At 41.5% G+C, this 72,089-nt stretch overlaps 4 protein-coding genes and 1 pseudogene across 6 annotated transcripts in view; 3 read left to right on the top strand and 2 right to left on the bottom strand.

The window, feature by feature from the left end:
* The first annotated feature begins 13,746 nt into the window (after window positions 1-13,746).
* Window positions 13,747-20,326, top strand: LOC146261673 (uncharacterized; annotated as a pseudogene).
* Window positions 20,327-32,045: 11,719 nt separating this feature from the next.
* stmn4l (stathmin-like 4, like) lies at window positions 32,046-33,590 on the top strand. The gene is made up of 5 exons (XM_084668617.1): window positions 32,046-32,134; window positions 32,252-32,335; window positions 32,653-32,858; window positions 33,180-33,371; window positions 33,540-33,590. Exons 1-5 carry the CDS (start codon window positions 32,122-32,124, stop codon window positions 33,588-33,590), a joined length of 546 nt encoding a protein of 181 aa, XP_084524743.1. The 5' UTR covers window positions 32,046-32,121.
* A 1,331-nt stretch (window positions 33,591-34,921) lies between these two features.
* Window positions 34,922-36,613, bottom strand: il17a/f1 (interleukin 17a/f1). The gene is made up of 3 exons (XM_084668171.1): window positions 36,130-36,613; window positions 35,586-35,749; window positions 34,922-35,412 (listed from the first exon to the last, which is right to left on the bottom strand). Exons 1-3 carry the CDS (start codon window positions 36,160-36,162, stop codon window positions 35,169-35,171), a joined length of 441 nt encoding a protein of 146 aa, XP_084524297.1. The 5' UTR covers window positions 36,163-36,613; the 3' UTR covers window positions 34,922-35,168.
* A 4,311-nt stretch (window positions 36,614-40,924) lies between these two features.
* il17a/f2 (interleukin 17a/f2) lies at window positions 40,925-42,096 on the top strand. The gene is made up of 3 exons (XM_084668287.1): window positions 40,925-41,006; window positions 41,282-41,469; window positions 41,739-42,096. Exons 1-3 carry the CDS (start codon window positions 40,971-40,973, stop codon window positions 41,962-41,964), a joined length of 450 nt encoding a protein of 149 aa, XP_084524413.1. The 5' UTR covers window positions 40,925-40,970; the 3' UTR covers window positions 41,965-42,096.
* Window positions 42,097-67,222: 25,126 nt separating this feature from the next.
* The window catches only part of LOC146261669 (membrane progestin receptor beta-like), a 10,336-nt gene continuing 5,469 nt past the window's right edge, over window positions 67,223-72,089 (bottom strand). For all 3 annotated transcript variants that reach the window (XM_084668167.1, XM_084668165.1, XM_084668166.1), the window contains one exon: window positions 67,223-67,801. In XM_084668167.1, the coding sequence (XP_084524293.1) occupies window positions 67,421-67,801 (381 nt within the window). In that variant the 3' untranslated portion in view covers window positions 67,223-67,420. The remainder of the gene's footprint in view (window positions 67,802-72,089) is intronic.

Here is a 72,089-nt window from a genome sequence, read left to right as displayed (position 1 = left end):
GTAACCAATGATAAAAAGGCTGACACGACACGCACCGTGTGGGCAAAGCTAGTATATGCTGTGCATGCTGTGTGTGTGAGGGCACTTGTCACCCCCCATGCCCCCCATAGACAGACTGCACTTTTTTGCCCAAAAAACGTTAGGTGCGTTCGACATGGACTGCGGCTGCATAAAACGACCGGCGACAGTGGCCACTTGCAGTCGGGGAGGAGTTGAAAACGGCTCTGTGAAGTCAGACATTTCAGCTTCTCGTGGTTTGCTGCGTTGACGTTAGTCACGGCCGATTAAGCGCTGTTTGCTTACTTTACTCTATTTATAATTAAACGTAGTCTTTCCTTTAGTGAACAGACGGAGTAAAATCCTTTCTTTCATACATTTTTTAATCAATTCAAATGTTTGGTCCGGATTTGAGCATTGGCGAAACTGAAGGTGTTTGAATATTACAAAACACACGTCAAAGTTGTCGTGTGTGAGTCTGGCCAATCATGAAATAGCTGTGTCATCACTTGAACAGTCGTACAGTTGCTCTTGAGAAAATGTGCTCGGCTACACAGCCGGCAGTTCTCAAAGTGATCTCACAGTACTTCGATGGCGACGTCACAGTGAGTATCCTCGGCGCCGTCTTAAGTCGGACAAAAAGTCTTAACCAGAATTCACTGTTTCAAGTCAGCCGCCTGCAGCCGGCTCTATGGAAGCAAATCGTGACCAAAATTCAATTCATTTTCATTTTAAGAATGTGTCTGCATTATTTGACTCATAAATTAAATTAGTAATCAATCACCCTATTTGCATTTTAATTTTCTTCTTCAAGACTGCTCATTCTTTCACTTAATTAAAATGAAAACAAAAAATACATTTGAAATTAAATTTTCAAAATATGCCCCAGCAAATAGATACCAAAATTAAATTTGAAATGTAAAATTTGAAAATTAAAATGCATTTCCAGAAATGCATTTTCATTTTAAGAATGTGGCTGCATTATTGGACTCAAATGAAATTAGTAATCAATCATCATATTTGCATTTTCTTCTTCAAGACTGCAAATTTTATTCCATAATCAAAAAGAAAACAGAGCGGACATTGCATTTTCATTTTCGTGTTTTGCCCGCAAGAAACTAGCCTGGTCCTAACCAGACCCTCGTAGATTTCATTTGTACAGAGGGTCTGGGATCGTTCCATTGACAAACGTTAACTTCCTTGAAGGTGGGTCCTCTGTTGAAGTTTAAAACTATTGGATTGGCCCAGAGCCACTCTGATTTGCCATAACCAATCTTAAGCGTTCGCCTTAGCCAACTCCTTCACCACTACTGTAACGAAGCTAGCTGCCGTAGCTGGAAAATCAAACTTTTCCCGAACCCCGTGGGGAGGAGGGCCACAACATCATGGCCACCAACAAAACTCAGCAAGGAATGTTCTTGCTCCGGCTTTAACCTACGGATATTTACTAAGTTTACAACACAACGGCATTGGTTCACACCACCAACATCAGCCGAAGACACCGCAACATTAGCCGAGAACACAACAGTATCAGCCGAAAACACCGCAGCATTAGCACAAAACACAACGACATTTGCAAAAACGCTGCATTTCAAGTTCACACCAAATCGATCTCCAGACCACTAGGGGCAGTGCATGCAAAATGGGGTGTTTTACCTGTTGTTGTAAAATCAAGTGAAGTAAATTAACTCTACGGGACCCCGCTTACGTAGCCTACCTCTAGAGGTTTGCTATCGAACATAATGCAGTACATGAAACTAAGAGAGGGCGAGCATTTTGTAAAACATAAGATTATAATTAAAATATAATAAAACCAACTTTCATTGGTGAATTTAAGTTTTATTCTTGTTTGATGTTCTTGATTTGAATTATTTCAAATTGACCGGTTGTCAAAAAGTTCGTTTTTATTTAGGTGAGAACCTAACTAATTACACTTTGCACTGCCCCTAGTGGTCTGGAGAACGATTTGGTGTGAACTTGAAAGGCAGCGTTTCTGCATGTCATTGTGTTTTGTGCTAATGCTGCGGTGTTCTCGGCTAATGCTGCGGTGTTTTCGGCTAATGCTGTTGTGTTCTCGGCTGATGTTGGTGGTGTGAACCAATGCTGTTGTGTTGTCAGTAGTAGATTGTTTTTGAAATGTAGCGTTTTTATAAATGTTTCGTTTTTGTTAATGTCGTTGTGTTGTGTTAATGTTGTGTTTTCAACTTTTGTTTGCTTGGCTAATGTTGCTGTGATGTGCATCCCTGGGCCACCGTAGATATTCGGCAGCGTTGCCACAACCGCAGAATAGTTACGCTCGCATCAGAGAATGTCTAATATAGAGAGAACTGCCACTCTCGGGAACTTCCGGGTTCTGAACTGGTTGAAGTTCCATGTGAGGGCGCTAACGAGCGAGTGCAGAATGAATGGAGGTCTATGGAGCGGTACCCCTCAAAATCCACTTTTCTCATATTTCTCATTTTCTAGTAATTTGAATTCTGAATTCAAAAGGGAAGGCAAAAAAAAATACACACTGCTGGCTGATTTTTTTAAAGTCGCCTTTCTGTTCTAAAAAGCTTTTGAAAATGTAATTGACGTCATACAAATTGTACGACCAGATCTACTGCTTGACGGCAAGCTCTGGTCACTTACTTTTTTCTCTCAGGGCATCGACAACACAGCTGACAGGTTAGGCTCTCCCTGTCAATACACATGCTAGAAAGAGTTTTGGCTTGCTAATTTGAGAGCTTTTTACGATTGCATACAAAATCGGAAATGCAATTACACCAAGGTCCAAAAGGGCCTATGCTAAAAGGGAGGGTGAGGGTGTGGGCTTGGTCAGCCCACAATTTCCAGAAAGGATGTGTAAGCTTGCACGTGTGTCAAGGGGCAGGATGAGTCTGAGAATTAGGATTGCGCGCTGTGGAGCAATTCAATAATATTTTAAAATAGGTGAAATTGCGTATGGTACTTCAGAATGATGTAATCTTGAAGCCAATATGGTTTGAAAAACCATCAGTCAAAATTATATTTGATTTATTGACACAAAGATATTCAGGTAATGTGGACATTTACATAAATACCATTTTGCAACAAAATCTATCATGGCAGACCTTATGAATGCTTGAGACTTTTTTGTTCCCCATAAGAAATAAGGCATGTATACCACAGGGATGGAAAACAATTTTTGTCCACCGGCCACTGTGGCTGGTGGATTTCAAAATCTACCAGCCACTCAATGTTTTTACCAGCCACTTTCTTGTTTTTAACCAACAATGTGTAACTGCATGTGAACATTTATACTACAAGATCTACAATACTTAAGCAGTTTATTTAATCTCAAGTATCGATGAAACACTTTCTCTTGCTCTCTTATACAAACACAAACCACAAACTGATATATATTTCATTAACTGAGTAGGGCAGATTAAACAACAAACTAACCCACCCTTACTCCCCACTCCCAGTACAATTTACTTCTGCTCATCAGATTCTGAGGTTTCAGAGGTGCTTTCCTGAGCGTTGTTATTCCATGACAGGGCGAACAGCACCCTGACGCGAAGCAGAGGTAGCTTCGCTCTGAAGGGGCTTATTTTCCCGATTATGACAACAGCGTTCTATACATTATCAGAATCTGAATCTGAATCAGAATGGGATTTATTCGCCATGAAAGTTTGCACAGACAAGGAATTTGCTTTGGCAGGAAGGTGCATACTGTAATCATATAGGAATCTTAAATTTAAATATGTGGTCTAACTATACTAAGGATACATAAACTAGCAGTACTAAGTGGAATACAATTAAAATAAAATAGAATATACAATAAAGTAGAATATAAGTTGCCAATTTACAATATAAAATACAATATAAAATACAAATATTACAGGAGTTGAGTGTCGTGTAAAATGTTTTTAAGGACATTCAGTCAGTGTGAGCTTTGGCCTTGTTGAGGAGGCCAACAGCGGAAGGGAAGAAACTGTTTGTATGGCGTGAGGTTTTGGTCCTGATGGACCGCAGCCTTCTGCAAGAGGGGAGGGACTGAAACAGGGAATGTCCAGGGTGGGAGGAGTCAGCCACAATCTTCTTCGCCCGTCTCACGGTCCTCGAGGTGTGCAGGTCCTCGAGGGAAGGCAGATTGCAGCCAATCACCTTCTCTGCAGTGCGGATGATACGCTGCAGCCTGCTCTTGTCCTTGGTAGCAGCGTACCAGGTGGTGATGGAAGAGGTGAGGATGGACTCAATGATGGCTGTGTAGAAGTGCACCATCATTGTCTTTGGCAGGTTGAATTTCTTCAGCTGCCGCAGGAAGTACATCCTCTGTTGTGCTTTCTTGGTGAGGGAGCTAATGTTCAGTTCCCACTTGAGGTCCTGGGAGAGGATAGTGCCCAAGAAGCGGAAGGACTCCACAGTGTTGACTGGGGAGTCACACAGGGTGATGGGGGTGAGTGGGGCTGTGTTCTTCCTGAAGTCCACAACCATCTCCACTGTCTTGAGAGCATTGAGCTGTAGGTTGTTCTGGCTGCACCAGGTCACCAGGTTGTCTGCTTCCCACCTATAATAAGACTCGTCTCCACCAGAGATGAGCCCAATGAGGGTGTTGTCGTCCGCAAACTTCAGGAGTTTCACGGACGGATGACTGGAGGTGCAGCTGTTGGTGTACAGGGAGAAGAGTAGAGGAGAAAGGACGCAGCCCTGGGGAGATCCAGTGCTGATGGACCGGGAATCAGAGACTTGTGTTCCCATCTTGACGCACTGCTTCCTGTCAGACAGGAAGTCTGTGATCCACCTGCAGGTGGAATCAGGCACGTTCAGCAGGGAGAGCTTGTCCTGAAGCAGAGCGGGGATGATGGTATTAAAGGCAGAGCTGAAGTCCACAAACAGGATCCTGGCATAGGATGCTGGGGAGTCCAGGTGCTGTAGGGTGAAGTGGAGGGCCATATTAACTGCATCGTCCACAGACCTGTTGACTCTGTAGGCAAATTGCAGGGGGTCCAGTAGAGGGTCTGTGATGGCTTTAAGGTGTGCCAGCACCAGGCGCTCAAAAGACTTCATTACCACAGAGGTCAGGGCGACAAGTCTGTAGTCATTATGTCCAGTTGGCCTGGGCTTTTTGGGCACAGGGATGATGGTGGAGGACTTGAGACAGGCTGGCACATGTCTGTGCCATTTCTCCAGGAAGGTGTTGAAGATGAAGGTAAACACCGGAGACAGCTGGTCAGCACAGTTCTTGAGGGTGGCTGGGGAGACAGAGTCCGGCCCAGCTGTTTTGCGGGGGTTCTGTCTCTTGAACAGTTTGTTCACTTCTCTCTCCTGAATGGAGAGGGTCGTCACTGTAGATGGGGGGAGGGGGGAGGCCTCACGGGTGGAAAGGAGTTGTACAGGACTGTCCAATTGTCTTTCAAAACGACAGTTGAACTCGTTCAGGTCGTTGGCCAGACGAGAGTTGTTAGTGGAGTGGGGGGCTCTGGGCTTGAAGTTGGTGATCTGCCTGAGCCCACTCCAGACAGAAGCAGAGTTGTTAGCAGAGAACTGGCGATTCAGCCTCTCTGAGAACAGTTGTTTAGCCTCTCTCACCGCCTTGCTAAACCTGTTCTTCGACTCCTTGAAACTGTCCCTGTCCCCACTCCTAAACGCGGCCTCTTTGTCCAGCCTCAGCCGTCTGAGTTTAGCTGTAAACCAGGGTTTGTCGTTGTTGTAGCTCACCCTGGTGCGTGTTGGTATACAGCATTCCTCACAGAAGCTGATGTATGATGTCACAGCCTCTGTGAGACTATTGGAGGCAGTCATGAACATATCCCAGTCAGTAGTGTCCAAGCACGACCGCAATTCCTCCATAGCCTCACTGGTCCACTGTTTCGATGTCCTCACAGCAGGCTTGCAGCGCTTAAGCTTCTGCCTGTATGCAGGAATCAGGTGAACCATGGCGTGGTCTGAGTGACCCAGTGCTGCTCGGGGAACCGCATGGTATGCTTTACTGATTGTAGAGTAGCAGTGATCCAAAGTGTTCCCTTCTCTGGTAGGGCATTTGATGAGTTGTCTGTATTTGGGGAGTTCTTGAGTGAGATTGCCTTTGTTAAAGTCGCCTAGCACAATAACCAAGGAATCCGGATTTTCATGCTCCACGCACAATATCTGGTTAGCGAGCACACGTTGAGCCTCGTTGGCGCTAGCCTGAGGGGGCATGTAGACGCTGACCAGTATGAATGAAGCAAACTCACGTGGCGAGTAAAAAGGTTTACAGTTAATAAAAAATGATTCCAGATCAGGAGAACAGTGCTGCAGAATCACTGTCACATCTTCACACCAGCCACTGTTAATGTAAAACCAAATACCGCCACCTTTCGTTTTGCCAGAGAGCACAGGGTCGCGATCCGCTCTCAGCAGTTTGAAACCTGCTAGCTGTAGCGCAGAGTCTGGGATCAGTTCACTCAGCCATGTCTCCGTAAAGCACAAAACGGAAGATGAATGAAAGTCTCTGTTTTTCCACACCAGTAGCTGAAGTTCATCCAGTTTGTTGATCAGTGAATGCACGTTGGAGAGAAATATCCCCGGTAACGCTGTACGTGCCCCACGCCGACGTAGTCGCACCAATGCACCGGTTCGTTTGCCTCTTCTACGGCGCTTCGCTGCTAGGACAAAGCCGAGGGCGGCTTTGACTATAATTCCCACAAATTCTGCCGCTGGAAGCAGAAAAGTGGGAAATAAATCCACAGGAGTTGTAGTCCTGATGTTTAGAAGTTCTTCTCTTGTTAGAGAACCACGGAAATCTTGGCAGAACACTGAATTATAAGACAAAACAAGACAAAACAGAGCGCACCTAGCTACTGTGGCTGCCTTCGTCGGCGCCATCTTGATCCATTATCCCGCTTATTACACAAAAAATAACTGAACATGGTGTCTTTTTACAATGTGTTACCATTCATAGTGTTGATCAGCAGAGAAATAGTTAACAGTACATGTAAATCAGCATCTGAATTAAAATGTGACAAGAAATGGGCAGCGTTGTGGAAATTTGCATATTTATTGATTAAACGGCTAATTTGTAAATTTGCTCCGACTTCTCGGTAACCTAGGTAAATAAACACTCGACGACGTCGTACAAAAAAACGTTGCGCCACCTACAACTCCACTGGCGGTTAATTGTTTTCAGCACCCACAGCCTACGGAGAACCATGAACGCAGTCTATCCGTCCGCATCCGTGCGGCCGCCCATCCGTTAACAGAGACGCAGAAGTATATTTCGGCCTTAAGACGTGAATCCCAGGCAAAAGGCCACTGCTCTTGAAAGCGGTCAGTAAAGGCCGATTTATACCTCTCCGACTCCGGTACGGACAGACGCATGCACGGAGTCGGACGGATTGGTTGAATTTATACAACTTCGACGGCTCTGCGTGCTGAAAGCAATTCACCACTAGAACAGTAGCGCTGCACTGCAATGCTAGCTAGGTTATCGAAAAGTCGGAGCAAATTTACAAATAGCCGTTTCATCAATAAAATAAGCACATTCTTAGGAACTACACACACTGCCCATTTCTCGTCACATTTTAATTCAGATGCTGATTTACATGTAGGTTACTGTTTAGCTGAAATATGAATTGTAAAAACTTACAACGGTAAGTTTGGCGGTCAAAGGATTCTGTTCTCTTGTTGGTCACGGCAACCCCGCCGTTCATTGTTTATAGATAAATGTTATCTTAAATCCAGCATGGAACATATGATTCAGGTCACGTGTATGTCAGGAGGATTTGTCTTGTGGTGGAGTGTGTATGATTGAGTGGATCTATGATTTGAACGGGGGGCTTATTACTTGAAAGAGGAATTATTTACTGTTTCGTCTTACATTATCAGGGTTGGAAATGTAGTGACTTGCTAAAGTAGGCAAATGGCTAGTAGTACATAACATTTCATAATACTTTCAGTTAATCAAACAGCTGCAAGACCCAGTGAAATATTAGGCTAGCTATCAAAATAATGCTAGCATCGCTAGCTAACAACATTACTAATTCAACTTTGGTAGAGTAACCAAGCTCTTTGTAAATTTGTTTTAGATATGATTGTGTGGACAATTACTCAGACGCGGTCTCTTTCCATAACTTGTATTTTACCACTACTTTTCTTGACATCACTATTGGAACAGCCCTCACTAATTTCACGTAATGCTTTCAGCAGCCTACGGCAACTCCCGAGGGAAAAAACACCTATGTCCGTTGTCACAGAAAGGTCTGCTACAGTAGGCTTTTCTCAGGATTCGCAAGCTGGCTAAACTTACGCTATATCAAAAATAATTTTGTAGAAATAACAATGGATTCTGCCACTAAATGAGTGACTTGGCTTTATTTCTGGACATGCTATCCACAACCGAAGTGTGTTACACAATGCTGTAAGATCGCCTATACTCGTGCATTGCTCTTCTCGGTACCCAGAATGCCCTGCGGCAAGCTGAAAAGCTACTAAGTTAAGGGCATTAGTTTAGTTAAATAAGTGGAGTTTTATTGTTGTGTTTATTCTGTTTTGATATGTGTAATGCTCTGGTCTATAGTTTAAATAATTTGAGTGTTCACCTTGATTGCAAATGTTGTCTAGGTAGATCAGTATCCAAGCTGTCCGCCATATATGTGCACTTGGGTAAGCGTGACGGTAACGGTTGTGGCTAAATAGTGCGGTTTATACTCCGCTTCACATACACGAAGGGCTCATTCCGAGGGTTTGCGGCTTATGGGGGGCCTCAAACTTGTTCTTTGCCAATGGCATCCAATTAGCAAAAACCGCCCCTGAGTAATATAGACATATATACATGTCTATGGTAGTGATGGGGGAAACAAAGCTTTCCGAAGCAACAAGTTATTTGACACAGTTATCTCGAAAAAGTATCGCTTTTGCGAAGCGTTCAATACATGTTCTCCATAGGGACATCTGCTGGTCAGTTTATGGTATGGCGACTGTATAAAGCGAAGGAAGGAATCCAGTGACGTCAAGTCCTCGACACGTCAGTCTCACAATCGTCATTGACAACTTGATAAATAAAGGTTGTGAAGGTTTGAATCTTGTAAAACATTTCATTGAGCAAATGCAGACAATTCATTGTCTTGTGCATAAGCATTTTTCTGTGGTATTTAAACTGGCTACATATATATTTAGTTAGATATACGATTTATAAATCGGTTGCTTTTCTAACTGCTAGCAAACGTTGACAGTGTGTTTCGCTTGTTTTGTCTAGAGCTGAGAGCAAAAACCGTGTATGACGCAGACTGTTTTTATTTTACCTCTGAACAGGTATGTGAATTTATTGTGTAGTGTTTTGGATAGTTTTCATGATAATTGCTGTGGGTTCTGTGTGTTTTGTTGGGTATGCTCTTTCTACATTACCACATGGATGCCATGTATTGCATTGTATTGTCGTTGTGCTCGTGCTCTTGCGCTGTACATGCAGGACAGAGAGCTGAGAGCTCTGTTACGAGAGAAGCTGCTTGTATCTGTCATATTGGTACTCTTCAGTAAAGTATGTATAGTGCAACTTAATGTTTTATTTTAGAAATCTAGAGTCTCTGAGTGACAGTAAGCATTCATGTGGCAATAGTCAAATAGAGTAAGCTATTTGTATTTATATTAATCTCTAGGAGCCCTTTGTTTTTTTTGGGGGGGGTAATTATATTTAAACTAGAGCCTGCTCCAGTTCACTGTTGCCGTCATGGCTGAGGGTGGTACATTTCCCGTGGGTAGTGATGAGGTGGTGGGTGCTGAGGGAGATTTCTCGTGGGGCCAGTTGGGTTCAGGGAGGGGTGTTTTGTTTGGGAAACAAAGTCAGACTCCAGTCAGGAGAATGGGTCACATAGACACACCTGTACTCACTTCCACACGTTATGATGACCCCTGTAGGCCAGGCCTCAATAGGGTTAGTAAAGATGATCAGGGCCCGGATCTAAGTGTTCTAATTACACAGTTAGCTGACCAGATAGGCCAGTCTATAGCAGCCAAACTCCAGCCCGAAGCAAACAACAGTCACAACACTGACTTACTTGAGAGACCTGGGGTTAGCCAGCCTTTGGAGATGTCACTGTCCAATGTCAAATTGGTCGTGCAGTCTGATGCCAAGGAACCAACCCTGTTCAGAGGGGATGGCAGTGTCAAGTTCACAGCCCGTGAATGGGAGATTCTTATGACTACTTACCTGAGGAAGAGGGGGCTTCCAATTCATGAGTATTCACAGGAAATAATTTTAAGGCTCCTGGGTAAGGCGAGCGATGTCGTCAATATCAGACTTCGCAACGATCCTTCTATCAAGCATGTCCAGACTCCTTCAGTAGTATTTGATATTCTGAAGAAACACGTTGGTGAGATTAGCTGCTCAACAATGCCATTGGCAGACTTTTATGACACGTATGCTGTGCCAGGAGAGTCTGCAATGGATTACTGGATTTGTCTCAATAAAGCCATGGATATGGTAGATGAATGTTTGCGAAAGCGGGGCCGTGCCATTAGTGACCCCAGCCATGAGGTCTGTCTGATGTTCATTCAACACTGTCCTGATCCGTCTCTAGCTAACATCTTTCAGTTAAAGGCAGCTGAGCAGTGGTCGGCGAGTGAAATTCAGGATAAAAATTGATGACTCAGTGCAGAAGAGTACTCGCTCGGCAGTTCTGCGGTATAGGCCAGTAGGGGAGAAGCAGGCCTCCCATTCTTGTGTGTCGTCACACGCGTCACAGACGCATCAGCCTTTGGCTGTGAGTTCAATAACTCCAGTGCCTGTCCAGGCGCCTCCTGCTCCGGCTGATGCCGCCTGCATGAATAGTCTGGTGAGCTTGTTGGATCGGCTTTTGATGTAACAGATGCAGGTTCCTGTGAACCCCCCTGGCATGTCTACAGCACCTCGTGCCCGACTGGACAAGCCATGCAGAGTCTGTGGAAGGCAGGACCATTCTACTCTGTCACACTGCAGACAGGACAATTTGTGTCTGGGGTGCCTTACTCCTGGACACTTTAAGAGAGATTGCCCGAGTCGTGCGCAGCAATGGACCCAGTACAGCAATGGACCCAGTACAGTGGTGATCCTCAGGGGCCTGGACCACAGGGAAACTGTGTCACCCGCACTTGAAGAGGGGCTGTGTGGGTGAAGTTCAAGACTCCCTCAACAAAGAGGACCGTGACTTGCAGATTTTATACCATCAACATTGTGCCGCCACGTCAGTAGGTAACAGGATAGTTGTACAGGGTAGTGATAGGGTTGGAGTTTTCAGTGAGTTGTTTTACGTGGCAGTTAAGGTCAATGGTAAAGAAACGCTCCAGGGAATGCTTGACTCGGGTTCTATGGCTTGTACAATTAGCAACACGTGTGTGGATCGGCTGCAGGCTGCTGGTGTTCTACCAGACAAACGTCAATCAGAGGAGAATATTGTATTGGTTGGTTGTGGGGGTCAGCTTACACAACCTGAAGGCATCTATGATCTAGAACTGGAGTTATACGGCACTCGTTGCATTGTCCCCACCCTGGTGGTGGCAGGTCAACCACTGGACCTCATTGTGGGGTCTAATGTGATCAAATACCTGCTCCGTTCCATGAAGAGTTCTAGTGAGTATTGGGATCTTACTTCAAGGCAGAACAGACAGTGCAACACAGATGCTGACCAGTTCCTTGACATGATGTCCAGTATTCACAGTTGGAGGGGAGATGTGGTGCCTGATAAAGTTGGGACCGTCAAGCTAACTCAAGCAGTTACGCTTCTGCCACGCCATGAACATCTGGTCTGGGGAAAATTGCACGCTCATGTTCCTGTGTCTCCAGGCAGTACAGTTGTTGTGGAGCCCACCACATTCAAAGTCATGCCGCGTAACATCATGGTTGGCCGCGTCATTACGACCATGTGGGGGGACAGGTGGGTCCCCATGACCATTGTCAACCCAACAAACAAGCCTATCACTTTGAAGCGAAACAGCAAATTGGCATATGTTTCACCATGTGTGGCTGTTGAGGATCTGGACATGTTCCAGGGCATTCATAAGACTCCAGTGACGTGCCCTTCCATTGTTACCTCTGGCAGTGACCTTCCACATGCAGAGAAAAGTCTTGCAGAGTTGGGACTTGGTGATGTTGACATTGCCTCGGATCAGATAAATGATTCCACCAGACGTGATCTTACTCAGTTGCTGACAGAGTATCGGGATATCTTCTCAGCGGACACTCTGGATTGTGGTAATGCCAAGGGTTATGCACACTGAATCCGTCTTACTGATGACCGCCCATTTCGGCTCCCGTACAGGAGAGTACCACCGGCTCATTATGATAAGTTAAGACACCCTAACAGAGATGGAGGATGAGGGAATAATCAGGAAGTCCATGAGTGATTTTGCATCGCCCCTTGTGATGGTCTGGAAGAAGGATGGTGGTTTGCGAATTTGCATGGACGTCAGATGGCTCAACGTCAGGACTTTAAAGGATGCCCACCCATTGCCACACCAATCAGACTGCTTATTAGCCCTGGGAGGCAGCACGGTGTTCAGCACAATGGACCTCACCTCAGGCTTTTACAACATCTCTATGCATGAGGAGGATAAAACAACATCTCTATGCATGAGGAGGATAAAAAATATACAGCCTTCACCACTGGGATTGCATGAATACAATCGGATGCCCCAAGGCTTGTGCAATAGTCCTGCGTCCTTTATGAGAATGATGCTTGGGATTTTTGGGGACCTGAATTTCACCAAGCTCCTGTGTTACTTGGACAACCTGCTGGTCTTCGCACCATCCGAAGAGGAGGCTTTGATGAGGCTTCGCATTGTGTTCCAGAGGTTGCGGGAGAATAATTTGAAATTGGCTCCCAAGAAATGCCACCTGATGCTGAAGTGTGTCAAATTTCTCGGTCATTTCGTTGATAGCACTGGTGTGTCCATGGATCCTGACAAGGTCGAAGGGATCACCAATATGAAGACACATGATCTGATGGAGGACGGTGCCTGTGTCCCATCTGTGCGGAAGATAAAGTCGTTTCTGGGGATGGTGTTCTACTACCAGCACTTCATCCCTGATTGTTCGTCTCTTGCCAAACCCCTATTTGCACTGACCGCTGGTCAGAAGAGGGGGGGGGGATCGCTAAGGTAAAGAGGAAACCAGGTACATTCCGGAAATTAACTCCATCTGACTGGACGGCGGAATGTGAAACGACATTCAATATGCTGAAGAACAGGCTGATGGAGTGCGTTGTGCTTGCCCATCCAAACTTCAAGGAACCCTTCATCCTCTCTGTGGATGCTTCATTGGATGTATTGTGCGCAGTACTGTCTCAGGTTAAACCAGGAGAGGACAGAGCTCAGCCGATTGCTTCTGCGAGCAAGACGTTGAGTGCAGCACAACGGAAATATCTAGCACACGGCTGGAATTCTTGGCTTTGAAGTGGAGCGTCTGCAAGAAGTTCTCCCACTGGTTGAAGGGCCATAACTTCATGGTCTGGACTGACAACAATCCACTTACTTACCTTTTCACAAAGCCTAAGTTGCAGGGTGGCCGCAGGTCCTTAAAAAGTCTTAAAAGTCTTAAATTGCTATTCCTAAAAATAAGGCCTTAAAAAGTCTTAAATTGTCTTAAATTCAGATTGGATGGGTCGTAATTTTTTTTCATGTCACTGCGAAAATGCGTCCGTTCTGCCAGGTCGAATATTTTTTTCCGGTAGGCTATCCGCTGCGTTGTCTATGGTTACGTCAGAGCGTAGCCTACTGCGCATCTTTTGATGACGTAAAGCATCGGCCATACAGGTGGCTATCAGCCACTTACAAAACATGGGGAAATGCAAGTTCAACACTGAATGGCTTGAAAAGAGCGAGTATTTCTAGTTAAGGTCGGTGCCGGGAAATGCTTCTGAAGCGAGCTGCATTATGTGTCGGAAAACATTTAAACTTGGGACAATGGGAATCAGAGCGGTGGAATTTCACCTGCAGAGCAAGAAGCACAGAGACTACGCCAAGGCACACCAGCAGCCTGCAATCGCTGGTTTCTGCTCCACCGCTAGCAACAACGTCAACACAACTCTGGATGTCACCATAGTTAATCCAGAGCCAACCGTCTCAACCGTGCCATCTGACCTCCGAGCAATGTGTGGCTCTACGCCAACACTAAAAGCTGAGGTTATTTTGGTGCTAAAGGGCTGTGACAAGCCACCATTCATACCGGTCTAATGACGGTATTGAAGAAGTGTTCAAAGCAATGTTCCCAGATCGGGGCTTGTACAGTCATTTACTTGTGGAAAAGACAAGATACGTGGCTAAATTTGGATTGGCGCCGTACATAAAAAAAGAGCTCATCACCGAAGTCCAAAAATGCGGTGCATTTGTCATCATGTTCGACGAGACGCTGAACCAGACAACCAAAACCAAACAACTGGACCTGCATGTGCGTTATTGGTTAAATGACCACGTCCAGTCAAGATTTTATGGATCACAGTTCATGGGCCATGCAACGTACTTCAGCATTTCAAAGTAAGAGTTCCATAAATATATTTATGAACTAACCTCTTCTATATGTTAGTGTAGGGCCTATCATATGGTTAAGCTTTACTGATTTGTCAAGTGAATAACAGCTATGGATAGGGCACTACACGTTAATTAGACAAATGATGGTAAGAATGGTAGTAGAGTCTGGTGTTTACCTGCCAATGTGTCTAAATAGTCTACACTATGGCTATAGGGATGGCTGACGTTGCTTAATTTGTGTTACCCTATCCAGTCTGACATTAATCTGAAGTGGTGGTGTTAGAAAATAAATGTGTTTACTGTTGTATGGTTAATGTCTGTGTTTTTTTCCAGGGGTGTGCAGCAGCTTGACCTAAGAAATATGATTTCTATCTCAATGGAAGGACCAAATGTCAACTGGAAGTTTTTTACAACGCTCCAACAGGAACATGCAGAGGCCCAGAGGAAGTGCCCAGCTGATTGTGGTGGGGCGCTGTGGGCTTCACACACTTCACAAAGTGGCTTCAGTGTCTTGCAGCTGGAGAAAGTGCTCAGGGCATTGCATTCACTCTTTCATAATACACCGGCTAGAAGAGAAGATTTCTGCACTTTGACCAAGACATCTGTGTTTCCCCTATCGTTCTGTGGGCATCGCTGGATAGAAAACCTACCCGTCGTCGACAGGGCTATTACATTATGGCCAATGATCGTAATGTATGTGGATGCAGTGACACAGAAAAAGCTTCCAAACCCTAGAACATCATCCTATGACACTCTTGCAGAGGCACAGAATGACCCTCTCATAATGGCCAAGATGCAGTTATTCATGGCTGTCTCTAGGAACTTCACCACCTTTTTGACTAAATATCAAGACAGATGAGCCTGTGATGCCATTCAGCAGTAAAGATCTGTCTGTTCTCATGAAAGTAATGTATAACATGCCATGGATGGATAAAGTGTATGGCATTTCAATTTGAATTCAACAACTCCTCTGCAACACTTTAATTTGTTTTGTTATTTATATATGTTGTACTGTATATGTTCTCAGAGCCTGCTGAAGAGGTTCATCAAGGCAGAAATCCTTAATGACATCACAGCACTGCAAATGGTCAAACTGGACTCAACTGCCAAGGAAGGAAGGGTTCACCTAAAGCATGTGGACATTGGATTAGGAGCAGAAGCAGTCCTAAAGGTAAAGGCAACGGTGTTAAATGTCAAACAATGGTTAAGGTACAGGAAATCAAAACTTTATTTTTACATAAAACTTTTAGTCAATCTCACAGGCCCTCCTCCCCTCTTCTTGTTAGGAATGCCAGAGTAGCCCCAACAGCAGCATAGGCGAGCTCAGTGTGTTGGCATTTAGAAAGGGCTGCATGGACTGTTTGATTAACATTCTCAAGAAAATGCAAGACAAGAGCCCACTGAAGTACACCATTGTGAGGCAGATGGCATGTTTGGACCCAACGAACATGTTCTTAGTGTAGCGTGGTTTGCACGGTTAAGATTAGCAATACTTAGTTTATAATACAGTATAGTAGTTCTTGGGGCACCACCTCTGATTCGTGGAAGGGACAGAGGAAACCTTGTTTAATAAAATAGCACTCGTAATAATCAGTCTAATCTTAAGTATTGAATTCTATGAAAGTAGAGCCGATCATATAACGTGAGAGATGAGCAAGTATTATACACAATGATTTATTTAAGAGAATGTAATTATAGTGAACACATACCAGGTGAGTTATGGGTTAGTTGGGCTAAAGCAGTACAGTAGGCCTAGATTCTAATGCGAGCGCACTACACAATGGTTGCGTAGAGCGCGTGTGAAGGGGGAGAAGTTGAGGAAGAGGTAGAGAGGAAGAGGCTTCTATAGTAACAATGGACGATCAATGGAAACTGACCTAACGATGATTAAGTTAAATCATTTGTAAAATACAATCAAACATCAACAATTCAAACACAACATGCCAATATGTCACAAGTAAGAAATATTGCAAATCGCAGTTACTTTTGTCGGTTTGAAGAACGGAGTCAATGGTTCGTTATGTCCAACGAATAAAAACAGAATATCTCGTCAAAGTTCCGGGCGCAAAGTGAATGTGCAGGTTATGAGGAAATAGACTAGTGTGCACCTCCAGTTGATCCTACGAACGAGCGGGGGTGATTGTACGTTTGGGGGTTAAATACCCCAAAGAACAGGGGGTCATCCCTGTGAAGGTGACCTCTCTCATTGGTCAGTTACTTCCACCTGGGCGTTGTCCTGGGACCTACCCAGAGGTGTGAAGTGGCTGATAGTTTTGAGTTCCATTATCTCAAATGTCCCTGGAATGCTCAAACTTCAGAATATAACAATACAACATTCATAACTGGTTTTGTTAGTATGATACAATTATTTTGATACCAAGATTGACTGATTTAACTATACCTGAAGGGAAGTTATAATCAAACATCAATTAAACAACGTTCTAGGTAAATGAGACAAACACATTATAACACATCGACTACTGTCCTTGAATTAGTGTCCATGAGCCATGTAGTCCTTTAGAAAGTCCACACAAGAAAGTTCCTCCAAGTAATTCCATTTGTTCTGATAATGTGAGACCATGTGGTCTCTGTTCCTGACCCCATGCTGGGTCAGGACTTTGACGCTCCTGCTCTGGCAGATAAGGACAAAGGGGGAAAGACCCTTCCCTTGTCGGGGGTAGGAGGAAGGTGTGGATGGCACCATGCTTTGTCTGTCGAGACTCTGCTACATCAGATCCCGACTTGTGCTGTAAAAGAATGAAAGGAGTGGTTTAGAGGTTTCTGCATGATCACCAGCTGTCAAAAGGCGTCTCTGCCGGTCTTAGGCTACGTCCCAACTGGTTCCCAATTTAACTGGTTCCCCAGCTGTACGTGCACCTATCAGTCTGCCTCTATCACCAGATTCGTCACAAATTCACAAACATATTACTGGCGATTTTCAAGTCGGATCTCATATTTTCTGCTTCAAATTTGAAAGTAGGCCTATAGGCTACGTGCGCACTACATGAGGCTACCATTCGCGACAAAATAAATGGAGACAAAATAAAACATTTGCAGGCTCGCATGAAGTGGGATTCGATCGCACTAGAGTAAAAACATGTAGGCACAAGAGTCTGTTTGCACTAGAGTAAAAACATGTAGGCGCAAAAGTCTGTTGATTAACACCGCAAGGTATACCAGCTCACAAAATGCAGCTAAATCGTTAGGTATTTCTTAGCTACGTTGGCTTTCAGGTAACATTTTGAATTGGCTTCTTCTGATTCAACTGGTTCCCATAGACACTACCCGAATGTAGGCTACTATGCACGTATTTGGGGTTGTTTCGAGGCAATAGACGTATTTTCCACAACATCACAGCTCCTTCTGACACCACATATTACTAATTCATACTAAGAACGTCGCTGCTAACCCAGACAATAAGATCGAAATACGCGTAACACAACATGGAAACATTCGTTTCCTATGCAATTTCGTGTAGCATATTGCTGAGTGTTTCTTCGCTATATCTTTTGAAATCAATTCATTTCATAATTGTATATTCTGAACAAATGGTGGTTGTGGTTAATATGGCTATTGCCTTGAGACAACTCCAAAGACGTGATAGCCTACATTCGGGTAGTGTCTACGGTAACTAGTTAATTCAGAAGAACCAAAACAACATGTTGCCTGAAGGCCAACGTAGTTTAATAAATCTGTGATTGAATTCCTGGATCACTCATGTGCTTCCGTAGCTCACGGTATAATGCAGAGGATTGTAACATTGTATGTGTTTTTGCTTGTTGGATCGAATTCCACTCAAATCTTTTATTTTCTTAGCTTACATTTATTATAGCGTGAATGGCTGTAATGAAGTGCCCACTACATTTGTTCAGATTCAGAATATACAATTATGAAATGAATTGATTTCAAAAGATATAGCGAAGAAACACTCAGCAATAGGCTACACGAAATCACATAGGAAACGAATGTTTCCATGTTGTGTTACGCATATTTTGATCGTATTGTCTGGGTTAGCAGCGACGTTCTTAGTATGAATTTGTAATATGTGGTGTCAAGGAGCTGTGATGTCGTGGAAAATACGGCTATTGCCTCGAAACAACCCCAAATACATGCATAGTAGCCTATATTCGGGTAGTGTCTATGGGAACCAGTTGAATCAGAAGAAGCCATTCAAAATGTTACCTGAAGGCCAACGTAGCTAAGAAATACCTTACGATTTAGCTACATTTTGTGAGCTGGTCTAACTTGCGGTGTTAATCAACAGACTCTTGTGCCGACATGGTTTTACTCTAGTGCGATCGAATCCCACTTCATGCGAGCCTGCAAATGTTTTATTTTGTCTCAATTTATTTTGTCGCGAATGGTAGCCTAATGTAGTGCGAACATAGACTATAGGCCTACTTTCATATTTGCCGCAGCAAATATGAGATCCGACTTGAAAATCGCCAGTAATATGTTTGTGAATTTGTGTCGAATCTGGTGATAGAGGCAGACTGATAGGTGCACGCACAGCTGGGGAACCAGTTAAATATGGAACCAGTTGGGACGTAACACCGGTACTTAAGATTTAGAAGTCTAGCAGAATGGACATTGTCACACTTACTTAGTGTGATTTTTGTGTGGTTTGTCTGTCTAAACTTTTTCATTTACATGTATCAATTTTTAAATGATTATAGTGTTAATCTGTTTTGCGACAGATGATGTGATTGTCCAGCAATTTGGAAATGTCTTGTCTTTGGAGGCAAAAGATGAATCATTCTCCGCTTTCCAACCTATGCGTACAAGACTGGATGTTTTCTTGCATGGATTCCTCCATTAATCCTACCCTGAACTCTGGACTTTTTGCAGGAAACTTCTGCTACTCTCCCATGGCCAAGCAACGGTTGAGAGGGGCTTTTCTGTCAATAAGGAGATAGAGGCTGATAACATGAAGGAAGACACCGTGGTTGCTCAGAGGATGATATGTGACTACGTCTCTGTCTGTGGGGGGTGGGTTCTCAAAGTACCTCTGACAAAGGAGCTTATGGCAGCTGGAGCTTCAGCGAGGTCTCAGTATCAGCTACACCTGGACCAGGAAAAGAGAAAGCATGCAAGCACTGCACAAAGAGAATAGAAAAAGCTGCAGAAGACCACCTTGAGCAGCTCAAAAAGAAGAAGACAATACTGATTGAGGTAGCAAACATGCTGGAAAAAGATGCAGACAAACTGGCAGAGCAAGCTGAGGGTAAATCAGGCACACTCATGGCCCAGCTAATCACCAAGTCAAACACTCAGAAAAAGATACAAAGAAAAAGTCACAGAACTCAAAGAGGTTGAAAGAGCTGGAAGATAAATCAGCAGAACTTAGGCATATGCCTTAAGGCTCATCAGGCATTTTCTCCCTATTCCTTACCTTCCTGCCTCTCTGTTTCAAGTGTTCATACGTTCAGTTGTGTACATGCACATTGTTATAAGTGCCAAGTCAATGTTTATTATTATTTTATCTTTTATTTCAGTTGATGATCAAAGGATGTTGAGGAAAAAAATGTATCCATGCAGTATAAAAAGTATTGTTTTCCTAATATTTACAAAAGCAGGAGTAGACAGAAACTTGTGCACAATAATATGTCACTTAGAGACATGATCACACACACACACTTTCCCACACACCTCCACAAAACACTCTTAAACACTCTGCTGTCTACTCTATGTCCATGATGTGTCCTCCACAAACTGCAACCCATCCATCTAGGTTTCTCTCTCTGTCACACATACATACACATTCTATTATGTAAATGTATTTGCATTTTAAAAGCAGCAGAAATTGTCATTTATTTATGTTATTTATTTATTTTTTCAAAGGGAACAGTATAAAAATATATATATTTACTTGATTTTATAAGCATTTGTTTATGGGACCTAAATGTTCTGAAAATATTGTAATAATAAATATAATTTAGGACAGCAATGACATTTTTGTGTTATCCTTTCGCATTACACACATTTAGTCAATGTTCTTAAACTCAACCGATTATTGTAATTTTACCATACTGTTCATTTTAACACTTCAACATCAGTGTGTTTACTTGGAAAGATTACTGTATGTTTTCACTTTTGATTTGTATTTCCATCGTAAGTTTGGTCTTAAATAAAATTTTAAAGTATTATGTATTAAAAAGTCTAAAAGTCTTAAATTTTACTTGTTTATACCTGTAGACACCCTGAGTTGGATTGTTGTAATCAGCGTTGGGTTGCTAAGCTGGCATCCGACACCTTTGATCGCAAGCACATACCGGGGATCAAGAATGTGGTTGCTGACACACTGAGCCGAGACCTATTTGCCAAACCAGTGGGTCAGAGATTGCTCGGGGAGCCGTACCATCGTCTCCTTGATGAAGCAGAGCGGACTGAGGATGAGTCCGTCCAGGATGTCTTCCGGCTCACCTGTCAGTCTCAATCTAAGTGCCCCTTGAGCCCAACGCCGACCTTGTCGTTTAAGAACTCTTATACCTCTGAGGAGATTGGGGCTCTCTGCCAGACCCATTGTTGTTGGGAGTCAGCTGCTGAATCCAGAGCAGTCAGTTTGGTCCAATATGTCCAACAGTTGGCGGCAGGTCAGGATACTCTGCTGGTGTTCTCTTCTCAGGAGCTGCAGCAAGATCAACAGCAGGATCCCTACATCAGGAAAGTGTTGCCTTTTGTTCTGCGGAAGAGGAGACCGTCGAGGAGGGAAAGGAATGGTGCTGATTCGACGGCTCTCAGGCTGTTCAAGCAATGGGATAAGCTGGAGATTGTAGACAGCATCCTGTATAGGGTGATGAGGGACCCAATTACTAAACTGAAGAGGTCTCAGTATGTGCTACCCCAGGCACTGAGGGACAGAGCGATGTCAGGCATTCATGACTTGGCCGGTCATCAGGGCCAAGCTCAAACACTGATTCTCACAAGACAACGGTTCTTCTGGTCAGATATGGAGGCAGATATCAAGGAGTATGTGAGGTGCTGTCAGAGATGTGTTCTTGGGAAGTCTCCAGAGCCATCTGCTCGTGCGCCCCTGGAATGTATCAATACATCGACCCCAATGCAACTGGTCTGTATGGATTTCTGGTCGGTGGAAGACAACAAACAGCGATCCGTGGATGTCCTTGTGGTTACGGACCATTTTACGAATGCCCACGCATTCCCATGTACCAACCAGACGGTTAAGCAGGTGGCCAAGAAACTGAGCGACACCAAATATATAAATGTTACATGTATTTGTGTAAATACATGTAACATTTATATATTTGGTGTCGCTTAATTAGTAATTTATATATTTTGTCTGTCAATTAGGCATTACATTATATAATTAGTCATTTATTTAAGCTTTGTGTTATAATATTTATTTATTTAGTTTTGGCCCCTATAATCCTCCATATTTTCTGTGGTATTTAAGCTGGCTACATATATATTTAGTTAGATATACGATTTATTAATTGGTTGCTTTTCTAACTGCTAGCAAACGTTGACAGTGTGTTTTGCTTGTTTTGTCTAGAGCTGAGAGCAAAAACCATGTATGACGCAGACTGTTTTTATTTTACCTCTGAACAGTGCCATAAAGAGGACAGATCAACAGCAAAGATTCAACGTCTCGTATCTTCATTATTTATTCACAAAAGACACAACGCAAGGGTTTTTAAGACTGGACAGCCATAGTTCACGTCGGTTACATTCTCACCTCTCCAAAGGTGAACCGTACTTTCAGAGAAAACGGACCATGGTCCAATTTGAAACGGACCAAACATGTCAGAGGCCTGTTCCATAAAGCGAGTTTACCGAATAAGCCAGACTTATGTCAGTTAGTCGGACTCATTTCTAGTTCATTCGGTTCCATTAAGCTAGCTCAACGTAGTTCGAACTCGGTTACTATGGCAACTTAGGCTGCGAAACTAGTCTGGTCAGGGTCAGACTAACTGTCAGGCTTAGCGTGACTTGGTGCTTAACCAGACGTTCCTGTAACACTGACCCTAACAGGAAAACGATGATTTACCACGTATATTCTCATTTTCTTATTCTCATCGGTTCAATATGTTCAACATTGATAGAAAATCAACTTAAATAGCCTACATAGCTACATTTAGCCTAATGCATTAAACAATTATGAACAATGCTTTGATAGGCTACACGATAGCCGTTAAATGTATGGATGTTAGTTTGAGATTTCAAATGTCCAGGCATAAGGCGTAGGCTATATCTCAATCTAAATTAGAGAATAATTATCATAGCAATATAATTGTGAACAGTAGCCTACAATTGCAAATGAACCTAAATCCACCCTCCATTTCCCCGACACAAAAAACATGTTAAAAAGTTAGGCTGCTGGATAATGTATTAATAATAGGCTATTTATGTTAAACTATGTCAAAAAAGTCAATTTAGCTGAGTTTACAGGGTGTTTTTTAATCAACGAAGTAAAGGTCTAAAAAGGTCCTCCTACGTAGCCTATCGTTCACGACGTCAATCATTGATTTAAGCGGTGGATGAGGTAGCTGTCATTGTACACGATTTAAAGGGAAGGTTCTTTCTGGAAGAAGTCACGTGGCCGTGTGCATTGTTTTTGCCATGGTGGATTGTATGATCCATGTTTTACCTCTCGGGCTGCTTAAGAATAGGGTGCACGCGCAATTAGCTTGATTACTTAAATCTGACTTTAATTAGTAGGACTGCGTAAGATGAAATTGGCCTTTATGGAACCGATTTAGAGGCTGACTAATTAAACTTATTCAATTCTGGTTTAGGACTAGCTTTTTTGAGCGGCCTTTATGGAACAGGCCCCTAAGGCCTGTTCCATAAAGCGAGTTTACCGAATAAGCCAGACTTATGTCAGTTAGTCGGACATTTCTTGTTCATTTGGTTCCATAAAGCTAGCTCAACGTAGTTCGAACTCGGTTACTATGGCAACTTAGGCTACGAAACTAGTCTGGTCAGGGTCAGACAAACTGTCAGGCTCAGCGTGACTTGGTGCTTAACCAGACGTCCCTGTAACACTGACCCAACGGGAAGACGATGATTTACCACGTATATTCTCATTTTCTTATTCTCATCAGTTCAACATTGATAAAAAATCAACGTAAATAGCCTACATAGGCTACAACATTTAGCCTAATGCATTAAACAATCATGAACAATGCTTTGATAGGCTACGCACCATAGCCGTTAAATGTATGGATGTTAGTTTGTGATTTCAAATGTTTAGGCATCAGGCATAGGCCTACATCTCAATCTAAATTATCAGAGTATATTTATCATAGCAATATAATTGTTAACAGTAGCCTACAATTGCAAAACGAACCTAAATCCGCCCCCCATTTCCCTGACACAAAACCCATGTTAAAAAGTTAGCACTAGGCTACTGGATAATGTTTTAATTAATAGTAGGCTATTTATTTTAAACCATGTCAAAAAAGTCCATTTAGATTAGTTTAGAGGGTAGACAAAGGTCTACTTTCACTACGTCAATCATGGCGTGTCATTTTACTTTGATTGAAGCGGTGGATGAGGGAGCTGTCATTGTACACGATTTAAAGGGGACGTTCTTTCTGGAAGAAGTCATGTGGCCGTGTGCATTGCATTTGCCGTGGTGGATTGTATGATCCATGTTTGACCTCTCGGGCTGTTAAAAAATAGGGTGCACGCGCAATTAGCTTGACTACGTAAATCTGACTTGAATTAGTAGGACTGTGTGAGCTAAAATTGGCCTTTATGGAACCGCTTAAGCCCCGCTTGACTAATTAAACTTATTCAAGTCTGGTTTAGGACTTTAAGTCTAGCTTTTTTGAGCGGCCTTTATGGAATAGGCCCCTGGTGTGAAAGCACCCTTAGTTATGTGCCCTCGAAAATGGTCCACTCACGGTAAAAAACAAAAGGTTGATACAGAATTTAGAGTTTGTAACAAGACAAGGACTTTGTTTACTGAACTCTAAGGCAAAGTTGTGTGCTTAGTTTGTAGAGAACAGGTCACTGTGCTGAAGGATTACAATTTGAATCGGCACTACGGGACTAAACACGTGGACAAATACAAGAACTTAACTGATGCACTATGGGCGCGGTTGTTTTGCTAGTTAAGCTGCAGACCTTGATGATCCTGACAGCTGACCCTGTAAACCTGTGAAGGTTTAAAGGTATGTTAAACAAATAAAATGACACTAGATATATTTGCATAGCCTTATTGTAACATGTATTACTAGTAGCAGCTCAAAACCATATAATTTACTGATCAATGGTTTCCCTAGCGTCCAGCTAGCTCTCAACGCTCGTCAGGAATTTCAGGTCCTCTCATTAACTAGCTCAACTAGATAACATGGCTAGTTTGCATCTACCCTTACGAAAGGAAAATATATTGCAGTATATTGGAAAATATGATGTGATATATTAGGCAATATATGTCCATATATGGGATTTAATAATTATATTGTACGGAAATACATGGGATAATGTATTGATGATAAATATATTAGTAATATATTATAAACTATAATATATATTCATGTAATATATTGCAATATATTGCAGAATACAGCAATGATTGCCGTTTTCCATATGTTGCAACATATTCAACATGAATATATAATATATGTATTTATATATCCCAAAATATATGCTATAAATACCACCATAATGTATTCCGATTTATATGGGAAAATGTATTTGTAATATATGTAAATATATAGTGTCACATGTATGTTTAATATATGGTAGAATATATTTGAATTATATGTAAAAAATATAGCTGCAAGCAGCAATGGCAAATTCCTTCTTCAAATGGCAAAATATTTTAAAATTGACATAATAGATAGTTACACCGGGATTACCCAGAAAACTAGAAACTGTTTTGTAAAAAAAAAAGAAAAATGACAAGGTCTGGAGTTGAACCTGGAACCCTTCAATTACCAGCACAACCTCTCATCCAATTGAGCCATTCCAAGATCTAGACTCTGCAGTGTTCAGTTACTAAATAACAAAAGAAGATGTTTTGACGTATGGCAATCATAGTCACATTTGGTCCAAGCTCAAACAGCTCTAATTCAGGCATATATAAATAAATGTCAATCTTTTGGTATTTACGTTTTTGGGGGCAAATTTTCACTTAGCAGGTGGTACTGTTTGACCCGGGATTCCGTTTGAAATACTGCCGTTGACAACCTTATTAGAATACCTTGTAGATGGCTGAGTGGTTAGGGAATCAGGCTATTAATCAGAAAAATGAAGCTGTGTCCTTGGGCAAGGCAATTCACCCTACTTGCCTCGGGGTATGTCCCTGTACTTACTGTAACTTACTTTAAGTCACTGGATAAGATCGTCTGCTAAATGACTAAATGTTAAAATCACCATATATGTCTGTACATTGTATGTGCATGTTCTCATATATGTACACATGCATTGTACAATATATCTTTCCATATAATTTTACATATATTTAAAATATATTGTACCATATATGAAGCATACATGTGACACTATATCTTTACAAAAATTACCCATACATTTTCCCATATAAAGCGGCATAGATTATGGTGGTTATTTATGAATACATAATTGCATATATTTTGGGATATATAACCACATATATTATATATTCATGTTCCATATATTGCAATATATGGAAAACGGCAATCATTGTTGTATTCTGCAATATATTGCAATATATTACATGAATATATATTATAGTTTATAATATATTAGTAATATATTTATCATCAATATATTGTCCCATGTATTTCCATATATAATATATTGGTCAATGTAGTGGAAAATAATATATTAACAATATATTAAAATGTATTTCAAATCATATATTGGTAAATATATTTTCTTTCCGTAAGGGTAGCAAGGTTGTTCCTTGGTTAATTCAGTCATTACGGTTTTATGTATAATTGCAGGGAGATTATAACGTTAATGGTTATTCTGTTGTACTGTTGCTTGTGTGACGGGTATGTCGAGTCCGGACACTGTAAGTCGCTCTGGATAAGAGTGATGTGTAAATGTACATCCCGGGGACATTTGTCTGTGACGTCCTTGTAACATTTAGGGAACCCTACAAAAAGACGTCAAGGGGATAACTTAGGGCAGTGGTTCTCAACCCTGGTCCTCAGGTACCCCCTGTCCTGCATGTTTTAGATGTTTCCCTGCTCCAACACACCTGATACAAATGAATGGGTCGTTATCTAGTTATGTGGTTATGTCAACGTAAATGTAATTGTTTGTTTGTACGTAGGCCTATAGAGCTATGTTTGTTTTGTGAACATTTATTGTTTTTATTATTGTATTTGTTTTTTCTATTCATTACTGGATTATCTGTAGGTATCTTTTGCTGCTCTCTCTGTTTTTGAAACACCTACATTTCCCTGTCTGGGGATTGTGTTGGCTATTTAAACAGTGGTCATGTGGCCTAATAGTCTAGCCTCACACAGTGGATTGATTCATGCTCTCATTAAATGCATGTCCCATTATGATGACATCATTGGTCTCTCATTGGCTTTGAAGTGAGGTTAAATTATGTCACTTTTTACACAGTGAATTAGGTCATACCAGTCTGAGACTGAGAGGTTCCTAGAAATCATGAGTTTCAGTTAAGATGCATGCAACCTTAAATGACAGTTGGAGAGAGGGGGGAGAATAATTGAGTAAATGGGAGCTTAAAGACATGCTTAGAGATATGTAAATAGAGAGATGAGAGGGGGAAGCATTACTTGCTATTTCACAGAGATAGTGCTAGAGGTTCATGAATAATGTATTGTTGTATTAGGTATGGGGGGCGTTGCCAGCTGCATGGAAGGAGTGAGCTCATTTCACTGCAGATCTGTGTGCAGATGTGCCTCCCTACACACACACAGCAATACACATCCACAGTATTGTGTCACCTTGCAGCAAGTGCTGCTTCATCAAGTGTGTTTGGTTGTGTGTGTGTGTGTATCTTTATATTTCTTTTGATCTATGCACCAGTACAACCCAGGGTACATTTACATTTAGTCATTTAGCAGATGCACTTATCCAGACTTACAGTATGTACAGGGACATTTCCCCCGAGGCAAGTAGGGTGAAGTGCCTTGCCCAAGGACACAACATCATTTGGCATGGTCGGAAATCGAATTGGCAACCTTCTGATTACTAGCCTGATTCCGTAACCGCTCAGCCATCTGATTCCTATAAAAGACGGCTCACGAGATTGGTTAGAAATAACAATCTTTGGGCTCTTGATGTCAAGGCTTTCCTTTTAAGCACACGTCCCACCCTCTCCTGCTGTCCTTGCCTTCCACTCTCCTTCTGTGCCCCTCTTCCTTCATCCTCACCCCATCTCTTTGCCCCTCAAGACCCACCTTTATGAGGTCCTTAGATAGTTGTGCATCTACAATGAAGGGGGATTACCTTCACCCTGCTGCTTTTGAATGCATGAGAGCACAGCGATACCTCTCTCTCTCTCTTCTTCCTACCCTTCCTGCTACAGTCCTTGCAAACCATTCATTTTCCCCCTCTTTGTTTCTCCCACTCTTTAATTTCCCTTTCTTTCATGTCCATTGTGCTTCCTTTCTCTTTTTTCACAAATCCACCTCCACTAGCCTTCAGCTGCATTACATCATCTAGGCTGGTGAGAAGAATGTCAAATGAGTGTGTTTGTGTGTGTTGGTGCCGGTGTCACACATTGCATCTGAAACTGACCCGACAATCAAAGGATTATCCCTTCTCCTCTCACACCAGCAGTGTTGATCATACATTTATTTTATTCAAAACACTGAACTGCTGCCTTGCTGTTTCCCACCCTATACATACAATATTAGTCATTATGACATAATGACAATATTTGACATAATTACGAAATCCTTGTGATTTTACTTTTATATTTCTAGTATGGTGACTTTTTCCCAAAATATTTATTGTCTGCCATTTCCTTATTTTCTCTCTTTATGTGTATTTGTCTGTGCATCTTTTAAGGCCTCACTATGGTGCTCTGAGAATCAGAAAGCACTCAATGTTCTATTCCAGGAATTGTTCCTACCTCAGTGCACCATGGGACATGTAGTCTTATGGTATCTCCATTTTAAAGGTGCAGTGTGGAAAATGTCTCTATCCTTGCCCCATTGCAGCAACACAATATCTTTTTTCTCGGTTTCAATGGTACAAATCAAATGACCACCAACAACTATCACATCCACCTGACTAACAAATTGTTCCCATAGATAACCCTCCTAGAAGCCCCTCATTCTCTCCAACTAGTCCTCCAGCTCTAGACAGCTGACAACTAATCCCAGTCACTGTGTGTGTGTGTGTGTGCTGGTGACATGAATGCAGCCTAGTCATCCAGTGTTTTATAATCCCTGGAACAGAAGATGAGTAATAGTTCCCAATGACTGGATAATTTTAGATCTGACATTCACCGATGTTAGACCTGACTGAACAATCCAGTCCAAACCAGTTCTATCCAGTACAGTTTTTGTATTTGATGTCCGCAAATAACTTTATATCAGAAGTATGAACATGGTTACAATCTTTGTATAGGACAACAATTTGACATTTTTTGCAGGTGAGAGAAAATGTCATGGCACAATAAGAATATATTGAATCCTACACCGAACCTGATTAATAATCACAATACAGTTGTTTGTTATTTGTTTGTTCATTAACGAGAAAAACCTGCAAATATAATGATAGATTTCCCTCATATTCCATGTCTTTATTTGCCCAGATTAATCTTAAAGTCCAATAATGTCCAAAGTTAATTGCTTTAAGCAATATGTTGATGTACAATCAACCTGTATAACTGTTATTTTACAAGGTACAATTAAACAAGAACAATATCTCTTTTGTTGCAACAGGATGTTGCAGCAAGAATTTTGATCAAAACAGTGAAAAAATGCACTAACAAAGAAATACTGTACATTAGAATGATAAAACACAGAACACCCACCATGGGTGCATCCGTAAAGATGAAGGAAATAACCACAATTCACGAATCTTCCTTAAGCTTTGTTTGTGTTAATGCAGATTGCATGTACTACCGTCTCTCCTGCTGTATCTGTTAGACTGGGCTGCAGCATATTTCATAGTTAGCAGCAGACAAAGGGTTAACTCTTTGCACGCACCCACGCACCCACCCCCTCCACTTCCAACACACACACCCCAACCCCCTTTCCCCATTTCCCACTCTCCCTCTTTCTTCCAGCAGCTCTACAGCCTATCAGGGAGCAGTTTTGCCCCACCAATAGGAACTCTGGTAGGTGATGTCATGCTGCCAGGCTGGTTGTGGTGCTGATGCTGTGAGCTGGTACAGCAAACAGAAGCTGAACAGAGAGAGAGGGAAAAGAGAGGACAAAGTAAGCCAGGATATAGAGTATCATCAGCATTTTTACATACCAAGGTAAGTACTGCAAAACCAGAGGTTAAATTCTCGGATACATTAAAATGTTTTGTTTTGAAATTTCATAGACAGACAACAAATTACTTTAGTGTTTATTGTGCAGAGACATTTTGTAGATTGTATTTAATACTGAATACCAGGACTGAGGTAGTTTGTAATGGAATTAAAGTATGTGAGATTTGTGTATGGAGATCCTCACTGCTACAGAGCAACACAATTGATGACATCATCGGCTTTGCAGGCAGAGAGCTTAATGGTGTTCCGCTGTTTGTGTCTTGTCATTAAAGAGCTGTGCTCTTCTTCAAGTCATTATACAAATATACATTGTTGGTACAGATGGTGTTCAAAATAGAGTTAATAAATGAATTGTTATGATGATGAGAAAATTGTCTAAAAAATGTTCTTGGATTAGAGTTTATCAAACCATTCTGGTGGGCTGTTGTTTTTGGATATCATTATGTTGTTAATTTGTTTCATTGCATTGCGAAATGGCAGGGGTATGGGTAAAGTTATGTGGTCAGAAATAAACAATGTTTTATCAGATTCTTTTATGCAGTTACTGCACTGGGTTACTTCGTAAATGACCCTAAATAATACTAGCAGGAATTAGTTGAATCTGTAGGATGCATTGATTAAAGTTGTGTGTGTGGGTGTGTTGAAGCGTGTTAATATAGTAATAATAGTGTGGTTGGCCCAGCCCCATACAGCCTCCTACTCTTCCTGTGTAGGCTGGCTTCCTTTCTCTCTGCTGAACATGAATACCCACTCATTACCAACACACGCACTAACATTCACATCCCTACAGGCACACATCATTAATATGCATCACACTGACACACACACTGCCATGACACACATAACTGAGGTAGAAGAAAATAATATCCATGTGAGTCTGAGTTTCAGAGGGAGTGTGTGGGCTTCTGTGTGAATGTGTGAGGGGGCACAGAGAGAGAGACAGGGAAAAAGAGATAAAAAAGGCAGAGAAAAGTGAGAAGGCAAGAGATAAAGGAAGTGACAGAGAGAGAGCCTGTGATAGATGCAGTAGAGGAAGGAAGACACATTGTTGTGTTAACATGGCTGTATTTTTTAGTCAAAACAGAAGACAATAAAACAAGGCAAATTAACTCTTATGAGTATGATTTTTGTTAGCCTCTCTTCTCCACCTTTTGGTCTTGTTTAATTTCCTTCCCTCCATACATTGTCTTTCTCACCCCTCTTACTCTCTTTGTGAGTGCAGACATTCTGTGTAGTAAGGACAAGTGTTTTATGTATAGTGTGTGGGCCCCGGTGGCGGATTTTGGCACAGGGTGCCATATTTTGCCGTGGGTGGCACAAGCCGACCGCAGATCTTTTGGGGGAGAATGGTGAAGATGGCACATCAGTTTTTCTATTGCTCATTTGCACGTCACGTCAATGATATTATGTCACCGTGTTGGACTGTGGTTCAATTCACCTGGTCGTTGCGGGCGCCCTAAATCTAGTTTGGAAACTAGGCAGGCTGCCTGCAGGTCTCCAACTCAGAAGTACGAGATGGGGAGGGGGGCGAGGATATGTAGGCTGAGGGAATGGGGGAATCTATCAAACAGAGCACCTCTAACGTTGTACAGTCATGCAATTAGTAAAATCTGATAAATTAGAAAATGCTACCAAATAAGCAACAATTCATTCATCATACTGTGAATATAGGCCCACAGTTTTACAGACATATTGTAACATTTTTGGGGGGGTTTGTGCAAAATCATTAACAATAATATCAAACCAGTCTGCCCACCACCAGGATAAATTGGTTTAGTATTGACTCCTGATCAACAGTGTTGGGGGATCAAATAGTATTTAATGTTAAAATTATTTATTTGTGTTAAAATTACAATTAGTGCAGAATGGTGGTTAGGGATTGGGGGGGAGGGGGGAGGGGGGAGGGGGGGCGGTGGTAGGGGTTTGCCCAGGAACCATAAAAGCTAAAACCACTGATGGGCCCACAATGGCCTGGAATCTGGAGTCTGGCCTGACACTTCATATGAATGTGTTTATGTGAACTGCGGAAGACAGTACAGTGTTGAAATAGCAAGCATTTTTCTAATATTGTCCAAGATTACTATGTCTTCAACATTTGACATCAAAGCTTTGATGAATTGCACACATTTTGGCAGTGGAGAACAAATGTAATTTATGTTTGGATGGCAACATAATCTGGCGACTGGTAGATGGATGAATGGATGAAATGGATTAATTCAACAATCACTTTTTCTGTGTTCCCTTAGAGAGAGAACAATTTGACTTCTTCAGGTCTTTGGAAGCCAGTTAGCAGAAACACAATGACTCTAGCAGGTAAATCTGTGAATGTGTTTTTGAAAGAGATAGAGAGGGGGGTGGGTGTTGGGGTCTGAAAGACAATGTAGCAAGGTACTATGTATTATTCAGTGCTGACTGGCCTCTTCTCTTCAGCCAAGATGCGAGAGCTCCCTCTGATGTCTCTCTTCTGCTCCTGCATATTACCTGCACCCAAAGAAAAGACCCCAAACAAGACAGGTGAGCTGTCTTTTGATTTCACTGACCTTGTACATATAACATTAAAATCCATCCTTTCATTAACCTCATTAATCACAGATTTTTTTTATTTTCTTTTGTATTTATTGAATGATCAATAAGCAGGTTGGCCATTTAATGTGTTACGTTCAATATGACTTGATGAATCAATTAAGAAGTCTTCTACATACATTATTTTCTTCTCTTTGCCATGCTCTTATTTTTCTCTCTCTCACTGTTCCACTCTTTTCTCTCTCTCGCTCTCTTTTACTATCTCTTGTTCTCTATTTCTTTCTCTTTCTCTCCATTGCCCCCTGCAGGTGTGGTGGATCTGAACCTGTGCATCATCAGGGACATGGAGGTGATTGAGCTGAACAAGCGTACGTCTGGCCAGGCCTTCGAGGTCATCCTAAAGCCTCCATCCTTTGACGGAGGGCCAGAGCTCCGTGCTACCACACCCCCACGCAGGGAACCTTCTCCTGAAGACATCCAGAGGAAACTGGATGCAGCAGAGGAAAGGAGAAAGGTGAGGAGAGGAGAAGGGGAGAGGTGAGGTGATGGGAGGAGGATACTCAAGGAGATGTGAGAGAACGGGACAGACATAAGGGGAGAAATGTTGTGAAGAGGAGAGGAGAAGAGGATAGAGGAGGAGATGTGAGAGGACAGGATCGAAGGAAGAGAAGGTTTGAAATGCCCCTTTACTGTAACCATTCATGAACAACATGAACCATAAACTCGTGCCCCTCCTCTCTATCCTCCCTCCACTCTCTTCCTCCCCTTGCCTCTCTGTCTCCCTTCTATCTCTTTCCTTCCCCACTCTCCTCCTCTCTCTGTCACCCCACTATAGTGTCAGGAGGCAGAGTTTTTGAAGCACCTGGCTGAGAAGCGTGAACATGAGTGCGAGGTGGCCCAGAACGCTGTGGAGGAACACAACAACTTTGTCCGCCTGGCTAAGGAGCGTCTAGAGCAACGCATGGAGGCCAACAAGGAGAGACGGCAGGCACACATCTCTGCCATGCTGGGGTGCCTGCAGGACAAGGTAACTATAGAAACCTCTCTCCCACATGTCACTTGTTTTTGCTTTTCATTTAGCTTTGATTTGGTCTCTTCTTTTGAAAGCCAAATCTACTTTACCTTACTCTGCTTACAGATTGCCAGATATGGAACACAGAATTAACAAGTATTTCCTTGTGTTTTTCTCTTTCAGGACAAGCACTCAGTGGAGGTGAGGGCAAACAAGAAGGAGAGGAGTGGGTAAAAGGAGTTGAAGCGAGGAGAGAAAAAGGGATGAAAGGAAAACCTATGGAGCCCTTCAGAGAAATAATTGTTTCCTTTGTGATAAAAAGTGATGTTAAGTCACAGTTAAGTGTCTGCTTCAGAATGTACTATACTACTATTTACTACTGTAAATCAAGAATAGAGTCTAGTTTTGCATAAGTGAATACGTTTTAATACAATAGAAAGATCAGATACATATAGTTCACCTGGAAGACCTTAAACACATCATGTCTACCAAAGCTTAGTAGCTCTTCCTATGTAAAAACGTACTTGGCAACAAAATTGATTCAGATTTTGATTTGGTTTGTCATTTCCTGTTATCCCCACTTCCTGAGAAAAATCTGTTCATCAGTTTGATATGTTAACATGAGGGCCTGTAACAGTTTATATCTCTCTGTGTCCTAGGTTTCCTGATGGCCTGATCACAACACAAGCTGAACGTTCCATGAAAACCAATTTACGGAAGCCTCTCATGAGTTGTTACCGTGGTTACCGTGACCGCGGGAAGGCCCTGTGGTTTTTGGAAAGCCAGGATAGACCAGGGTTAGAGAGAAGGATGACTTTCTTCTCATCACAGCAGCTCTCACAAAGAGAAAAAAGAGACAACAGCTGGAGATGGGGGTGCGATACTTTCGTCTTTAGGAATTGTTCCTAGTGCCTGCATCTAGGATCACACCAATTCCACAAAGACCTTCAAATACATTCTAAAGACCTACTGGATACATTTCAAGGCATTCTAAAGACTGGGTAAAGTGTAAAGGTTCTGATTGACACCTTCATCTTCACTAAAGGGCCACTCAGAAATCTATCTGCTTTGCTGATGTGCCAACAGTGCCAATGAATGTGTGTGTGTGTGTGTGTGTGTGTAACTGTGTGCGTGTGTCCTTATGTTAGCTTGTGTGTGTGTGTGTGTGTGTGTGCGGGCATACTAATATGAAACAATGTGCTTTGAGCTAATACCTGCAGGCTAGGTTTTAATATATCTTTCATTTTAAGTTAGATTTCTGAACTGGATTCCTGTCCCCTGAAATGTTATGGACAGGGTGTCTGTGTGTAAATATATACAAATTGTACTATATTTTAGATGCCAAAAGTAAAATAAAAATATTTGCATTGAAATGAAAGTCTTTATTTAATAAATACTTAATTGAAATATGAATACAACTTAAATAGCCCATCAATAAATACAAACAGTTATTAGACGCATTACATTATTGTTTTGGGTTAGAAAGTAAAGATTTCATTTGTTCAAGTTCATCTGTACTTTGTACAAATAATGAATACAAATAAATTAACAAAAATAACCCATAAATACAGGGTGTTTATGACAGTTCACAAAGTAAATTAAAAACCATGGAACGCTCCTAAAGGTTGTAGATGCATTCTTAATATTAAATAATTTTGTCATTATACTACCTATTTTACTTCAGTTCAGAATACCTGTATTCTGGTCCACAGTTGATCTGTGAAGCCCCAGAAAAATTCCAACATTAGAATAAATTAACCTAAAATTAATTCCATATATAACCAGCAGAGTCAGGGTGTATTCGTTTTCAGCCTACTGTTGGACCTTGATGCTTGGATTGATGCAAGTACAACCCACAGGGATCACCATGGTCTCCAGGCGGTAGCGGTAGTTGCCTCCGATGGTCCCCAATACCCTGCGTAGGACCAGGATCTGGTGCAGAATGGGTTTGGACTCAAAGGTGAGGTTCTCACGTCCCTCCTTGTCCAGACAGCCGTTGAGTGAACAATGAGCTTGATGGATAGTGGGTGGATAGAGATCCTTGTAATGGGTAGTGCTGAAGGGTTGTGGAAGTGGAAGAGAGAGAGAGATAGAGGGGGTATACGTGGAGAGGGATATAGAAACAGAAATAGAGACGGAAGAGAAAAAGAGAGGGGTGGGGAAAACTTGAAAGTATTCGTGTTTTTTATGTGTGTGTGTGCGTGTGTGCGAGTGTGCGTGTGCTCCTACTTGTAAGTCCATGGGGAGGTTGAGTGGTCATGGAGGGGTCTGACAGGATGACTAGGAAGAATGATCTTGGAATCCAGAACCAACGTCACTGTCTTGTCCCCCAGTGGGGGAGCATGGGGGGCAGCCTTGGCCCCAAACATCGTCATTACCAACCCACACAACACCTGGGGGAGACGAGACAAAGGTTGCTTTTCTGAACATCAGAAGACACTCACATTTACAATGAAGGTTGGTGTCCCAGACACTGAAGGGACACTTCTGAAAATAGTCATCAGGACAAGTAGACAGCACACCTGGATAATTTACTATTGACCAGGCTAGATTTTTGGGTGAGGAAATCTGGAAATCCAATGTACTTCAATTACTTTTGTGTACTGACTGTTTAATAGACAGTAGATCTTGGTACTGCTGTGAAGGTAGAAATGTACTTCCTCTACAAGCATTGTTACAATCTCCAGTATGGATGTTATAAACGGTATAAACCTAAGAGCTCATCACACACTCGCAAGTCGCACAATACAAAACAATATAAGTAAGCACTCACCATTACAGTGTAGAGGTTGGAAGCTAAGTACATGGTGTATAACTTAGTCTGTCCAACAGATGATGGGTGACTGTAGGTTGATGTTGTGGTCTTCTATCTTGGCTAGATGAGCTCTACTGACACTGATGTGACGCTCTGACAGATTTATACTTTGGTGTGTGTGTGGGTGTGTAAGTGTGTGTGCGTGTGTCTGTACGATTGTGTATGTCTGTGTAAGTGTGTATGTGTTTGTACACATCACTAATTTCCTCTGATGCAGCATCCTGGCAGCCTTTTTTTAACTCTTTCATCCTCTTATTACAAGCAAACTACAATGAGATGACTAATGACACAGATGAGAGAAAGATTAACTCTATTGAAACATCTCCACCTCTAACTGTATTGAGTGTAGAACTGGGATGCCTGGCATGGCATGATCCTAAGATTCTAGACCGACTGAAAAACAATTGTAGAAGTTCAAAGAAAACAAAACTAACTGGATGTGTTTTTTAGTTTTACTTGAAAGAATGGAGAAATTAAGTATGCGAATGAGAGTGAGTGATCCAAGCAGGAGACTCTGGATGTGGCTAATAAATCCGGGTAGAAACTGGGCTTCTTGGAGCTTGGTTGATCCCCCTCTAAAGTGACAAAACCTCAGTTCATTCTTTTTTCTATTACTAATTGCGTTGCTTTAACACATTTTTTACTACTCTATTCTCTCTCTAAAAACAATCGTTATCTATTGTACACTGGGCAAAATTGTCTGATTCTTTAGTTAGAATTCAACAAATGTGATTGCTGGAGGGATGCTCTGATCAGGTCATGATCACACCTTTCAGCTTCATTTCAACCATAACTGTATTTTTACAATTGTCAAATACTTGGATGCACTTCTCTCTCCCACTGCAATGTAACCAATGATTAAGTCCCTAAATGTGTAAATCATATTTCTATTCTAATAAGAATACTTCATATAGCTCGTCATATACCTCTGTAACGGACCTTGGTCTAATACCAGCATGGTTTAGCTCCAGTATTGTTTATTAACTGGGATTAAGGGATACTACTGGGGCGACTTGACTAGTGGAGGGGTTAGGCTTCCAGACTCTTATGAGCAACTGTACAATACATCAGTAGTATATGTGTGTATATATCTATATCTATATCTATCTCTCTCTCTCTCTCTCTCTATATATATATATATATATATATATATATATATATATACAGAGAGAGAGAGAGAGAGAGAGAGAGAGTTTTTATGTAAAAACAACTTTACATAGTACAAACGTTTTGGGTCTTTCATCTTAAAAATAAGAGGACATTTTGGGCTTTCTCATAATGTCAAACTAACTTGATGAAATAGTCATGTGATCTTGGTTAATTAATTAGTTATGAGTGTATGACTATAACTTTTTCAAAATTCGTTTATTTGATCCAAACACAATTTTTATGTAAAATGTAAACATAAAAAATGTTGCATCTCGAGAGGTTATTAAGGTAGGGTTCACTGAGCTGATTCATTACACCCGGAATTTGTGACCTGTTTTGATACTGGTGTGCCACCCCCGCTATGACTTTCCATCTTTGCAACATTAACTTTCACAACAATTAGTTTCCAGCAGATGATGAGACCGAATTTGAGGATCTTTAACAGGATCATATTTAGCATTGAAAATTGTGTTCTTGATATCAAAACACACAATGGCACAGGGGGATTCTTGAATAAATCAATTTTATATAGGAGCATTTACCTACGTAGGTAGACATTGACATTACAGAATTACAAACACACAGGAACAGCATACCTACTATGTATCTATTATGTAGGGATGTGGTAGGGATGTAATAATTACACTTAAAGTCATGTATACAAAGCAAAAATTATGTTTTTGATCTATTACCTCGTATTACAAACATATCCTATTTCTCTGCTAAAATACACTCTTATTATCAGCAGCATGCACTTGCAGATGAAACAAACAAAATAATCAAAAAACTATCTGTTAGGATTTGGATTGGGATTAGGATTGAATCACTCTGAAATGTATTATTTGCAAGCATCAGCAATTCTAATTTCACCAGTCATCATGATTGACAGAGATATGACACATTGTGGAGGTGGGTTACTCCGTGGTAAGAATAATGTCTTTGATCAATACAACTTTCTAGGACTTTCTCTCTTCCTGTTTCTCTTCTTTTGTTCTCCTTGCATGACACACTATGTGGAGCAACAGAAATAAACCAAATTACTCATATCTTCATAACTGGATGCACCTTGGGGTTTAACCTATAACCCACTAGGGAGTTTCTACTCTCCAGACATCCAGGAATGTATGAGGTAGATCTTATTGTGGCTTCTTCTCCTCTTCCTCCCCTACTTCTTTCATTTGTTCTTCCTTCTCCACCAACCCAAACCCCAGCAGAGCTTAAGAAGCCGTTGTTATAGTAATATGCTTGATGTCCTATGTGGTTAGTTATAAATATTCTGTACTGTAAGTTTTATTACACATTCACTTTTAATGTATTTGCACAGTGTGGGAGATTCAACCCTAACAGGTTAACAGGTTTAAACTGGATGAGATTTAACAAAGAGGATTGTGAAGTCAGACATTTTCTTTTGTTGAATTTCTTACTTGTTACTAAGATTATTATTATAACTGCTATTGTATTGGTCTTATTATTGTTGACATATTATTATTATTCTCATTATAATTACAACAATAATAATAATAATAATGACAAACATATTACAAATATATTCATTTCCAGCACATTTTATTTGATTTCAATGCATGCGTGCAACATCCTTCCTCTCTCCAGATGAAAAGAGGTCAGAAAAATGCTGATCATCTTTCCCGACCGTGTAAGCGGCAAGCCTCACTGAGCGAGGTGGAGCGAACGTCAGAAACTCTGTAGAGCTGCACCCTGACACTCTCACGCTTCACCACACCACAGAGCTCTCTGAAAAACCACAGCGACAGGAGGTGACATCACCACAGAAAGGTGGGTCCAAAAGAGGGTAAACAGGAGTTCACTCAGTTTACAGTGAGCCCAACAGATGAAAAGAGAGACACTCTTGTGCCTGTGAGAAGTATTTAATTGCTAATTCATTGATTGTGGTGTAGCCAATAAGTAATTAGTAACTATAGTTAATTTAATTTCACATTGACTGGCATTCAAGAACAATTTTTCAGTTGACCTTTAAGTAAAATACTTAAAGGTAAACTGAAAAAAATATAAATACATTTGTGTCTCATCTCATCTGATCTCACAAGTTCTCACTTTTGGGACCATAACATCACATTGAGTTATTAAATCAACTATTATCTGTATTGGACCAGGTCAGCATTTGCACAGTTGCACAATACACACCGTAACCATTTTATGTCCTCAGATGGGCTTCATCATTGTAAGATGTACTCCCAGTTGAGTAAAATAATTGTTTTTGCCAGATCCCCAAAAATTTAATATTTTAACCCTCACAAATTTCAAATCTATCTGACAAACTAGACAGATCTATTTGACTAATTTCAGGAGTGGTGAATAGTTTCAGGACCCCATGTGTGGGAGGCAACTGCAACTCTGAGTGAATTAGGACAGCGGCCAGGATGACTTCAGTCTTTGAGTTGCTACTGTGGAGGCAAGTGCTGACAAGAACAAGCACATTTGATGGGAGAGGCGTATCTGTCAAAGGATCTATCGAGGACGTTTCGTTTTGTGGTGATGCAGGGAAGATTGAGAGATTGTTTCAGTCTGATGTCCTGTGGTTCACCAGTCCAAGGCAGTCGACTAACTCTAACAATGACTAGACTACCTGGTAAACTTGATCAAATGCAATACAGATTTCTAGTTTAGTGTATTTGGAGGGGGAAAGTTCATCCTTTTTTGGGGACTGATCCGCTACAGTGGCGGATCTAAGGGGTGGCAAGGGGTGGCAGCTGCCACCCCAATAAAAAATACTGCCACCCCAATCTTCCCATGGAAATATATCGTTTGTACATTACAGATCATAAATAATATTAATGTTACTGTTTAATTTAAACTACAATGTTCTAGCCTAATCATTTACCATAGGGAGTACCATACTCCCCTACTTTGGGTGAACATTTTTAGATCCGCCCCTGCCTCTCTAAGCCCATCAACCTGCCTCCCTGTTACATAACTAGTGGCTAATGATAAGTTTAAAACATGAAATGAATGACGCATGCAGCATTTTTTCACTTCCCTTTGAAAATGAATTAAATGCCAGGCTCTATTTTTGGTTACAATTTAATTTACTATGCAAAGCATTTAACATTCACCTTTCGTCAAACTCCTCCCCCTATAATATGAGATTGTCTTTAAATCCGAATTCGTAAAATTGTATGTGACACATGTAATTCTTGTGTTGTTGTAGTTCACTCAAAAGACCTGTTTAGCACACAAGCAAGGCTGTTGCATTTCTAACATCACTGAAAGTATAAAACTAACTAAACATGTTTTAGAACTGGTTTCGGCCCATTCAGACTCACCTTGTCTTTACTCGTGTTATTAGAGAGTGGGAGTCAAAGGGGTGCCATTGGAATTGTGTTTTAATTCATGGAAAGAAACAGACACACCTTTATAAGGTCACCTGTTTAGCATCTTGGTAGATTAGATCTTGCAGGCACCCAATCTCTTCTGTATTGTAAAAAAAAAATCTTCATTTCCCACCATCAGTGATGCCTCCTCTTATCAGATTCAAACCAATATCATGTGTCTCTGTCATACCACCTGATACACCAGATAAATACCAGAGTAGAGAAGGTGTGAAGTACTGAAGAGCCTGAGATAAATCAAGAGAGACAGAAAGAAAGAAAGAAAGAAAGTGAGCAGTAGAGATGATGATGCTCCAAAGCAAGGCCTCAAAATTCCTGGTAAGATAAATACTGAATGGATTCCTTTTGAAGTTGAGGTTTGATCAAGTGTTTTAATTGGAAATGGTTAGAAATGGAAGGGTACACTTCTTATTTTGATAATTGGATTTGTCTTTTTTTAATGGAAGTAAATAAACAGTCATCTTCTCATAGCCTGTCTAATCAAGCTTAATCATACTTTTACGTTACACAGTGTGGTGTCTATTCAAATATTGTAATGGTAATGTAATCTATTTCTATTTAAAATGGATGTGTATCTGTTTGTTTTCCATCAGGCCGTGTGCTGCTGTATTTTTCTAGCTCTGAGAGTGGAGGCCATCAATCGGGAGAAAGACTGGGAGCAACAAAAAGACAGATACGATGCCACTCTAATCATCCCTTCAAACTATGAACAGGCTTCGTACGAGGACGCAGAGGGGAACGGAAACATCCATACACACTCCCTCTCTCCTTGGACTTGGAAGTGAGCTCCCTGACACCTGTTCAAAAGTTTTTTTTACTTGTTGATGAACTTCCTGATCAAAACGTATCAATTGAGAGTAAAATAGCAGTCTTTTTAATCCCAGTATTAATGTATGTATTAATTTCCTTTTTTTTCTCAATTTAAATATAACCCCACTCACCCTATTATACTTTCTTATCTTCCTCTCACTACTTGCTACCCATCACTGTCTCATCTCTCCTCTGCCTCCACCTCTCCTCTTTTCCTCCTCCCCTTATCTCTTCTCCAAGATCCAACACTGTTAAGGGGCGTATCCCTTCCACAATCTGGGAGGCAGAGTGCAGTACCACTACTTGCAGTCATGCATCCATCTCTCTCGGTCATGCCAGTTACAACAGTGCACCCATCGTGCAGCAGGTGCTAGTACTGCAGCCAACAGGAAACAACAAGAGCTACAGCACATCCTACCTATCAGTGTCTGTGGGATGCACTTGTGTGTTGGCACAGACAAACTGAGCGGACAAATAATCAATAGAACTTGTTTTTTATTGTTATTGTTTATTTATTATATGTCATGATATATTTTTAATCATTTTATTAATACCATGATAGTTCACTGTCTCATGGAAATTAGATGGACAATAAAGTTTGCAGAATTTGAATCTTGTGAGATATCTTTATTGTATTTGATTTAAAACCAGAGCTGAGTCTAGACAACCCTGACTCGACCCTGACTTGACCCTGTTTGTTTCCAGTGGACCCTATCAAAGGTACTGAAAATAAAGCAGGTGAAAACAGTTGTCTAGCAATCCTGGAGAGCTTCCCCCAGTTGTGACTTCACCACTGATAGGTATTACTGTAACTTGACTGTTGTCACATTGCCCTGTCTGCAGGTGTACCCAAGTTGGATTGGTTATAGTCACTCCTCAGTATAAATCCTGTCCACCTGCGCCATTGATGAGACAGTTTTTGGGTGGTGTAGTTGATTTATATACATTATTTACAGAAGGTGTAATTACGCCTGTTACTGCCAGAAGACCCCAGTTTGCATTCTGGTGGTGGGAGAGGAATCGGAGATTGGGTTGTTGTCAATTTTGTCCACTGAAAATGGTCACTAACACTGGTTCAGTCAAAACACTCACATGATTGATTTCACCATTTATTCATACACATGACAAATGGTTTAACATTGGCGGAATGGATGTACATGGGGAAGCACTCCCTGCCTTCACTGCAGCATGCATGACATGGGGGCAACAAACTAAATCCCCCACGGGGAGAACAGACAGACAACATGGGGAAGAAGGGGATGGTGGTGTGTGGCAGCATCGCAGAACACTAGGTAATCGACGATGTGTGTGCGTGCATGCTGCGACTTTATAATGCCGCCTATCGAGCTAGGCCTATGACCTGAGAGACACATGTAGGCCGACCATGAAAACTATATTAGACTAATGCTGAAAGTTACTTACGATGGAAAATAAGATCGTTTTGGTTCTCTTTTTACACCACTTACGCTAGAACCGGGATATTTGTTAGTGAACCATACAAGTTTAAGTGCCGAAAAAATATCTGAATCTGGTATATTTTCAAGTATACGTTACACGAAATAATTTGATTTGGTGGGTTTGGCGTATGCAATAAACAAATGCAGTTTAATAAACAAATGTCCGTCTTATTCAAAATACTATAAAATTGAAATATGGCTGTTGTAATGTGCAATAGTAACTAGAAATGCATTAACGAAACGCTTTTACGAGTGCAATAACACAACAACAATTGAACATTTAAGAAGTTAATTAGAATTATAGGGCTGGTAGCACACCAACGCTCGGTGGATGAAGAGGCTGGTGGCATCTGGTTTTCAGTAATATTACATTAAAAAGTAAAAAAGGTGATTAAGAGGTTCTTTTTCAATCATATAATCCATAATCATGTCTCCATTGTTAATTACATCAATAATTACAGCACTGTGATGCAATTATGGATACTGACACCCAAGGTCACCTTACAATAAAGAATACAGGATAAAAGATAGAAGCATGAAAGATAAAAACAACATTAAAAACAGAACATCAACATAAAAACAACTGAAGTGCACAGGGTCCAGTTATAGAGAGTAAGAAAGTTTGAACAGGTAAGTCTTGAGTTGAGACTTGAATTATGTGATGGAGTCTGATTGTCTTATGTGTGGGGGGAGGGAGTTCCAAAGCCTGGGTGCTGAGCAGCTGAAGGCTCGGGCACCCATGGAACTGAGGCGTGACGTGGAAATGGTTAGCAGTCCAGAAAAGGATGAGCGGAGGGTTTGGGGAGTATGTTTGTGAAAGAGGTCGCAGAAGTAAGTGGGGTCTATATTGTGGAGAGCTTTATAGGTGAGGAGTAGGTTTTTGTAGTCAATGCGGTATTGTATAGGGAGCCAGTGAGGTTGGATGAGTACAGGAGTGATGTGGTCCGATGATTTGGTACAGGTGATGATCCGGGCGGCCAAGTTCTGAATGATTTGCAGTCTGTTGATGAGTTTGGTGGTGAGTCCGGTGAGGAGGGCATTGCAGTAGTCGATGGGGATGTGACAAATGAGTGGACCAGGATTTCGGTGCTGGAATGGGTCAGTGATGGGCGCAGTCTGGAAATGTTGCGGAGGTGGAAGAAGGCAGTCCGGGTGATGTTTTGAATATAGGGTGTAAATGAAAGGGTTCTGTCCAGAATGAAGCCGAGGCTCTTGACTTGGGGGGAAAAGGGTACAGGGAATCCGTCGACGATGATGGGTAGAGCTGGGGTGTGTTAGGATTTGGTGATGATGGATTTGGAGCCGATGAGCCGGTTAGCTTTAGGAAGTTCCTGCTCATCCAGCTCCGGATGTCATTAAGGCAGGTGATGAGGGAGGTAGGAGGGATGACAGCGGTCGGTTTAGAGGAGATGTAGACCTGTGTGCCGTCGGTGTAGCAATAAAAATGGACCCCATGGTGACGGAAGAGTGTGCCCAGGGGGAGGAGGTAAATGGTGAAAAGAAGGGGACCCAAGACTGACCCCTGGGGCACTCCCAGTGAAACACCCGAACACCCACACAAGATATCCCAAGTCCTAGGGGATCCTAAGTCCGTTCTCCGTACGTAGCAAACTCAGTTGGCTGGATTTGATTGTTGATGATTTGTCATGATCTTGGATTGTTTGGTTCTTCGAAGCTCATCCTTGACTTGCAGTCATAGCACCAGGTCCGTAAGCTTGAACCTGCTCGGGAGCAGGTGTATTTTACGTAAATAGGATTTTATTGCGGCTTTACATGCAAAGGTGTAAAGGAAGTCTGTCACAGTCATGTATTGTCTGTTTTTACGACAAAAACCTGTTGCTGAAGGTGCACAAACAAATGTAATATTAATGGCACATTGCGTGATGGATAGATCCAATTAGCACAGCGAGACAGGCTACTATAGCCTACTTTCTGAGAGATAGCCATTGGTTTTCTCGTGAGGGTGTCATTTACATCATTAATTTTTGGGAACCACATTAAATTATTATAGGTGCTGTCAAACGATTAAAATATTTAAACACGATTAATCGCATGAATGTCATAGTTAACTTGCGATTAATCACAATTAATCGTGCATTTTCATTTATTCTAAATGTCCCTTGATTTCTTTTATCCCATTCTTTTTTCAAATTTGAATGCTCTTATCAACATGGAAAAGTGGTTCGGATTGCTTCGTGCAAATTTTTTTTTAAATTGAAAACAACATTGCAATTGCCTGGCTTTGACGAGGGGAAGGAGAATTTGCATCATCTGTGTGCTTGGCCATCAAGTGGTATTTCAGACTGGACGTGCTGCGATGATAGCTCAGTTTACAACGACAAAACACACAGATCACTTTGGTCTTGTCAATGGAACCATTTGGCAACTTTTTTAAAGTAAACTTTCCATTCAGAATCTTATTGGCATCCATTTCGGCGTCTCGCGCTCGCCATCCACTCAAAACGTAACGTTAGCCTACTACCAGAGAATGTCTAATATCCGTAAACGGGCTCTGCTACTACTCTTTAGCCGGATCGCAAGCCAAACAAGTGTGTGTGGCGTGGCTGTTGTTTTGTTTCCGGTCTAGCTAGATCCGGTGTGGTGTTGTAGTTTTTCTAACTTCGGTAGTTGTTGCAACAGCATGTGAAAAAAAACTAAAGTTTGATAGGCCAAAAAGAGCGTTAATCGCGCGATAAATAAATTGACGCCGTTAATTTGGGTTTGCGTTAACGCCGTTTATAACGCGTTAAACTGACAGCACTAATTATTATATGACATTAGATGATAAAAAAAGTAATTATGAAAAAAGAAAATACAAAAACAAATTGCCTACTGTAATACACGATTAAACATCTAACGTGGTCACTGCATTTCATTTGTCTGCTACTTTTTGCCAGCCCTCTCCTGGATTTTGCAGACTTTGAGGTGTTCCCTGCAGTTTGGTTAAATCTTACAATTTGGAGTAACCTTTAAGCAAGCTGTTGCTCTGTTGCGGAAAACACGGGGCGCTCTTTTTGGCCATGGTGAGCAGCCATAGACTTATGTGAGCAGCCAATAGCAGTGTTGCTGATCCAGGTTTCTACTATCAATATATTTACATTTTACATTTATTCATTTAGCAGACGCTTTTATCCAAAGCGACTTCTAAGAGAGAGCTTTACAAAAGAGCATAGGTCACTGATCATAACAACGAGATAGTTCCAAACATTGCAAGTAGCCAAAACATGAAGCATACATTGTGAAAAAGCTAAACAAGTGCCAAAAGGGAAGACCCATAAGAGCATGCAGTTATACAAGTTACAAATTAAAACAACATGAACCACAAAAGTGCAGGACTGTACCTGTAGAAGAACAATCAACAGTAAAATGTTTCACAGCGAGTACAAGACTTAGCTTCGTTATATCTAACCTAAAAGAGCAACGAGTCACTTAATAAGAGTCATTGTGATCCTGGAGGAAACTAACTAACAAGTCCAGCCAAGCATTCTTAAGTGCCGTTGAACTCCCGGAACAAGTGCGTCTTGAGCCTTTTCTTGAAGGTGGGGAGACAGTCAGTGTCCCTGATGGAGGTGGGGAGCTGGTTCCACCATTGGGGGGCCAGGCAGGAGAAGAGCTTGTGTTGGGACCGGGCAGTCTTGAGCGGTGGGACCACTAGGCGGTTGTCTGAAGAAGACCGTAGGTGACGGGTGGGGGTGTAAGGTTGCAGGAGAGACTTGATGTAGACGGGTGCAGTCACGTTCACTGTATATATACCCCCTTTATGACCAACGCATAACTCAATTATTTTGCTACGCATAACTCAATCCAGCTATACTAATCATAAACAACAAGGATGTTGGAAGAACCAAATTAGCCAGATCCTGATGATGTCATCTTGGATGTGTCATTTGATCTTGGATGTGATAAGCAATGTACGGAGAACGGGCTCCTGCACCGCAGACTTGTCCCCTTTGGTTGTGGGGAATTGGATGTGGTCTGGGATGTGGCAAAGTAATGCAGTTTTGACAGCCTGCACAGATCTTGACACTGAGGCCTTGGAGAGCCCATGTCGATCTCCAACAACCTCCAGAAAACTGCCAGTGGCATAGAACCCTAACACTGCCAGTAGTTGAGTTGCAGGGGTCAGTGCAAAGGACCTCCTTGTTAGCATCTGCAGGTCTGCTTCTATGAGGTTCAGAAGCATCATGATATCATGATACACTCATAGTGAGTATAATTGATTAACCATCAATTAAAGTACAGTTGATTATTCATGTCAGAAACAATGATTCCATGTTGAAGAATGGGGTATATACTTATGTGTTTGTCATTTGTCACAATGTCATTTGTGGCCAATATGTGAGAATCATGATATTGCAAACATGGTTTTGGAAAGCTGTTGGCCTACTAGTGCAAGATTGTAGATATAGTCAACACTAGAAAGTAAGACAGTAAATATGTGTATTGAGATGCTTGTATTTGTACATTGGATTATTTAGGCTGCTAGCAGGGACATGCCATGTGTGATACCATTTACCATTTAGTTTAATCAAGTAGTAAATATAGGACTCATATATATATATTTATCTATGGAAAGTGGAGTAACAAGAATAATTAAAAACCAAGGCACAAGTAATTTGAGAAATAGTTGTTTTATTGGAGTTTGATATCCTTGCTCTTGCTCCTCACATGGATCTAAGGTGAAAAAAACAAAAACATGAGAGGATGGGACAGGGAACACTGAATATATGATACGATACACAATTCTATGGAACGCCGAGTTAGTCAAAATTAAATAAATAAATGGGTAAATAAATAAATACATAAATATGGCTATGAAATAAATTCTGAAAAAAAAAAAAAATTTGCAATAAATATATAAATATAGCATTAAATAATTACATAGCTGAATCCATTTACCAACATCAATAAATAAATACATTTATTTATTTCAAAATGACGTTTTTGTAAAGACAACATTTATTTATTTCATGGGACTTTTATTTCATAATGCCACATTTATTTATTTTTTGAGACTTTTACACGCCACATTTATTTCCACATATATTTCCACGCCACATCTATTTCCACACCACATTTATTTCTGTGCTGTATTTTATTTATTTCCGATCTCACATGCAAACGAGAGGGGCGTGGTTATCTTCAGACCAACGCAGTTGCACAAAGCTAGCCTGGCTGCCAGCCCAACTTAGCCCCGCCAACAAAAAAATTTGGTCGGGAATTTGGGTTCGGTAGATGATGGAAGACATTAGTCGTGTCAGAGATCGCATGCTGGCCTTATAGATCAAATTGATCAGTATGGCTTGTCAGGATATATTATTTTGCTACACATTGTAGATTTTGTAGAGGTACTTGGGCAGATAAGTGCTCTACAGAACATTAAAGTCTTAAATAGTTTAAGACTTATCGAGCACTGTTCGTGTGCAAGATGTGCAGGTAGTGGGGGCTGATTAGTGCCAGGTAATGTTAGCTAGCTAACACAGCTAGCAACCGTTTCTACGCCTAACAAAGAAGACAATCACTGCCACCGCTACATCGCTCTGCTATTATGTGGAAAGGCACCTAGCTATAACTTCAGCGCAACGTCACAGCTATCAAAGACCAAGACCCCACACGTAGGCTACTAGGTCACCGCCACCATTCCCATTGGGAACCAAAGGCAGAGACGACACAGTATCCCAATCAATGCTTTTAAAATCAAAGCAGTTTAACCAAAAACACAAACCGATGCATGTCAGTGCGCTCTTCTGAGCTTGCCAAATAGCCACTGCTGCTGCAGTAGTATTGTAGCTGTGTTTACAGTATGCTTACTATGCAGTATTCAATTTGAATTCAGTTCAGATTCAGATTTTCTGCACAAAATGCAACCTTTACGTAGACAATATGGAGAAATATAGTCAATATTTTCATAAGTGTGCAGTACAGAGGCCTGTTTCATAAAGGCCGCTCAAAAAAACTAAACAAAACCAATGTCCTAAACCAGACTTGAATACGTTTAATTAGTCAAGCGGGGCTAAAGGCCAATTTCAGCTCACGCAGTCCTACTAATTCAAGTCAGATTTAAGTAGTCAAGCTAATTGCGCGTGCACCCTATTCTTAAGCAGCCCGAGAGGTAAAACATGGATCATACAATCCACCACGGCAAAAGCAATGCACACGGCCACGTGACTTCTTCCAGAAAGAACGTTCCCTTTAAATCGTGTAGTGACAGCTCCCTCATCCACCGCTTCAAAGTAAAATGACATGCCATGATTGACGTAGTGAACGATAGGTTAAGTAGGTCGAGGACCTTTTTAGACCTTTACTTCGTTGATTAAAAAACACCCTCTAAACTCATCTAAATTGGCTTTTTTGACATATTTTAAAATAAATAGCCTACTATTAATAAATATATCCAGTAGCCTAACTTTTTAACATGGTTTTTGTGTCGGGGAAATGGAGGGCGGATTTAGGTTCGTTTTGCAATTGTAGGCTACTGTTAACAATTATAGTCAGCTAGTTTACTATAAGCATAGACTGTTTTAAGTCCGTATAGCAGCCACTCGGTGGCTTTAAGTTTTAGGCTTAACATTATACATAAACTGACTTGTTAATCACACATTGTGGTGCTAATTGTGTGTTATTGTTTAACCACCCACATGTGGCTGCACAGAGTTTGCAAACCATGGTTTCTGATGTTGGATTATGGGGTAGATTGCCTATAATTGGCCTTGTGTATGGGTGAAGGCTATGAATGCAGGTAGGCCTATGAGTGTGTAACCCATTGACATTGTCTTACACTAAAAAGTAACACAATGAGGGTTAAGGAAAATGACAATTAACGTAGGCTAATAAGACTATTAAATATGCAAGCAAGCTGTCTTTTAAAGACTCGATGTCCAATACTTTTAATGTCTGGGAATGTGTCAAAAGAGTTTGAAACTCAATTAAGACGCCGTCAAAAAGACTGAGCAATAAATGTAAAATTAATGCTAATTTTGAGAAATGTCCGAATCCGTTCCAAAAACGGGCCAGTTCCGTAGAATGATACTAAGAATGAAGCATTTGTATCAAATCAGGGGCCTCATGCATAAAGGATTGCGCAGCTTTCATACCAGAAGATGGCGCACGGCCAAAACTCGAAAAGTAGCCTACCTACGCACAGAAATATTCACATGTATAAAACCGGTCGTACGCCAGATCCTGCGCACCTTTCCTTTATAAATCACAATCAACGTGAAATTGACCGCACGTGAACAAGCCACTGACCCCGCCTTGCCTCCTCCCATAAATTAATATGCAGATGGACTATAAATGCACTCCTGAGGTCATTTATTTATCTGAATTACAGTATTTCTTCGAATAAACGCCGCAACTTTTATTCAAAGAAATACGGGGACTGTGAGATCGAGGTTCTGACAAGAGAGGTGGAGGCGAGAAAATGTGTCCTGTTTGGCGGCCTGTCATCGGGTATTAGTGACAAAAGAAAGTCGGCAGAGTGGAAAACTGTCACTATTTGCGCCCTTACTTGTTTTTAACCTGCAGCACTTTGAGATTTAGCTAAATGTAAAGTGAATTACAAATACAATTATTATTATTATAGGGCCATCAATGCTGTGGGTTCAGAAAACCGGACCATGACAGAAATTAAGAAGAAATGGTCCGATATAAAACTTTAAATGAAGAAACGAGTGGTGGCGCATCGTAACAGCATGGCAGCTATAGGGTTATCGCAGCGGCGTAACAATGACTTGGCGTGCCCGAGTGCAGATCTCCCCAACGGGCCCCTTAACCGACCTATCGTCAGGCGAAATTATTGAGTGTTGATCTTAGAGAGAGGCGCATTGAAATGTATTTATTATCAATGTTGCGTCTGAACACGTTCATGAACTCGCTCATAATTTTGGTGAACGTGAACTGAACGTAGCCGACTGTATTAGGCTACTGCCTGATGAACGATACTGTGCAGTGGACGCACTCATTCTGGTGTCTGTGAATGGCACGTTCACTCTTTTTAATTTCGTTTAATAAGGTGCCAGATTTCTAGAGACTTGCAGGCTAAAAACACACCGTTAACAGTCTCATGTCCAGGGTTACCCAACCTGTCAATGCTGCGTGTGCTTTCTTTCTTTCTTCTACTGTCTATGCATGGCAAGTGTGAAAACACCGAATTGCGTAGAGGCAGAGAGCGGTATTGCAGACGGCAGCCACATATTGAAAAAAAGAACTGAACTAACCTAGTTAATTATTTGGAGCTCTGAACTTAATTCAACATTTTAAATTATGAACTATGAACTGAACTAGTTCATGTAGAAAGTGAACTTTCCCAACACTGCTTATTACAATACACATTGTGAATTGATTGGTGAATGTTTGTTTTATTTTTGTACATGCTAGCTTAACGTTTAGCCCATCTAGCTTTAGCTATTTTCCAACAACATCCTGCACATTGTTTTCAATATCTAACCTGGCTGCTGCCTTATGCCTATACGTGCATTTAATGACGTTTAATAGCCATGTCTAAATGCTTTCAATAGGATATACCAGACAGTAAACGTTAGCCTACCCTGGTGGCTGAGTTTCACTCATTGCTGTTGGGCTGGGGGTCAGACGTAGCGTCCTCTTGAACACCTCGCCACAAATCCAAATGAAGATAATTTTGCCAGCTTTGCCACCCTTAAATCCTGCTCTTTGCGTTTGTGCCGTTTCCTGCAGCCACTTTTGTGTTTTTGAAAGAAGGGCATGATGGGGTAGCCTACTTACCGTAATTACTCAACACGCAATGCAACACAACAGGATGGCAAACGATCACAACGTGTGGGTGGGTTATAGAATCGTTGACAACATACCCAGACAATATTACTAAAAAAAAAACGAGATTTGTTTCATTCAGCAAAAGGCAAATGAGGCCAAATGAATTATTTGCTTATGTTAAGACTGACTATTGTTAAAATGTTTATTGGGCAGATGAGAATAACCATAATTGAGAAATGTTTGCGAATTGATCGGACTGGATCATATGTTAACCTTTCTGTGATTTACGCGGAGCGAGGGGCCCGGTCAGTTCTTCAGGCAGAGTTCTCACTTGAGATCGAGGACGGGCCCCCTTTCGCCACGGGCCCTAGTGCAGCTGCACTCCCTGCACTCCCTATAGTTACGCCACTGGGTTATCTTGATATGCATTTCCTGAGTGATTTTGTCGTTCGTTTGACAGCCTCAAGTTTAACAGAAGTTATTAAGGGGTGGCGGTATAAACAGCAGGCTATATAGCATTTCCCGTTTTGGGTTTGGCATTTTGATGTGATTATCCATATTAATGATCAAACTTTTAGTTTAATGTTTTTGAATAGTCAACGTCATAAACGTACTAGTGGAAACTTTATTTGTAATGTTTGGTGAGTCTCGGCATGTTACAGAGCCAGACAAGACTTTGCGTACGGTCCGCACATTCTCACGTCTGCTGAAAAGTTTCCGTGAAGGCCCGCACATTCTCACGTTAAGTAGCCTAAATCTTTATACATCATAAGATAAGTGTGCGTGAAAACCAGCGTACGCAAGCTTTTTGTGCGTACGCAACGTTTATACATGAGGCCCTTGGAACGGATCCGCAAAACGGATGCAACTGTTAAGGCCGTTATATGCTACTCCGTACTATACGATTACGGACACATGGGAAGGGCCTACGCATAGTTGGAACGCCCTGAAACGCCCTCTCCGTCGTCTGCGGGGCCGACAGAGACCTTTCCCGTGCACCGTTTGAATTCCTGTCGATCCGTCGTGCCGTGCTGTACGCGACGGATACCCCTTGGCCGTGATTGGTCCGCTACGACATCATTTCCAAACGACATCATTTCCGACTTCGACAGAAAGGCGTTTTCTCTAAGGTCGTCTTTTTGAAAGACGTCTGTGATGAGAACTTCTTGGAGAGAAATTTTATTGTTTACTCTAGCGAATTCAGAAACGTGAGTTTGTTGTCTGTGCACTGACTGCCACAGTTTAGTGACCTAGAGTAGTACATTGTAGTTTTGACTGTAGCCTACATACAGTTTGTATGGATCTTTTTGTTTCCAATTATATCAGTCTTTTTGTTTATCATTTTTCACATTGGATTATACACTTGGTGGAGAAATGAATTCACAAAACCAGAGCCTTGTCTATATCGCAGGGGTGTCAAACCCATTTTCACCGAGGGCCACATCAGCATGGTTGCCGTCAAAGGGCCAGTTGTAACTACGATGTAACGTTAGTAACGATGTAAAAACATGGTGTTTTTGTTGTAGCTTTTGTGAACATAGGGCATATTATGCTGCAATTTAAGTCCGCCTTTTAATTCTTGGACAATCTGCTGTTTTTCTTGGAGGATACATTTGCAAACTTTTCTCAGTGTTTGGTGACAAAATGCAAGCGCGCATAGCGCAAGAGCAAAACTTGTTTTGCCCTTCATCTGAACGCAGAATAGCTTTTTGAGCTTTATGTAAAATAAACATTGCCGTTTTCCAATAGCCTAGGTAAAACCTTGTCTAATGAAGGTGATGTCTTCATCATTGCTGGCTCCAAATTGTCGATAAGGGAAGCAGAAACATGCTAGCTTGGCTGAGTACTCCAAACAAGTTCGAGAGCGATACCAACTTGGGTTGAATGCCCGAGGACCTTGGCTGAAAATGCACATAGGGTACGTTTTTAGAACCGGCTGCATTGGAGTGCTGTCATTCGAACCATGCTCGCCTTCACCCAGTTAAACTTTGCGTTTAACACTGATGTGCATACACTGCTTTCTAGAGGCGGGATGTCGTCACTTTGCCGTAACACAATTGAAATGCATGGTGAGAGATGTCGTTTATGGTCAATGCACGCTGTAAAGCAACATAGACTTATTTCAATAGCCCATTAATCTTCCGCGGGCCACATAAAATGACGCGGCGGGCCTTGAGTTTGTCTTTAATATAATATTATGTGACTGCACCTGCTGCACTCATCGTCTGACTAGTGACAGCTGGTAAGAGTGTCACACGTGTGATGAGAGGTGGGAGATAAACAACGATGATTTTCCAACTTACAAAGACGCAACAAAGCAACGTGTTTTCGACAAAAAAACGCTTCTCCACCTACTGTTCTGGCGGTGAATTGTTTTCAGCACCCCCAGCCTTCGGAGAACCATAAAGGCAACAGAAATGCGAATTAATCCGTCCTATCCGGCGGCCCGCCCATCCGTAACGGAGTCGGACTACCATACTGGCACCTTGAACAAGCCAACTGGTTTTCAAGCCAACTGGTTTCCCTATGCATGCGTGTGCTGTGTTCCCTTCACATCTGTGGCGGTTGTCTGTCTCTGTCACCAGATTCGTCACACATTCACAAACATATTACTGGATTTCTTCAAGCTACATTTCATGTTCATTGCGGCAATCATGACTGTATAAGTGAGCACTACATCCCAACGTATAAAGAAACACATTTAAGAAAATATATTTATAGAAAGATCGCAACGACCTGGATTAGATCGCTGTTGAGCAAAGCGGTAACACAGTGCACGTCGGTGGCTTATCCTATAAAGAAAATATTTTGGGTCATTTAGGGTATTAGTCATGACATCACATCGTGTCGGTGTCCAAGACACCTTTCGGTCTTGGTGAGCTGAGACAACTGGTTACCTCGGGCGGATCTTAAAGCACTTCCAAACATATTTAGCGAGGCTTTTTAGCGAGGCTGCGGCCAGACACCACTGACGCATTTTGACAAAAACAAACGTGCGTTTTGTGTGACCAATATTCAGCAATGATCGTACTGTGAAAGCAGGGCCGGCCCAAGGCATAAGCGAAATAAGCGACTGCTTGGGGCCCCCATGACCACCAGGGGGCCCCCAAGAGCACTTTAAGTTACAGCTTAATTTTTTTATTATATTATGTTAATGGTAATTATACAAATTTGCAATAAACTCAATATTATGTTTACCGGCTGGCAAGGAAGATAATTGCCTACTACTACTGTTTTAATAAATTATCTTGGGGGCTGCCTTTGACCTCATACAGCAACAACGTTGTAGATTGTTTAAGAACAGAAAAGATCAGTTGGCAATCGCAATCTGACACAGCAAAAAGCAATGTCACAAAAAGACATATTCCTGTGGTGCAGAGAAAAGAAAACAGAGGAGGAGAAAAAACAGCAAGATCAAGGTATGTTTTGCATGATTAATTCGTTTTTAACCTTAAACATTTACTGTCTAGAGATACATGCGTCAAACAAGCCTTCAACGTTAGCTAGAGCTAGCTAGCTATCATTTTAGTGTAACACTTACTCAGTGCCGCCGCTAGCCATTTTGGTGCCCTATGCATAATTCCTTTATGATGCTCCCCCTCTCCCCCACCACCAACACAGCTGCCCTGTCAATGCATCCACATTCAGTGTTTGATATGATGCTAGTTACGGAGTTAATGCGAGCGCGCAATGCGCGCGAGTGAAATTTTGGGGCCTTTATTTGAGTGCATAATAGTTTTGGGAGCATAAACAAAATATGTAAAATAAACAGACGTTTTTCAATTGGTAAAACCTTGTCTAGTGAAGGTGATGTATTTTTGTCTCTTAAATTTTCAGCCCCACCCTTACGTTTCTTAGCATGGTTTTCCAAATTAATTATAAACATTTAAAACTGAAAGCATGCAGCCAAGGAGCTCTCCACCTTTATTACTCATTTAAAAACAATTTGATCAATCGAATATAAAAGCATCATAGAATGTACAGTAAAGTAACATCTAGCTGGCGTCAGTTATTTCAAATGCATAGATAATAGTTAACAGTAAAATCTAAATTTAGTTTGCACCTAACATATTTGAGTGTGCTTGGAATGTTGAGGGTGTATTTGTTTTTTTGTGGGGGGGGGGGGGGGGGGGGGGGCACCATCGTAATGTTTTTTGAGGAATTAAATATATATTGTTTTGCCTGTTTTGTGATAAACATGCCTAAAAGGTGCGTAATATTTATATAGGCCTACTGAAATAATATCGGCATTATAATTATAATAACTATGATGATTTTTCAGTTGGCAAACTTTTGGTGCCCCCTCAGGCCTTGGTGCCCTACGCACAGCGCGTAGTGCGCGTTATGGGAGCGACGGCACTGCTAAGACTAGCTAGCTAACAAAATTCACCTAGGTGGATTTACCTAGGCGAATGTATACTAGCTAAATACATTTCAAAATAAATTTTGATTGCCATTGAACTTTGCTATAACGTGGGTTTGCTAACTAGGCTACGTTGTGAGCTAACGTAAACTGGCTAGTTGACAGTTAAGCTCGCTAACAAAGCTAGCCTAGAGTAGCTTGCATAGATCCTACCCTTTTGTAGCCTGACGTTGTCATACTCATAATTCTAGTCAGAATATGAGTCTGAAAACTCTCCGTTGGGCTGTGACTACGGGGCGTGTTTCAACCGAACTCGTAAAACAAATGCCTCTTCGCTCAATTGGATAGACCTACAACCAATCAGAGCAACGCAATATGTTGTTTGTTGAAACAAATTCAACCCAAGGGCTCTTTCGTGATGTTGTTGATTACGTTACTGTTGAACATCTGTCCATCATCGTATAAAGCCCGCCCTGGCAATTTCATTGGTCCGTCCCGATCCTGGTTTTATGTAGTTGTTCCCAATACGAGACCCTCCAGACCAACTTCCCGACCAATTTTTTTTGTGGGCGGGGAGAAGTTGGGCTTCTCAGCCAGGCTAACCCTTTTGGGGTCATTGTTATAATATTTCAATATCATTGTGCCTCAATTAGCTAGTTATAGATTAAGAGTTGTGCTTTCAAGTGTACAGATGGCTTGCTGCTGTGTAAAATCATTTATGTTGTTAAATTAATATTCTGATCCGTCTACTATGTACTCATTTGAACCTTCCCAAGGAGCACTGTTGAAATATTTTGGAACTGGGCCACAACCAACGCCTCCTGTCCAGAAGTGCTACAGTTGATGATACAGCAGGTCTGTTTTCAACAATCCCAGATCAGTATATATTGTAGGTATTTAATTTTATATCAATTTTGTAAGAAATAAGAAAATACTGTATCTTAAGGTTATTTGGAGTTGAATGTTTTGCACTTTTGCACGTTGCTAGTTTAAACCATAAGCTATTAAAGTGGTTAACTTGTGTACAATAGATGCATTGTCTGGTTTATTTAGCTACTTTTCAGTATACCACATTAGGTACACCACTGAGTACTGTAAGACTTTGAATACTTAAAGGTGACATGACGTGAAAACCTCATTTTATTAGGATATTTAACATTAATATGAGTTCCCCTAGCCTGCCTTTGGTCCCCCAGTGGCTAGAATTTTCGATAGGTCTAAACAAAGCCCTGGGTGTTCTTCTCCGCCTTTGACAAAATGAAGGCTCAAACGCTCTGTTTGAAAATCTCCAAGTGACGTAGATACGAGAAAGGTTACCTCCCCTGTCTTTGCTTTGCCCGCCCAGATCATCTGGCCCGCCAATGAGAAACTGAGCTACCACCGTGCAATGGCAAGTGCGATGTCGGTTTTTCCTGGAGAGACAGTATGGCGAGCAAACAAACGAAGCACAACAGTTGCTCAGTGCTAGGATTTACAAATGCAAGCACAAGTCTTTATTTAATTCCTTCATCCGAGCCTCTGCACAACCAATCTCTCAATTTTATTTTCGCTGGAAAAGCGCCGACACAACTTCCCAAAGTTTTGCATGTCTGCGCCAAACATTTTAGCCACTACTGTTTCCTCAACTTGAGCCAACACAAAACTGGCCTTGCTGAAATTAAATTCTGGATCATTACTAAATCTCCTTGGTCAAGCTACAAACCTTGGGCAAGTAAGTTAACTAAAGCTATATCATTTTGTTGTTTTACTGTATATGGCTAGCTTGCTAACTGTATATGCCTGGCTTGCTACCCTAACAGTGCGTGTCCACTGCAGCGACGCGAATCGCTTGCCTTCCCACAGTTCACCACGCTCGGGGGTGTTTCAAACAGATTAATGTAGAATGTAGTTTTCTAAAGTCACTGTTGTAGTTGTCATGGCCAAGTGTGCAGACTTGGGTTTACGTAGTTGCAACATCGATCAAAATACAACTTGTTTACAAAATATAAAACTGTTTAATACTGTAGACATACACGTTGACATGTGTAAAAAAACGTTTTACTATATTCCTCAATCTCTGCTAATCTGCCGATACGACAGGGAGTTCCAGCCCGGCTAGCTAACTAGTTAGGACAGAACGAAGTTACGTAATGTGACTGAACTGAAATTGAAAGTACAAGCACCCACAACTTCGGCAAACCTTGCGCCATGCATCGTTTTTTTGTATTAACATCTCTGTACGAATACAGATATGTATCGTACAGGACTGGGTAAGCAGCCACACAAACGATTAGTTTCTCCTCCAGCTTGAAACATAGAAAGCTAGAAATGTTTACCATGGTTTCTACGTTACGAGAAACAAGAAAACACTCCGATTGGCCGTCGCTAGCGAAAATCGCTCCTCATTAGCATAAAGTTGAGAAAATCTCAACTCGAATCGCTTGAATCTCGCGTCGCGTCGCTACCCACAATGCACCACGCAAGCGATTCGCCTGGCTCCATAGAAAATGAATGGAAAACATGTTGTCGCTCGCATCGCGTCGTTGCAGGTGACACGCACTGTTAGAATGTGGCTGTAACGTTACGGTGCGTTCACACTGCAGACTTTTTTAACGCTTAGCACCGCCGGCCTTCCCACGGTGCACCACGCTCGGGGGCGTGCCAGACAGATTCATTCAGAGCTGTAGTTCTCTTAAATCACTGTTGTAGTTCTACAATGTCATGGCAAATGTGCAGACAAAAAACAACTTTTCACAAATTAAGCAAGAATTCGACACGCTTTCTAGATCTGACATGATCTTATCTTCAGCACACAATAGGTTATCTTTTTCCACATTTTTTTTAAGGCCGAGTGAAAGATTAAATGCCACCCGCACTCTATGTAACGGGTCTTTTTCCGGCTGGAAAAAAAGATGCATCCGACATAAACGTTGACATGTGTAACCTTTTATTATATTACTCGAAATCTGTGCAAATCATTCGCTAGATTATGACTTGCCTCTACACATTCACTGTATGGATAGCGAGTGGCCGCCAGCCAGCATTTCAGCGTTGAATGTCAATCGTGTGCCGGGTGAGCTAGTTAGACTATGCAGCTAGCACAGAAGAAAGTTACGTAATGTGAAGAAACTGAATTAAAGTACAAAATACAACACACCAAGGAGGCCGACAACCTCAGCAACCCTGCGCCAGGCATATTTTTTTTTGTGTACGTCTCTGTAATCTAACATAGACGTATCATACAATACTGGGTATGAAGACACACATACGATGAGTTGCTGTTCCATCTTGAAAATTGTCAAACCTAGAAATGTTTACCATTACCAACAGTTGCTACGTAACAAGAAACCAACCCAATTGGCCATCGCTGGCGTTTTCACGCTCCTCATTTACATAAAGTTCAGAAAATCCAACTTTCGCCGCCCCGCTCGCCTTCCCACAATGCCCTACGCGAGCGTCGCCGCCCCGCTCACCTTCCCACAATGCCCTACGCGGGCGTCAACGCCTGGTTTCATTGAAAATGAATGGGAAGCCGACGCCCCGCTCTGTCCGCCCCGCTGCAGTGAACGCACCGTTAGCTCTACAGCCAACAGCTGAGTTACTGTTGCTAACATAAAGATAAATGCAAATGGCATCAAGTGTGTGTGAATTCAAAAGCTGTAACGCGAGTGTTGTACACTTCTTTGTTATTTGGATAACCGTTCTGCTGTTGGTGTTATGGCGTGCGCGATATCCGCCTTTCTCCACATTGAAATGACTGATTGTGCACCTCTGCAAACCAGGGACCCGTTCGTCGTAAGGGTTGAAGCTAAGTTAATCATATGTCCCTTTAGCCCGTTAACATTAGCGAGCTAACTTAGAACCGCAAATATCGGTTCGTCGACGGCTGATCCGCATCCAAATCATGTGGTTGATTTCAATCAGGCTAAACTTCTCAGGGCAAGTGCACAAGCACGTCCTACTTCAAATGGCAGGAAAGGTCGATCACCAAAACCGTCATTTTCTAACGGTATAATGGCGGAAAAGACGAAAGAGAGAGAGCGGTGATATTCTCGCCATCTGAGCTAACTATTATAATGAGTCTCTACGAAGACAATAAGCATATTACCTTTCTAGGTCAAACACCGCCACCGCTGCCAGAGCAAGACAGATATCTTGGCAAAAAAATTGCCTAAATGCGTATTTTGGTAAAATGTATAGGCTCATCTTTAGTGCCTTATTACCCCAATCAATCAGATCACATTTCTTTAAATGTGCCTGCTGGCAGTAGGCTTAATGGAAAATTAATCTCCGAATGAGATCTTGCTAGCAAAAATAATGATATCAACTCTTTCAGAATAAGTATAAAAACAAGGCCAAAGAGTATCTGATTGATACGAATTCATAGACACTTAGATATATGTAGGCCTAGGGTGATATCAGGTAAAATGGCCCACTTTTTGGTAAATCCTTGGGACAACAATATAATACCATAGGCTATATGCCTTTTCCATGTGTTTTTATGATTACTTATGACTGTTTTTGTTGTTGAAATTATGTAATAAAATATAATTATTTAGGCCCTACAGTTCTTGAAACATCAGCTGTGCCAACTTTTTTTGCACAAGCCGTTTCAGGTAAAATGGACCAGCTGTTCAGGTAAAATGGGCCAGTGAAACTGCAAAGGGAAATAGTAATTTATCATAAATGTTATTTTTAAAATACAGTTGCTTATACAGCCACATTACATTTAAACTGCATTAAACAAACATATTAATATGTGCCATAATAAAAAAAAAAAGATCCTGAAGCCCAGACTCGTCACAGTTCCATATATATGTGACGGTGTGCCCTCAATACCCAGCTCAACCAAAAGGCTCTCATACTGGTTAAACCACTGGCTAACCACCTCTTTGTTGAGTCCAGCAGCCCGTGCTGCAGACAGGACCTCTGGCTTGCACATCCCAAGCTCTGGGTTGTGCTTTAGAAAGTTCTTAAACCAGTAATATCCGGCCCTCCCTGCTGTCTTGAAGAAACCTGATATGTTGTTCTTGGCTGCAAAATCAAAGGCCACTTGCTGGACATCACGTTTTGTGAAGGGAAACCCCCTCTGCGCCAATGTGTTGAGGGTGGCAGAAAGCTCCCTTTCCGCCTCCTGTGGAAAGTAGGGCTTCCGCCACATGTTCACTGCCAGTCACCTTTCCACTGATGCGTTTTTGCAGTGTGGATCGCGGCACACCCCATGCTCTTGATAAGAGGTGCACACTCACTGTAATTCCTTTCTTCTCTCCCTCCATGTTTTTATCAAAGCCCCCCTTCATCCTCTCCTCTTTCCACGGATTGTAATTGTTTGGCCTTCCTTTCCATCCTTGTTTTATCTTTGTATCTTTTCCTCTCTGGTCCTTGCTCATCCTCTCTTTTCTCTCCCTTTCCTTCTCCCTCTCTCCTCTCGCTTCCTTTTCGTTCGCCATACTCACTGTACATAAAATATCTACTACCATTATTTCTGTTGGGGGGGGGGGGGGTCATGGTGTGACACACACACCCTCACACTCCAACACATGTGTATGTGTGCATTTTAGCTGAAACCATGTTGCCCATTTTACCTCAGTGGGTTAAGGTATATTAGGCCACCAAGAAAAACATCACTTTTTCAAAAATATGTTCATATACCAAACTAACAACATTATTTCTGATTGATGCCATCAAGACAGATATTATGCATAGTTTTTTTATGTGCATGTTTTTGTTTTTATAGATTTATCATCCTTATAATAGTTTAGTTAGATTTGGTATGCCAGTCTACTTACCATGCAGCTTTCTGGTGCAGTCTTGTTTGAATTATTGGCCCGTCCACCATAGCAACCATGAAGCAATGAAATCCCCCATTACTTGTCAGGGCTGGGACCCTCAAACCTTAAATGGCCCACTTTACCTGATGGCCCATTTTACCTGATATCACACTATATATGTGTGTATGCATGTAGGCCTATGTTTAAATCCCTCTTTGATTTCATTGACTGGGACATGGCCAGGGAATATGATTAATTGATTCATCAGCTGGTTAAGCGCCAAGTACACTTTTCTTACGGCAACGCATGCTGTGGCTTTGCCAATGTTTTCTGCATCGCTTATACTGTATAAAAATGTAGGCCTACCTGACGCGAAAAACCTCAAGGCTATGCAGAGTCTGAAGCACAGTAAAAGTTTCAAGTAGCTTTGTTGTCAATTTCTTCACATGTCAAGATATAAAAAGGAATCTCTGACGTTTTCCACTCTCCCACAGTGAAACATAAAAAGCACAGGCACAACAGATAACACATTTCTTAAGACATTGCGTTACATATTCACATACAGCAGCATAAGCTCATAAAGCACAAAACTTTGTGTGATATTTGCAATGTAGCCTACGGCCCGAGAAGGTCTTGCAAATAATCCTTGTCGGCTGAATCAATATCGCTCAAAGAAGAACTCATCCGTGTGAAATAAAGGATCTTGGCGATCGCAAAGAACTCCATTGGTAATGGTATGGAAAGCTAATCGAACTAGAATATATCTCCTTGGTCAGCTGGGTCTCTCAAAAAGGGAGCTGCCAATTATTTCCAGGGGTGTGGCAAGTTTATCCAGCTACACTTACGTTAGCCTGCTCTCGAGCAGGTTAGTGCTAATTGATATGTTACTATGGTGATTTATCTAAACTTGCTTCCAAAAATGCATTAATCCATAGGACAAGCCACCGACCTGTGTGTAGATACCATTGTGCTCGACAGGGTTCGAATCCAGGTCGTTGCGATCTTTCTAAAAATGTATTTTCTTAAATGTGTTTCTTTATTCGTGGTTGTGATGTAGTATTCACTTCTACAGTCATGATCGCGTGGCTTGGAGGTCTCCAACAACGCTTCCCATTGTTTGTGGGTACAACATTACTAGTATTCCACTCGTCCTGTGGCTCATGTGTTCACAATGTTTGTAGTATCTTTTCACAGTACGATCATTACTGTATATTGGTCACACAAAACGCACATTTGTTTTTGTCAAAATGCATCAGTGGTGTCTGGCCGCAGCCTCGGTAAAAAGCCTCGCTAAATATGTTTGGAAGTGCTTTAAGATCCGCCCGAGGTAACCAGTTGTCTCAGCTCACCTCGACCAAAAGGTGTCTTGGACACCGACACGATGTGATGTCATGACTAATACCCTAAATGACCCAAAATATTTTATTCTTCGTTGGCTTTATAGGATAAGCCACCGACGTGCACTGTGTTACCGTTTCGCTCAACAGCGATCTAATCCAGGTTGTTGCGATCTTTCTATAAATATATTTTCTTAAATGTGTTTCTTTATATGTCGTTGGGATGTAGTGCTCACTTATACAGTCATGATCGCCGCAATGGGTAATGAAATGTAACTTGAAGAAATCCAGTAATATGTTTGTGAATGTGTGACGAATCTGGTGACAGAGACAGACAACCGAGGCAGATGTGAAGGGAACACAGAACGCGCATGGAAACCTGTTGGCTTGAAAACCAGTTGGCTTGTAACACCGGCAAGCCAGCAACGCTGCGCCCCCTTCCTCAGTGAGAACCAAGCCCCCACCCCACGCCCCTCGGCTTGAAGCAACGGCCCCGGTGGATGTAGGTGGTATTGCATTTACGGTTAGGTTCCTGTGTCTTCCGGTCGTTTTTATTCAATTAACTCCAGTCAACATTTACTAAACTATCTCCCCCAATATTTTTCATTAAATTTTTTTCCTGATTTTTGTTAAGTTTGAAACAAATCCGAAATGGGTAAACTAGCAACCCATTTATTTGCCTACGTCAATAAAACTTGCCTGCAAGTATATAAATACGCTCGCTGCCTTCAGAAGCTTTTGTTAAACACACTCATTATTCTTTTTTTGATCGTGTCATCAAGCCAGACTGCTTTTGTGGGACAATGAAGGTCCTCAGTGACTATGTTTCACCCCCACTTACATCTGATGGAAACGTCTTGTAGCCTATATGGTTCTATGAATATGCCCCTTTCAAAGGCAAATATTCAATAAAGTATATTTTAAACACACTTCTCAAGCTTTTATTTATTACATTATTAACACGTCTTGTTAGATCACGTTATTATCCATTAATAGACTTTTGGTTTTCTAGGTTGAACATATAAAACACAGGTCACATTTCGACACTGATGTGAAATTCGAGGCATTTTGTTTGAATATAAAGTTGACAGTAAGCTTGGTAAGTCTGCATTATGGAAGATTTTGGTTACCAAAATAACTTTCTTTGCCTTTCGAGAACAACGACAGAGATGTTCATGTTAACAGTTTATTTCATCCGATACAATGCGTTGGAAATCATACTCATATCACAAAGAAAAAAAGCATATGTGATGAGTTCCATCTAGAATAGCCTTTATTTAGCCCTGTAGCCTATTTCTAAAAAACAAGTGAAAGGAATACTATACAGTGACAGAATACATTTCCGTTAAGTTTGCATCATGTGTCTGATTCTTATCGAACTTGTACCCCATTCTGCCCATAGATTCTGCAACTGCAATGCCCACACGCCTGTAACCATATAAATCTATGCTCGCGACTGGTTGTCGCAAAGTGTGACGTGTACAGCTAGTTGCAAGCGTGCACGAGGTCTCGGAGCTAGGGAAAAAAAGAGCCACTGTTTAAAGCTAGACCGGAAGAGGAAATATGGCCGCGTCCAGTTTCGCGCTCTCGCCTACCTCACTGCGCCACTGAGCACTTTTCATACAAATGAATGGGGACGCCATCTTGGAAGACAAAAGTAGCTCACTCTAGTTATATTAACTCTATAGCTGTGTCTACTACCGTGCACTTGTGCACTTTGAGCACTGACTTTCAGAGCTTAGGGCGCTTCACTCACAAAACCAGCAGAATTCAGTGCACTGAAAGTACCCGGATGGTGCACTGCAAACGGTCAAAAAAAACTGTGTACAACAATGGACACTACTCACCCTAAACGGGCGCTATCTTGGCTACGTAGCGGAAGAGGAGGAGCCCTTTTGGCAGCTTTTTCCACTTGGGGTGGAGAAGCGCGTTCATTTTGGCAGGTTTTGCAGGTGTCGCAAGCAGATTTCCGTCCGTCACTTCCGCCAAGTGTTTAACGCAAGTGTTCCATTTCAGACAGCACTTATCGGCAACGGACTGCAGTGCACTGTATTGCAGTGTACTCTGAAAGTGTGTGGTAGTAGACACAGCCTATGATAGCAAACCTTCAAGAGGTATGTAAGCGTGGTCCTGTAGAGTTAATTTACTTCACTTGATTTTACAACAATAGGTAAAACACCTCACTTTGCATGCACTGCCCCTAGTGGTCTGGAGAACAATTTGGTGTGAACTTGAAATGCAGCGTTTCTGCAAATGTAGTTGTGTTTTGTGCTAAAGCTGCGGTGTTCTCGGCTAATGCTGTTGTGTTCTCGGCTAATGTTGCGGTGTTCTCGGCTGATGTTGGTGGTGTGAACCAATGCTGTTGTGTTGTAAGTAGTAGATTGTTTTTGAAATGTAGCGTTTTTATAAATGTTTCGTTTTTGTTAATGTCGTTGTGTTGTGTGTTAATGTTTTTGTGTTTTCAACTTTTGTTTGCTTCGCTAATGTTGCTGTGGTGTGCACCCGTGGGCCACCGTACTATAAACCTAGCTAAAAGTAGTGGAAAGTTTAGGCTATTTTTCGCTAGGTTCCTACGAACATGTCTTAATCTGCCAGAAAAGTGGATTCCCCTTCGTTCTTTTGGTGAGCAATTTCACAAGCCCTTCTTACCCGGCGTCATGGAGCCGAGCAGCTAAATACTTATTTAGCACTAGCGTTGTTACTGTATCCCTGTCTGTTTGCGCTGTTATACTCAGCAAGTATTGTGTCGTGATGTCGGGGAAGGACTGATCGAAAAGTGCATCATACATTTAAGTCATTTAGCTAAGACTTGCATGTACATGCGTAATGTCACATTAAATGAATTTAAACTCAAGCTTATGTGGTGGGTCGTTGTATAACAGTTGTAAGTGTCAGGAAAAAAAATGGACCCATCTGCAACCGACGCAAGCACACCCTACAAATTGGCGATTCTAGGATCAGACCTTAAGGGGTGCTCAGCCCCAAATGAGAATGTGACGTGAATACAGTCCCTTGCAAATGTGCTAAACCCCCTTGCTAATTTAACCTTTGGATTAGTGAGTTCTAAATGTTACCGACGCTGCCACCAGAGTGAGTTATTTTTTCAAAACGAAAGCTAGCTAGCTTTAGTTAGCTTCCGTTACCTAGCAACCTAGCATAATACTCGTAGCAATGCTACTACCTGCTAGTGTTACTTGTTAGCCTACTAATTGTAAATTTTGAAGCCATACTATAGCGTTTGTCATATAGTTTTTGTTTATCGGAAAATAGTCGGTTGGAATGTTCAGAATCACATATGTGTGACGGTACTCTGTGGGGCCCACTTTCGAACGATCACATATACGTGACGCTACTAATTAACGGGTTAATCATCTGTGGAAGATCAGATGCTAAACCAAAAAATATTTTTTAACCCTTGTGCTGCCTTCGAGTCACATGACCAAAAGGTTCATAACGAACCATCGTTGTGTTTACCCAATTTTACCCAATACAAAGGCAAATAAAAATAATTTTCTTTTAACCTTCGCAATGTGGGGGGTCTGAGACAGCCCAACGGTTAAAAGAAAATGCTTCACTTTGTTTTTGTATGCGGTAAAATTGTCGCAAACGAAGGTGGGTCACAATGACTGATGGGTCAGAATGACCCGAGGAGAACACAAGGGTTAAATGAAATATCCCACCTGTATGCAATGGAGTGGAAGTGCAAAGGTCTATTCCCAGAGCTGGTTTGTTATGCGATGGGCTACGGGGCTGAACACCAGTATATAATTGATATTTATTGGTTATAAATAACCTATTACTCTAAAATGAACATCTTCTGTATGTTTGCAAAATTTTTAAATCAACTATCAGTTCTTGTTCACACATAATAGGTAGGCTACATTGTATAATGCACCAAATTGCACTGTGAGGGAATAACATCCAGTGTTATTTGAAAAACATGGTGTGATCGACAAGACCAAATTGAAATGACATTGTGTATGGAAAACATTTTTGGAAACAAAAATAAAACAACTTATATAATGACGTCTTTGATGATATACACTCTCATTATAGTATCAAGAAATAGAAAACTATGTTGAGGTAAATTTACAATTGTAATTACCATTTATTATGACATTGTATATTTGATTTGTGATAAGTATTTTATGTTTAGAAAGTCAATGTTTAAGCTACTGTTTCAGTGAGTGTAGTTGTTTTAAATAACAAATTATAAACAGAGAACTATTTCTGTTTTTGCTATTCATTAAAGAAAATTCTCCTCTATCTCCACCCTCCTCCTCTATTCATCCATCCTCATCTGTCTCATGCGTGCCCCTGTCCCTCTTTCATGATCATCTTCTCCTCCTCCTCTACCTCTTCTCAGCATCAGGTGTGTTTGAGCTTGTGTTCTCATAGCGATGGCAGTCATTGAACAAAGCAGCACCAGCAAAGGGAAGGACACCCCTGCCACTAAAAGATACCACTCCCCATGCTCCTTCACCAGGGACGCCCGCCGCGACAGGAAGTCCTCCAACACTGCCTCCTGTTGGACCAGTGTGCTGAAACACAGCAGCAGGTGAAAGATCTGATGGGCGTGACCAATGATATCACAGTGCCCGGGAAAGCAACACTCTGGGACAGGGAAGGAGAAGAAGAAGGCTGCCAAGAGAAACAGCATCCCCTGGTGGTAGGAAGAAGTGTTTTCAGGGGTCAAGTATCAAATGGTTACAGTTTTTCAAATTGATTAGACACAACATTTTCAAATAACACACCGTTAGTGAAACCTGACACTTAAGGAGCAAAACAGCAGCCCAGATCTGCACAACTATAAGCACATTCTCAACCGCACACTATTTGCAAAATACTACACACTAGGGCTGCACGATTAAGGCCAAAATGATAATCACGATTATTTTGATCAATATTGAGATCACGATTAATTATCACGATTATTTGTTGATTATAACCTAATCAAATTTTATTGTCACAATACATTGTACTTGCATAATGGATGTGTATAAAACTCATAATATATAATCAATAAAAAACAAATACGGCAGGTCTCACCATTAAGGCTTGTCCGGGACAAGTGGATTTTTTTGTATGGCAAGTGGAAGAGAAATGTGTGCCCCACTGGACAAGTTAAAACTCACAGAAAATAAAATGCCACGTTACTTCATCTTTTGTTCCACTCATTACGTTTATTTTACTGATTTTATTTAACCGAATTCTGCATGAGCAAAACACAGATCTGTGTTTGCTCGAGTGGCATAGTCCCAAGATCTCTACAGACCTTGCAGCTAATTTAATGCTCAACAATTGAACGGGGCTTATTACTTGAAAGAGGAATTATTTACTGTGTCGACACAGTTACACTACGGCTTTGGAAAACTGTGCCAAGCTCAAATAGGTTAATGGCTAGTAGAACATAACATTTCAGAATAATTTCAGTAAATCAAGCAGCGCTGCAAGACCCAGTTAAAAGTTATGCAGCTAGCAAACGTTAGCTAGCATCGCTAACGACATTGGCTAACTCAACTTCGGTAGGCTATCCTCTGTATTTGCAAGCTATCTAAACTTATACTGTATCTAAAATAACTCTTTAGGAATTAGCGAAGGCAGGTCACATGTAGTTTTTTTTGTTTTCTTTGTTAAGATAGCAGCCTTATGACCGACTTCTATCTGTTGCAGAATTTCTCACGTTACTCTGTCTGTAACCGTCAAGGTCAGCGGTCCCCAACCTTTTTTGCGCCACGGACCGGTTTAATGTTGCAATATTTTCACGGACCGGCCTTTAAGGCGTGGCGCATAAATACATAAAATAAAATGATAAGACCGGCATACAGACGGTGGCATTTTCTAAATACAATAATAAACGTGAATCCACTGTGTACTCTTATGCAACTTTATTAGCAGCGGCCTCGTAACATCGTGCCAACAACATAACATGAATCCTCTCTGCCCTTATTATGTCCATGTCTCTGCGGCTCTGCCCCGCTCTGCCCCAAACACTCTCTGGTCGCTATGGTAACATTTAAACATGCCTTCAAAATAAGACGCAACACAAAAACAAATATTTAAAGTTTTTTTTTACTGAAATAATGTAATTATTTATTCTTTCTCTGCGGACCGGTACCAAATGACCCACGGACCGGTACCGGTCCGCGGCCCGGGGGTTGGGGACCGCTGGTCTAGGTTACATCTAGAAATTGAGCTGTATGGTGCAGGGAACAATTGACTGGCTCATGGAGGCACGTGGACGGACATTAGGTGTATTCGACTCCACGCAGCGCCGCAGCCGGCTGCAGCCTGCAGATTGGAGAAAGAGTTTACCATAGCCCGATACATAAAATGACAAATTTTAAAGCCGTTTATAACTCCTCCACGACAGCAAGCCGCAACTCTCTCTGGTCGTTTTATGCAGCCACAGCCGATGTCGAACGGACCTATTGGTTTACGGAGCGCTAGATTGGCTTTGCAAAAAAAAAGCTTTGATTCGGAGCGTTCTATGAACGGAATGACGCATTTTAAATCATCGCGATCACGCGAATTTGATCGTGGGAAGCTGAAATCGTGATCGTGATTAAAATTACATTAATCGTGCAGCCCTACTACACACAGTCTTTTGCAAATCACTAAACACACTTTTCTACATTAACACAGAAATATAAGATGATGTCACTTAATTGCCTTTTCAAGACACTGCCTTCCAAAATGCCACACACGTGAATGCATGGATGAAGCACGGGCGTCAAGTGTACAGTTTTTTCCGATTGCTTAGACACGAGAATTTCAAATAACACACAGTTAGTGAAACCTGACACTCAAGGAGCAAAACAGCAGCTTAGATCTGCACAACTATAAGCACATTCTCAGCTTCACACTATTAGCAAAATACTACACACAGTGTTTTGCAAACCACTAAACACACTTTTCTACATAAGACAGAAATGTAAGATTATGTCACTTAATTTCCTTTTTTAGACACTGCCTTGTAAAATGCCACACATGTGAACGAATGGATCAAAACATGGATATCAGGTGTACAAGCACAATTGTAAACATATTAATCATGTAAGCACTATAAAAAGGCAACAAGTCAGTGTACCTGTCCTCACCAAAAATGGAAGGCAATGTTGCAGGAAGAGGGAGAGGGGGAGCCCGTGCACAAAATGCAACCTTTATGTAGACAATGTGAAGAGTACAGTACATATTTTCATCAGTGTGCAGTAATGGTCTTGTCAAAATGGCAAAATATTATAAAAATGTACATTGTAGAAGATCAAGAGTTGGACAAGAGAGCAAAACTACTCCATGTTTGGCCAACAACAATAGGCTGAATGTGGATTTGAACTCATGAGCATAAGTTTACAAGTCAGCCTCTCTATCCTCTGTTACTAAGGACAGAGTATTAGCTTTGGTCAGCTTTGGGACAAAAGGTATGAAACGGTTGACATTTCAAGGTAAAATTGCATGAAATTGCGCACGGTACTTCAGAATGATGTAATCTTGGGAGTGAACAAGGTTTGAAAATCCATCAGTCAAAATTATATTTGATTTATTGACATAAAGATATTGAGGCAATGTGGAAATTTACATAAATACACCCCATTCCGCCCTCCTCTCAGTCACTACTGCCCTCCAGTCTGCCAGAGCGTCTTCAAGGTCATCCGTCATCATGCTGCTGGACCTTTCTGCAGCATTTGGTACGGTTAACCATCAAATCCTGCTCACCAGACTTTCTGAGATGGGCATCACTGACACTGCACTTCAGTGGATTTAGTTTTCAAAATATATGTTTCATGTTTTGGCTACCCGCAATGTTTAGGGCTATCTCGGTGTTATGATCGGTGACCTATGCACTTTTGTAAAGCTCTCTTTTGGTAGTCGCTTTGGATAAAAGCGTCTGCTAAATGCATAAATGTAAATGATATAACCTGCTTGATTTGTTGTTGACCAAACACAACACACAAGACCCGAGGCCTGTTCCATAAACCGAGTTTACAGAATAAGCCAGATTTATGTCAGTGAGGCTGACTCATTTCTAGTTCATTCGGTTCCATAAAGCTAGCTCAACGTAGTTTGAACTCGGTTACTATGGTAACTGATGCTTCAAAACTAGCCTGGTCCGGGTGTTCTTGCTTAACCAGACGATCCTGTAACACTCACTGACCCAACGGGAAAACCCCATGATTTACCGCGGACATTCTCATTTTCTTAATCTCATCAGTTCAATATGTAGGCTACCTTTATAGAAAATCATCTTAAATAGCCTACATAGGCTACAACATTTAGCCTAATGCATTAAACAATGATGAACACTGCATTGATATAGGCTATACACCATAGCCGTCAAATGTGTGGCTATGGTAGTTTGTGATTTCAAATGTTTAGTCACAAAAACCATGTTAAAAAGTTAGGCTATTGGATAATGTATTGATTAAAAGTAGGCTATTTATTTTAAACTGTCAAAAAAGTCAATTTAGATGTGCTTGTAATGTCTAAAATTTAGATGTGGTGTCTGTAAAGGTCTAAAAAGGTCCTCGACCTACGTAGCCTTTCACGTCAATCATGGTGTGTCATTTTATTTTTATGAAGCGGTTGATGAGGGAACTGTCATTGTACACGATTTAAAGAGAACGTTATTCCATTGCTTTTGCTGTGGTGGATTGTATGATCCATGTTTTACCTCTTGGGCTGCTTAAGAATAGGGTGCACGCGCAATTAGCTTGACTACTTAAATCTGACTTGAATTAGTAAGAGTGCGTGAGCTGGAATTGGCCTTTATGGAACCGCTTTAGCCCCGCTTGACTAATTAATCTAATGCAAGTCAGGTTTGGGACTTTAAGTCTAACTTTTTTAAGCGGCCTTTATGGAACAGGCCTCTGTACTGCACACTGATGAAAATATTGACTATATTTCTCCATATTGTCTACGTAAAGGTTGCATTTTGTGCAGAAAATCTGAAC

This window comes from Hypomesus nipponensis, chromosome 12 (genome assembly GCF_054491055.1).
Source record: "Hypomesus nipponensis isolate SF chromosome 12, ASM5449105v1, whole genome shotgun sequence".
In the NCBI taxonomy this organism is placed as follows: domain Eukaryota; kingdom Metazoa; phylum Chordata; class Actinopteri; order Osmeriformes; family Osmeridae; genus Hypomesus; species Hypomesus nipponensis.
Note: the sequence above shows the minus strand (reverse complement) of the source record. Positions and strands in the feature narration are given on the sequence as shown.

Excerpts from the sequence above, each read along its gene's own strand:
- il17a/f2 (XM_084668287.1), top strand. The coding sequence starts at position 40,971 with ATGATGATGCTCCAAAGCAAGGCCTCAAAATTCCTG. Across the intron at positions 41,007-41,281 it reads GCAAGGCCTCAAAATTCCTG|GCCGTGTGCTGCTGTATTTT; the intron begins GTAAGATAAATA and ends GTTTTCCATCAG. Across the intron at positions 41,470-41,738 it reads CTCTCTCCTTGGACTTGGAA|ATCCAACACTGTTAAGGGGC; the intron begins GTGAGCTCCCTG and ends CTCTTCTCCAAG.
- il17a/f1 (XM_084668171.1), bottom strand. The coding sequence starts at position 36,162 with ATGTACTTAGCTTCCAACCTCTACACTGTAATG. Across the intron at positions 35,750-36,129 it reads CCAACCTCTACACTGTAATG|GTGTTGTGTGGGTTGGTAAT; the intron begins GTGAGTGCTTAC and ends CGTCTCCCCCAG. Across the intron at positions 35,413-35,585 it reads ACCTCCCCATGGACTTACAA|CACTACCCATTACAAGGATC; the intron begins GTAGGAGCACAC and ends ACAACCCTTCAG.
- stmn4l (XM_084668617.1), top strand. Across the intron at positions 32,859-33,179 it reads CAGCAGAGGAAAGGAGAAAG|TGTCAGGAGGCAGAGTTTTT; the intron begins GTGAGGAGAGGA and ends ACCCCACTATAG. Across the intron at positions 33,372-33,539 it reads TGGGGTGCCTGCAGGACAAG|GACAAGCACTCAGTGGAGGT; the intron begins GTAACTATAGAA and ends TTTCTCTTTCAG.